The 72,089-nt window shown below is 36.3% G+C and overlaps 2 protein-coding genes, 2 long non-coding RNA genes and 1 pseudogene across 5 annotated transcripts; 3 read left to right on the forward strand and 2 right to left on the reverse strand.

Moving 5' to 3' along the window:
- Positions 1-17,207: 17,207 nt before the first annotated feature.
- On the reverse strand, positions 17,208-19,177 carry LOC130049862 (uncharacterized). Of its 2 annotated transcripts, XR_008798194.1 has the most exons (3): positions 18,717-19,177; positions 17,673-17,757; positions 17,208-17,538 (listed from the first exon to the last, which is right to left on the reverse strand). It is a non-coding gene; the product is annotated as an uncharacterized LOC130049862 (long non-coding RNA). The 2 variants fall into 2 exon arrangements; XR_008798193.1 differs by lacking the exon at positions 18,717-19,177 and having other exon boundaries at positions 17,673-17,997.
- A 3,633-nt stretch (positions 19,178-22,810) lies between these two features.
- On the forward strand, positions 22,811-26,294 carry LOC130049850 (E3 ubiquitin-protein ligase TRIM71-like). The gene is made up of 2 exons (XM_056148038.1): positions 22,811-22,895; positions 23,150-26,294. The coding sequence occupies exon 2, from the start codon at positions 23,180-23,182 to the stop codon at positions 24,851-24,853; it is 1,674 nt and encodes a 557-aa protein (XP_056004013.1). The 5' UTR covers positions 22,811-22,895; positions 23,150-23,179; the 3' UTR covers positions 24,854-26,294.
- A 12,395-nt stretch (positions 26,295-38,689) lies between these two features.
- On the reverse strand, positions 38,690-45,756 carry LOC130049865 (uncharacterized). The gene is made up of 3 exons (XR_008798197.1): positions 45,618-45,756; positions 39,706-39,805; positions 38,690-38,791 (listed from the first exon to the last, which is right to left on the reverse strand). It is a non-coding gene; the product is annotated as an uncharacterized LOC130049865 (long non-coding RNA).
- A 1,230-nt stretch (positions 45,757-46,986) lies between these two features.
- On the forward strand, positions 46,987-49,915 carry LOC130049852 (uncharacterized). Its single transcript, XM_056148042.1, has 2 exons — positions 46,987-47,062; positions 47,322-49,915. Exon 2 carries the CDS (start codon positions 47,352-47,354, stop codon positions 49,017-49,019), a length of 1,668 nt encoding a protein of 555 aa, XP_056004017.1. The 5' UTR covers positions 46,987-47,062; positions 47,322-47,351; the 3' UTR covers positions 49,020-49,915.
- Positions 49,916-51,728: 1,813 nt separating this feature from the next.
- On the forward strand, positions 51,729-67,005 carry LOC130049388 (talin-2-like; annotated as a pseudogene).
- Positions 67,006-72,089: the final 5,084 nt, after the last annotated feature.

Consider the following 72,089-nt stretch of genomic DNA (forward strand, 5'->3'; position numbering starts at 1 on the left):
TTCGTGTTTTTTTTTTTTTTTTTTTTGTAATGCACCCTGTTTTCTTTTGTGATCGGGTTTTGGAATGAATGGTTTTGGCCAGGGTATCTATATGAACACTAAAGCCCCGTTCACATGCTCTGATTTACTCACGGGATGCAAATTTTGCATATATGCAAAATCTGCACCCGGGTGTAAATTTGAGCATGTGAACGCAATTGCATATATGCAAAAGTAAATATACATATGTGCAAATATACACCCGGGTGTAAATCTGCACCTACTCAGACCAGATGCAAATTTACTTTTGCATATGTGTATATTTACTCCTAGTATATTTTTCGTCATGTGAACGCACACACCGTATACAACGTCACACTCGTGGAGTCGTCACTGTGGATCACGAGGGATCGGTTCCGAAAAGGAGCAAACGCAGTATCACCGAATATGATATCACTTTTCTCATAAATACACCGTATTTCTGCAAACATTATATTGCATAGAGTGTCGTAGACATATCTTGATCAATCAAATTTGTCACCTAAACAGTAAGGGAAAATCCTCCTTCTCAATCGAAAATAATCCGCCATCTTTATCAAACTTTGAGAATCATTGCCATTTGACCCTAATTTGTTAAGTATCATGTGAACGCTTAGCAAATATACTTTTACGCACGGGTGCAATTTTTGCACACATGCAAAATTTGCACCCCGTGAGTAAATCAGCGCATGTGAATGGGGCTTAAGTGACGCATGGTCAAATTGGGGATGTGATCACATTCACTTTCATTTTGATACAAGAATATTTGCATATGTATACATAATGTTTTCCATATCAATAAATCCATGGTGTAATCCATAATGCGTTTTTAACACCCCTCCACGATGCCACTTTAGAATAATTGTCTTCCTTACAGGCAATTATCTTAATAGATAAATTGATATGTGAATTTATCTAAACAAAGCAACACGGGTACTATGTTAAATGTTTCCCGTAGTGCGAACGCGCTTTACGTATATCCCCCAAATCCGTGTTTTGAGGATATATTGCAAAAAAACATACAAAAAGAAACCAACCTGAAGCAAAGTGTTACCAATTATGTACCGTTTGTGGTACTCTTGTTCTAATAACCTTATTTCTGTCTGTCCATAAACCTTTCTCATTTTCATTTTCTGCAGAACAACGTGGCCAATTTTAATCAAACAAAGTACAAATTTTTCTTGGGTGATTCAAGTTTGTTCAATTGGAGGGCAATGTAAACATACTCACCCATACACATACTCATCCTACACACACATACACATCCACACACATACACCTTCACTCATATACTCACGCACACACCCATATATTCACCCGCACACAATCACACATACTCACCACACATACTCATCACACACCCTAAATTCAAAGTGTTTAAGATTACAACCACCTCTCCTTAATGTAATTTATAGTATGGAGGAGGAAGCATGATCAGGGAGATAGATATGATGAACTTCACTTTGTGCATTGTGGAAAAAGATGAAAAACATATTCAACATCGATGTGACTAATGTCATTGTTGTGTATGATACAAAAATAATGATTGTTTTGCTGAAGTGTTAGTAGGAAAGTGAACATACCCTGGTACATATAAACCTATTAAACACTCCTCTTTGATCCTTTGTAAATAGGATTTTTTTTTTTTTGATTCCTGGGTCAGAACGATGTAAAATCATTAAATGATAATGAAGTATTGCACATATTTCAAGGTTATATGATAAGCCATATTAGGGGAGGGTAGTGTTCAAAAGACATTTTACACCCTCCACTATAACTCTCAGGATAACAGTTGGATCGTCCTGTCCCGACAATATACACATCTACAAATGGTAATGAAGCATTGTACAAAGTTTCAAATCTTTCCGATAAGCCATACAGGAGGAGAAGTGTTCATAAGATTTTGTGACAAACATATGGAAAGACTGACAGGAAGTACTAAACAATACCCCCCCCCCCCCGGAAGAGGGTAACATGATTAGAGAGTATTATATTGTAGGACACCCCACCCACCCCAAATAGATGCATTGGTTGATAGATATATATTTTTTTTTAGCTTAGTTGAGTTTCAATAAGTACAAATATTTCATTAAGAAGGTAAGGAAGTAAATTCTGCGGTGATCAGAACTTGAAATGTATTTCTCGATCATTCCCTGTTTTTAACTTAATTAAGAAATCATGAAATAGAATACATTCCATGCCGTACACTGAATTCATTTTATTCAGGAAAAATAGAATACATTCCACACTGTATGTTGAATTCATTTTACTCCAAAGAAATTCCACACCGTACACCAAATTCATTTTACTCAAAAAAAAATTCCTATCAATTTAGGTTCATCATTTTGAGAGAGAAAAACACAATTAACTTTGTAGCAAGTGTTGTTGAGGAATTTGTAAACTGCACTTTAATCTGATTAAAATCAGATCTTTGATCCACTCCGTAATTTTGTAAACTGCAAATTAATCCGATTAAAATCGGATCTTTTATCCGCTCCCGTAATTTTATTAGATATTTGATCCGCTCCGAGCGGATCTGAGATCTGATTTTAATCAGACTGATGTGCAGTTTTATGGGAGCGGATCCAAGATCTGATTTTAATCGGATTGACTGCACATTATACAGTTCTTTATTATTAGATCATCATCACAAGCCACGCCCATTGTCTCCGTGCATATCGCGTTATATATAGCAGTGATGTAAATATCGGAAGTGATTGCTCCTTCGCCGTACGCTCGGCATTTAAATGTAAAAATAATGGGTCTCTTGATTAAAAACGGAGGTACCGTGTCTTGGCAGGCTTTCACACGTCAAAGAAACCTCACCGCTACAACCGTCAGCCCTAAGCATACAATGGGAGATTTAATGGGGGATGCATCCCAATATTTTCATATCTAAGGTAAATTTTGCTCACTTGTCTAGAAAATGATTAAAGAATAATGAAGCGATAATTTTCATCAGCTTCCGGAAGTTTCAACCCTCGGCCCAGATCCCCGATCTAAAGAATTACCCCCCCCTCCCGAATTCCTGGATCCGACCACGGCTTTAATTTTGGGATTTTTCAGCTACATTTGGTGGTGTTTCAGCATGAGTGAAAAAGAGTGTGTTGTACAATAGTGGTAATTTTCCCTAATCGGGTTATTTTTACACTCGTGACGTAGAACTGACCTTGTTCCACATTAAACACTTATTACGTATTTACCATTTTAAGGGCAAATCTGAAATATTTTATATTTAAATACAACGTAGTTTAAACCTGATTTTATTTTTTAAAACGTGAAAATTAAAATGTTTTTTTTTTTGGTGTATCAGACACAATGTATACGGTTACGGGTATATCCAATATTTGATATTCTATACCATTACAGTATATAAGATCTTATACTCGTATGTGTTATTTTCCACAACCATATGTACATGGACCACAAAACAAAATATGGGAAGTTTGATACGTATTAATAAAGTTCAACAAAATACTAAGTATATACACTTGAAAACACTGTCAGATTTAGGCATTTTGAACAAATTTCTTCGTCATTATAAAAATTGCCATCATGAAAAAGATTTAGTCAAAACTTTGATAGGTGTACTGCTTCCGATTCACTCTGATTTAATGAGATTATATATATTCAATTATCCGTGTCTTATTCTACTGGTTCCCTTATTTATCTAGGTCAGTTACAGCTTAATAAAGACGCATTTTAATACCTCACTACGAAGAAGATTAAGTCAAAAACTGGGTCTACGTAATTGATATAGGGTGACAAGGCAATTTTCTCCGACGCTCACCTTCCTACCAAAGTAAACCTATTGTGTATTGAAGTTTGAATCCCACGATATCATCTGAGGAATTCTAATTCTATATAAACCTGGGCCGGGTTTCACAAAACTATTTTAGGATTGACATAAGACAGACCCGTTTCACATCAATAAATCTTAGGACGTTGTTATATACACGTATACTTGTTACATTGTAAAATACCGTATTTCCTTTATAATCTTTTAACTGCATGGGTGAATTTAAAATGTTACATGTAAATGAAAGATTAAAGTATACAAAAATATAAATAGGAATTAAGTTGAAATATTGCTATTTTAGGCATTCGTAATTATCTAATATATCTATAAAATTTTATACATTGTACTTATGTTTTAAATCATGTGACCTACAGTTTATTTAATATTTCAAAAGTTACATTCGATTTGTGTACTATCTGATTTCAGAAATGGTGATACAAAAATTAAAACATTGAATGATATTTTTGTAGAAACAATATATCAAAGTCTGATATATATATATATATATATATATATATATATATATATATATATATAATCCAAATAGAAAGAGTTGATATCACACAGTCAAAATAATTCAATAAAAAAGCAGGAAAATATACAGTTCCAAAATATATTTAAATCACTAGCGCTTTCTGGATTTTAACATCCATCCTCAGGTGAATACAAATTTTAAATAATGAATACAAAGTTGTTTATCTTAGAGACGTCTATTGTGACGTCATGACGTCATGATAGTCTTTGCGAGGAGGGAATAGATACATGACGTCATAATACAAAAGTTCGGGAAAGGTGACTTGGACAAAATAAGCATGAACATTTACATGATAAAAGTTGATGAATTAAGAGGTTTAAAAATCAGATTTTTTCATATATGCATTGATTTGTTTAGTTTAGGAGAAAACAGTTTAATGAAATAATTTTCTTTAGCAAGTCTCATGGACGTTGATTCTGTTTTAAGTTTATAAAATGGAAATACGTTGTAGTTACCTCTAGCACAGGTGTCAAAGTGTTCGCTACATGGGGTATTTCTTGTACTGGGATCGTTAATTTGTTGGCGATGGACACGCATCCTCGCTGTTAGTTGTGTTCCGGTTTTTCCAATATATTCCTCGCCACACCCGTTGCAAATAATGCAGTATAGTAAGTTTTTCGACTTGCATGACATGTTATCATTTACAGTAAAATATTTTCCGCATTTAAAAGTAATATAATTTACTGTTTTTAGGAAGGGACATGTACCACACCTTGAGTCACCACATGTAGAAACTGCGTATTTTTCAGGCGTTGAATTCAATTTGGCTTTTGTTAATAATTTTTTCAAGTTGGATGGTTTTCTTTGGCTGTGAAGTAGGTCGGATTTGGGAATACTTTTTTGAAGTTCTAAATCACGCTCGATAACTGTAAAATTCTTCTTAGCTTCCTGAAAGATATTTATATGTTTTGGGTTGTAAGTTGTCATAAATGGTATTAGGAAAGGATCGTGTTCTTTTTCTCTTGTTGTTCTAAGTGTATGCTGTGGAATTTTCTTTGCTTCATTTATGGCTGAAAGAATGAGTGTTTCTGGATAATTCTGCGCAGTAAGAAATGTTTTCAATTCTGCCAGTCTTTGGTCTTTAGTATTTTCATCTTTAACAATAGTGCAAATCCTTCTGGCCAAATTGTACGGGATATTCCTTTTAGTGTGTGTAGGATGACAATATTTGAAATTCAAATATTGCTGTGTGTCCGTCTTTTTGTAAAATATATCAGTTAAGATGTTGGTTTCATGTTTTATCACCTTGATGTCCAAAAAGGGAATCGAAGTATCACTGTATTCCATGGTAAACTGGATATTTGGATTGAGTGTATTCAACAAATTGTGAAACTTGATCAGGTCTTCTTTGGATTTTTCCCAAAATATAAAACAGTCATCTAGATATCTTTTCCATGAATTCCTCAGATTTTGTCCAAGCTCTTGACTCATTTCCTCATCGACTTTTCGATATAACATTTCTTCGAAATATCCCATTACTGTATGCTGTATGCAGGGACCATTTTAGTTCCCATAGCTGTTCCTTTGATTTGTTTGTAAAATTCGCCATCAAAATGAAATGTGTTGTTTTCCAAAATGAATTTTATGAAATCTATAATAAATTCCATTGAGAAATTTCTTGGGATAAGTTCCGGGTGTTTTCTATCCAAAACGTTATAGCCTCTATTCCAAAGTCATGTGGGATATTTGTATATAAACTCGTTACATCAAACGTTACAAATAAGGTATTCTGGTCTACAATTTCTGGGAGTTTGTTAAGAAAATCCATACTATCCCGAATGTAGCTAGGAACTTTTTGGCATAGATCCTTTAACAAAATATCTATAAAATTACTGAGTCTGTGTGTTGGACATGCAGGTCCAGCCACAATTGGTCGTAGTTTTAGATCCATAGGTTCACTAGTAGTTATGCATGTTTGATTTTGTTCTTCAATAGCGATCTTGATGTGGTTGCTTTTGTATATTTTCGGTAGCCCATAGAAATTACTGGTTTTCATTTCAAAGTTTGTTAAATAGTCAAATTCTTTTTCTTTTAACAAGTGTCCGTGTTTTCGGCACATCTGTTTTAAATTCCTCAAAAAATTTTTATCGGGATTTTCTGGTAGTTTTACATAAAAGTTCTTATCCTCTATATGTTGAAGCACGAGGGATTTGTAAAATGCTTTATCCATACAGACTATTGCTCCTCCTTTGTCTGCCTCTTTGAGGATAATTTCACAGTCATTCCGTAGTTTTTGAAGGGCTTTTCTCTGTATCAAATTCAAATTGTTTTTAACAGTATTTTTGTTACACAGTGATGATTTGGTAGATTTAAGGACATCTATATAGTCATCTAAGGCCTTATTTCGTCCCCTTTGTATTGTTGTTCCCTTTTTATTTCGGATAATACAATCATCAGAAATTTCCGTTCGTCCAAAAAATTCCCTCAAACGTAATTTCCGACAAAATTCGTCTATGTCTTTTTCCAAAGTAAGATTGTCGGGTTTGGGTGTTGGAGTAAATTTAAAGCCCTTTTCTAGTATTTCTATTTCCTCCTTGGAAAAGGTTCTTTTAGAAATATTGATTATTTTGGGGTCAACTTTAGTATGTTTAGTTATGCCCAACTTTTCCAGCGGTATTTCTGAATTTTGTTCCTCCACAAAAAAGGCTTACCATGGCTGTTGTTGGAGTTGTTGCGGCTGTTGTTGTTGATGTTATCATTGCTGTTATATTTTCGTTTGTAGTTCATGTGATTCTCACCTGGAGATTCCTCACAATATCTTATTTCTACAGGTCTTTGGTCCCGGTACCTTTGGTTTAGATTCCTATGTTGTCTTTGGACATTTGCAGATGATCTCAACCATTGGTTGTTTCCTTGATCCATGTGCTGAGTATATTTCGTTCTTGTAACCTCGGCATATGTATTGTTGTTTCTTCGTTGATTTCTGTTGTTTGGTTTGAATGATCTGTTTCCTTTAGGTGTTTGTTTTCTGTCCAAGTTGATGGTCCCATAATTTTGCTCATAATTGTCATAGAAAAGCTTCTTCTTAGCCCAGATATATTTTGACTTTTCCTCCTCGTCATCTGTGTCTTTTTCACTTCTCCAATAAGTGGGTTTGGATTTATCCAGTCGAGATTTTCTTGATTTCATGCTCCATTTCAATATCAATATTTTGAAATCGCGTAGTATATCTGGTTGATCTGGTCTCCAAGAGTGCGATTTCTGCATCAAATTTTTGTACAGCTAATTTTTCTCTGATTGCCCTTTCAGTTTCATCCTCCCCTGCAATTTCCTTGATGCGAAATTTTCTAGGCATTATAGGTAGGTCCAGTCGTCTCCAATTCTTATAGATATCGACTGTGTGTTCCGTTTTACATGCATTCCAAAATGCCTGTTTTCGTTCGTTGAGATTTCTTTTCCATGTCCGAATAATGATATTTTTCTTTACGCTTTGACACCTGTGCTAGAGGCAACTACAGCATATTTCCATTTGATAAACTTAAAACAGAATCAACGTCCATGAGACTTGCTAAAGAAAATTATTTCATTAAACTGTTTTCTCCTAAACTAAACAAACTTTAATCAATGCATATATGAAAAATCTTGATTGTTAAACCTCTTAATTCATCAACTTTTATCATGTAAATGTTCATGCTTATTTTGTCCAAGTCACCTTTCCCGAACTTTTGTATTATGACGTCATGTATCTATTCCCTCCTCGCAAAGACTATCATGACGTCATGACGTCACAATAGACGTCTCTAAGATAAACAACTTTGTATTCATTATTTAAAATTTGTATTCACCTGAGGATGGATATTAAAATCCAGAAAGCGCTAGTGATTTAAATATATTTTGGAACTGCATATATATATATATATATATATATATATATATATATATAAATCTACTGACGAGCCCGCAGGGCGAAAGCGCTATAGATAAAAGTTTGAGTATTGAATTTTATTTTTTGACTTTATATATATATATATATATATATATATATATATATATATATATATATATATATAATTTTTATTTTTCCATTCCTCTCCTCCGAAAAATAGAATAATTGTTTAACTAATTTGGAATATAAAGAAATAAAGACAATCTAGGATTGTTACGTTTGTTACAAGTTAGCAACGCCGCACTTGTTTTATTCAACAAAATAATATACCGAATACAAAAATGGTATTCAGTAAACGAGGGGATGGGTGTGTGGGAAAACCAAAGAATTTACAATGAACGACTCATTAATCGAACAAAACGCTTGTAATTGTATGTGTCTTCCACTATATTTGTATGCAAGGCGCAAAGGCTTTCCTATGTGAAAATGCGTATAATTGATTGAAATGAAATAGTCAGAAAACTAACCAAACATAAACACGTGAAGAAATAGTTTCACCCAACACTGCTTTTGTGCCTACAAATAATAAATGAATGCTATTCGAATACGTTTAATTGTGACCACACAGCGGCTATGAAGTCCGTTTGCATGCACTCAGACAAATCGGTGTCAAACGATTTAAGATGTTTATCAACCGATGTCCAAACTTTTTAGTTGCTGAAATATCAGTATTGTTTGACATGTTAGAGAAAAAAAAGACAGTTGTTTTTAAGTTGCTGTAAATTTAACAGATTATGTCCGGTCGGGTGAAAAAATAAAGAAAAGGTGGACATGCATAAACAGGAAAAGTAATTTTGGTCTTAAGACATATCTTAGTCGTAAGATAGCTTTGTGTGAATGGTCCCTGGTTAGTGCCGTAACGTGTTCAGATGTGATGATTTAAACCAGTCGGGGGCAGGTATGATTATCGATCAACGAAAACGGAAAAGAAACTAAGATGTATCAATCTATCTATCTGCCGAATAATTGACAAAAAAAACCCAACAACCCAACATTTTTTTTAAAATGAAGGGTAGCTCATGATTTCAATATTTGGAACTTAGTGTTGCGAATGTGTTTACAATGGTAGGTTTTGTCCATTGCGACAAAGGGCAGAATTATGAATTACACATCATTTATTCTCGTCATACGCAATAATTGAAAACGTAATGCACTTTATGAATGAGAAACAGAAAAACTGATATATTACAAACAGTGGTCTGATTTCTTTGACATTGTCAGGTAGTGCACAACCTAAATACGGTAAGATATTTTAAGGTTTACGGCGCCGACTTCCCAGAACAGTCCTGTACCATTCGATATCTGACATATTGGACAGTTTTCGACTTATTATTTACTTTCACGATCTGTGTCCTCACAAAACATGTTCAACCCAAAATATAAAAAATGGTGTGTATCCATGTATTTGTACATATCAGTAACTGTTCATAAATTATTATAAAAATCACGGGAAAAAATTAAGAAGATTGAAAATATCAGATGAATATCGTATTTAAAAGTCCATCGATGTGTCTGATCGTTGATCTCGGGAGGGAGTGTCCTTCGTCGAATGAGATATATATATATATAAGTAAAATAATTATGTCTTGATAAAATGATAAATATGGGCCGAGCCAAAACTATTATTGATATAACTCTCACTGAAAACCTACACAATTTCATGCTGATCATATTGTAAACCAATCGCATCGTATCGGGTTGCCGGAAAAGGCCGATAATGTGCGATTGGTATGACATTGTCTAGCTTCGTTCTGGATATTTCAATAAGGCTGATTCAAGACTAAAATCACGGATTGAAGAAACGAACAGGCACATTTTTATCAAAACTTATTTTTTCTGCAAGATCAAAATCGATAAACGAGAAATTAATTTCATACAATATTATGTTGTCTTAAAAAGAAGAAAACTAGCTTAGATCAACCACTTTACTTTTATTTTTGCAATTTCAGAGTAGTTTATCGAAAACAAATGTAAGTTTTAAATTGATTTTACGATATTTACTAATCAAGTAAGATTTTGTTATAGCTTAAGGACTTCAACTCACATATGACACAATGAAGGATGAAGGCAGTAACTCCAGAGCAAGCGTTTCAGATTTATTGGCAAAAATTGTGAAGAACTAGGTACGATCTATGACTTAAATATATATAGCACGGAGATAGCAATGAACTCTTAAATGAATATAACTGCCCTTAGTGAAGAAATATTTAATATAAAGCACAACTTTTCTTTTTACTTTATTTGCATACCCACTTCCGCCCATACCTAGGAATGAACTGGTGACTAATATGTGTCTAATGTGTACGTCCTATAATCAGACAGATACGTGTTTAATATGTATGTCCTATATCCAGACAGATACGTGTCTGATATGTATGTCATATATCCAGACAGATACGTGTCTAATATGTATGTCATATATCCAGACAGATACGTGTCTAATATATATGTCCTATATCCAGCCAGATACGTCTGTAATATGTATGTCCTATATCCAGACAGATACGTGTGTAATATGTATGTCCTATATCCAGACAGATACGTGTCTAATATGTATGTCATATATCCAGACAGATACGTGTGTAATATGTATGTCCTATATCCAGACAGATACGTGTCTAATATGTACGTCCAATACCCAGACAGATACGTGTCTAATAAGTATGTTCTATACCCAAACAGATACGTGTCTAATATGTATGTTCTATACCCAGGCAGACACGTATCTAATATATATGTTCTATACCCAGACAGATACGTGTCTAATAGGTATGTTCTATACCCAGGCAGACACGTATCTGATATGTATGTTCTATACCCAGACAGAGAATAACTTGATACATTGTCAGAATGGGTTAAAAGCATAAGAGGGATATTAAAATCCCGCATTAGACACATGAAAACAAAAGTACGTACCATATATCCCTCTGTGTTTAGTAAACCAGAAGTGATAAAAGAATTAGATAGGGTACATGAGGAATATGTTTTTGTTCCAGCTGACAAAGCTAGTAACAACATTGTCTTTGTTTGTAAGGCTCATTATTACAACTGTATTTTAAACGAACTTGGCATTAATTCCACTTTTGGTAATCGTACTTATACTCCAACTGCCCTTTCAAAAGACGAAATTCTTCAAAACCATGCTTCAGTTTTAGACACAATTAATATTCCAGTCAATGGGTCGAATGAATGTGAGTTACCGTACCTATAGTGGATTCCAAAACTACATAAAAACCCTTACAAACAAAGATACATTGCTGGATCCAGTAAGTGCTCTACCAAGACCCTATCTTTGCTCCTCACGAAAATGTTAACAGCTGTGGAGGACAAACTTCAAACTTACTGTGCGACTACATATGCCAGAAGTGGTGTTAATCAAATGTGGATTCTAAAAAATTCTAAAGAACTTTTAGTAAACTTGAAATCACATAATTTTCCCCAAATCAATAGCATTAAAACGTATGACTTTTCAACACTATACACGACCATTCCTCACGATAAATTAAAGACTAGACTTTTTGACATCATAAACAGTTGCTTCTTCAGCAAAAACGGAAAACGGAAATATTCATATCTAGTGATCAGTCATTCAAAAACTTACTTTGTTAAACACCACTCTGATTCCACGCACAAGTACTCTGAAGTTGAAATAAAAAATATGCTAGAGTTCCTCATTGACAATATCTTCGTGGTCTTTGGTGATCAGGACTTCCAACAGTCTGTTGGAATCCCCATGGGCATGAATTGTGCTCCTTTGTTAGCTGACCTGTTTTCATATTCAAATGAAGCAGAATTTATTCAAAAAATTCTACGTGAGAAGAAAAAATCTCTCACTGTGACCTCCAATTCGACTTATAGATATATCGATGATGTTTTGTCTATTAACAATGATAGCTTTCATTCATATGTCGATTTGATATATCCCTGTGAGCTCGAAATAAAGGACACCACAGAGTCGTCCACTTCTGCTTCATACTTAGATATTTTATTGAAAGTAGACATTAACGGCAAACTGACAACTCAACTCTATGACAAACGGGATGATTTCAGCTTCTCCATCGTCAACTTCCCACATTTATGTAGCAATATTCCATTATCACCTGCATATGGTGTTTATATATCTCAACTGATTCGATATGCAAGAGCTTGTTCTGGGTATAGTCAGTTTTTAAATCGAGGTAAGGTATTGACAAACAAGTTGATGGTACAGGGATTTCAACAGTCTCGATTGAAGTCAGCATTTCGCAAATTCTATGGTCGTTATAACGATCGAGTTCATCAATACAACCTTGCATTGGGTCAAATGCTGTTTGACGTGTTTCATACCGATTGTTAAGCCGTTCTTGTCACACTGATTTTAACTGCGGATAACTCCGTTTACCTGATCAGGATATGGGGCTCTCGGCGGGTGTGACCGGTCAACAGGGGATGCTTACTCCTCCTAGGCACCTGATCCCACCTCTGGTGTGTCCAGGGGTCCGTGTTTGCCAACTACCGTATATACTTGCCTATAAGTCGGATTTTTGGGAGTCAATTTTTTGTCCAAAACTCTATGTGCGACTTATAGGCGCGTTCTAAGAAAATTGTTTTTTTTTTCTGGGCGGCGTAAGGTAGTGTTTTTTAACAACTCCGACGATTATCATGGACTACCACACACATGATTATCTAGATATATTGTATTGTTTATGTATTTTAAAATCATGTATAAAGTATAAGTATTTACATATTTTTATCTAGTTAAAAATTATTTACATACCGCTATGATTAATACTTTCAATATTCAACTAATCTATCGTTTATCGGTAAAATTGAATTGCGAACCCGATTTAATATTGAAATAGTCATATGTATACTGGCTGAAATATTTTTTTTTATAAAATATTGAATATTGTTAACAGATAATTTAGATCATCATTCTTGACTCTTAAAATTGTTGATACAATGAATTATACGGGAATCCCACAATAACAGTTTTCGCTAGGCGCGTGCCACTAAGTAAACAATCACACAGTGTCAGGTACTGGTAATTAGGAGACCATAATTGCATAGGTAAACAAGGGATCATTGCCCATAACAGATCAAGGGTTGCGTTTAAACCCCAAACAGGTATGGCTTGGATATTGAGCACCTCATAATTATTAATTTCTCAAAATATTTTTTGAAACATAGGTAAAAACACTAGAGCATTGACTTGAAATTGTCGACCGATTCTGACAAAAATGTGTAGGTCAATGGCAAATTCTTATAAAATAAGCTTAAAAAATACAACCGACTTATAGGCGGACCAACTTATAGGCGAGTATATACGGTATCTATTTTGTATTGCTTGTAGGAGTTATGAGATTGATCACTGTTCGTTATATTCACCTTGCATGTACGTTCTATACCCAGACAGATAGGTGTCTAATATGTATGTCCTATACCCAGACAGATACGTATCTAATATGTATGTCATATACCCAGACAGATACGTGTTCAATATGTATGTTGCTGTTATAAAATTTAGAAATTCATTTCAAAATTAAGGATTATCTCCCTCATGCATAGCTCTTATCATTGGACGAATTTGGCTCCACTTTTTTGGCACGCTGTTTTTGGCTACATTTAACTCTAAAACTTCATAGTTATTTCGGATTTCAAACATTTCGGTTGAGCATCACTGAAGAGACATTAGTTGTCGAAATGCGCATCTGGTGCATCAAAATTGGTACCGTATAAGTTTTACATTATGACCCCTGGGTCGAGGCCTATGCTGATGGACTGTTAGTCCTCGAGGGTCACTACAGCCTAGTAGCTAAGTACTTCGTTACTAGCTTGAAAATACGGATGTATATTTAATTGCTGTTGTAAAATTTAGAAATTCATTTCAAAATTAAGGATTATCTCCCTCATGCATAGCTCTTATCCTTGGACGAATTTGGCTCCACTTTTTTGGCACGCTGTTTTTGGCTATATTTGACTCTAAAACTTCATAGTTATTTCGGATTTCAAGCATTTCGGTTGATCATCACTGAAGAGACATTAGTTGTCGAAATGCGCATCTGGTGCATCAAAATTGGTACCGTATAAGTTTTACATGTTATATACCTGACGAATACGCGTACACAACTTATGCATGTCAGTCATACAAATAACAAGGGATGTTAACCTATATATATATTAAGTCGTTCTTGGCACACTGATTTTGACTGCGGATTACTCCGTTCACCTCATCAGGACGCTTACTCCTCCAGGGTACCTGATCCTACCTCTACAGGAGTCCGTGTTTACCGAACTATTTGTATTGCTTGTATGACTTATGAGATGTGACCGGTCGACAGGAGATGCCTATTCCTCCTCTGGTATACCCCACCTCTTGTATATCCAGGGACCCGTGTTTGCCAACTCTCTATTTTGTACATGTATTGCTTATAGGAGTTATGAGATTTATCATTGTGCGTGTTATTTACCGGCTTCCACGGATGTTGGCACTAGGAGGTCATTTCGTGGAAGGAAACCGGAGTACCCCTGAAGGGAAAGCACGAGTCCACACACAAATTATGTACACATGATTTTGTATAAATCGCCATAACACAAATTATGTACAGATGATTTAGTATAGATTACCATAAGACAAACAACATATCATCATTCAATACATCACTGGAAGAAAGTTTTTTTTTTAACTTAAGGTAGAGATTGATAGGTTGATGCTAAAAACATTAACCATTGAATTTTTTTTATTTTGATATATGTTTATGATGAAGCTTCGATATAAAACATAATAAAAAATCAATGTAGGTAATCGACCTTGTTTTTGAGAAATATGGCGATTTTAACAACACCTTCTTTAGTCCTTGTAAAGCGTAAAAAGTGAAGAAAAATAAGTAGAGAGCAATATACAAATAGAGCTATAACATTTTTATTGTAAAAAGGATCATAACTTGTCATATATGGTTCCAAACAACCTTTCACATAACTGTATATTACACATCAATTTCAAGTTCAGCAATCATTATTAACATGCAACAACATTACTTCAACAGAGCTACATTGGCTAATTACCTTAAAACAGTGCACAATATTTGCACACAGGGTCATACCTTTGCTTAAGCTGCAAAAAAATTACCCATCAAATTTCTTATTTTATTTCATTAAGTGGTCAGTCTATTAGTAAGTAAAATATATGAAAAAAATTATACACCATAATGGGGTTCAATATGGAACTAGCAAAAAATTCCTAACCCCACCCCCTTTTAACAAACTACACATTTTCGTAAGAAAAAGGGTTATTAAAAGATGTTGTAAACAATCCATCAAAAACAGCTTGCTGAAATTCGAAGATTCTTTGTAATACCTTTTTTAAATTAATAAATATAATACAGAAAGTATGTATTTCAAATTTTAGCTTATATTTTGTTGTAGTTCTCGTTGTTGACCTTTGTGCACTTACACTCAGACTATAGATTTATCATACGTCATCATATTTGATGATTAATATCAAGAGTTTTCCCAAATAAAAATCCCCACAAAAAATTGAAATACAATTTATATTTGTTAAAACAAATGTCTCCATTACATCCCAACCCCTTTAATATACTGCATGGTATGGAGGAGAAAGAATGAGCAGGAACATAGACGTCATGAATTGCACTCGGTGCATTGAGAAGAAAGATTCAGCCAGCAGAGATAAACTACTGACCTTTTTATTACTTAGAATGTTTAAGCATTCCCAAATTACCTCTTTGAAAATTGAACATGACAATAAGAAGGTTTCTATAAGCTATTTCAGGGGCGGATCAGGAATTGAAGTTGGGAGGGGGGGTGCAACTGTATGAGGCAGGGGTCTGGGGGCCGCCTTGAAGGGGGGGATTCCCCAGAAACTCCTGGATTTTACAGATTTTTTAGGGCTTAAAACATGTCTCCTATGTAGTCATTTTTATTATTTTCTGTAATTTTTAATAAGGTGAAATTAATAAAATAACGCAAATTTTAAGGGTGTTTGGAAAAAGTAGCAGTTCTCCCACTAAAAGTAATTCAATAAATCAAAAGATTTTGTCAGACATTTATTTCTCTGAGAGTGGAGGAAATTATGGCTTCTTTTATCGTATATATTTCTCTAAACAAGAGACCACGATTTACTTTAAACTTGGAAATTTTTAGGGGGGCTCGCGCCGGTTGCCCCCCCCCCCCACCCCACCCCTTATATCCGCCAATGCATTTATGTATGTGCTCTTGCGATTGACCTTTTTGCACTCACAATGATTGCATTAATATTTAGTTATTTTTCATACATTTTTTTATAATAACCAGACACGATTACCTATTATAAGAAATTGATATGATTATACAGCATAGTGCACCAAATATGTTTAAATAACAACTTTATATTTAATATCAATGGAAAGATTTCCACCCAATCGACCCATGGATTGATTGATTGTATCTTGTTTAACGTCTCTCTCGAGAATTTTTTACTCATATGGAGACGTTACCAAGACCGGTGAACGGCTTTAAATTTAGGCCTTTGCTCGGCGCTTTCGGCCATTGAGCAGTGAGGGTTCTTTAGCGTGCCACATCTACTGTGACACTGGGCATCCGTTTTGAAGGTCATCTCCGAGGACCAGTGACATTCAGACCTGATGCTGAGCGTTTGGCAATGGAACTGTCACTACCTGTTTCAACAACTCAGGTCTGTCGCGGCCGGGATTCGAACCCTGGCCTTCTGCATGCGGGGCGAACGCTCTAACCTCTAGACCACCACCGCGGCTCGACCCATTGATCTCAAGGCTCATGTCAGCTATCTTGCTTTCACAAATATATATGTATCTTCATAAGTTTATGAGTCCTACTTGTAGTCTCACACTGAAACAAAAACTCGCTTGGATAACTTAGAATGCATGCTTATTGCATTCACAGTATATATGCACTGAGTGTGTGTAACAAGAGGGGGGGGGGGGGTTAGAAAATGAGAAATTCAAACACATTGATTAAAGTTATAAAATTGGTATTTTATTTTCATTTAGAAATGTTTACTGATTTTGATATATCAAAAACTTAGAATAATCAACAATGACACTTCCTCTATATTTATACAATATTATTGTCTTTAAAAAAGACATGTAATACATGAGTACATGTACTTGTTTTCCATAAATTCACACTTTAGTATGTTGCACAATATATCCATTGCTCTGGGCTCACAAATACATTATTGATTCTATCCAAGTCCCACATTTTGCAGAAGTTCTTGAATTTTCTCTGTAACCTGTAAAGTTGTGGGGTCCAGGGGATATGACATCATCAATGTAAATGAAGTACCTGTTATAAAAAATATATTCTGTATATTCAAATATTGAAAAAAAGATGAATATCTAATATACTAAGAATTGTCTTTATAAATGTCTGGTGTTAAAATGAAAAATTCTATCTTACTAAGATAGAAAATATTGTACCTTTCTTGCTGATTTTCATGGCAAATTGCTGTTGAAGTTGTTGGCTGGAAGCCCATTTCAACTTGCACTGGTCCTTAGGATGATGCTTAGAAAAAAATCATCATAATTAATATTTGCACAGTCAGTATTAATCATTAATTATACTGTGTCAGACAATGTCAATTTTAAAATTGTGTGTCTCAATGCATGTTTAGTGAACTTTAAAATGCTGATATATTGAAAATTACACACATAACATGTATTTTATTATGTTAATTTTTAAAATCTTGTCTGAAATCAGTATTACATATGTAACACTACATGTATGTTAAATGTGTGCAGTGCAGCAATGTGAACTCTTGTAGTAGTAGTACATCTGCATGATTGTTATTTATTTCATATTGTTATAGTTACCTTCTATTTAAACTGTACATACCCTCCCACCCCCGGGTCCTTAATGAGGTGAATAAACATCATAATTATCATATTACAATATGAGATGACAGATATGTTTTCATAAACTGCCAGTTCATTCTAATACTATCAAAACAAGTCAACTCTAGATTTATCAGACCTGTCTCCTTTACGGAGTGTGGGTCAAGAGAAGGGCATACATATCTTATTTTCATACAATACATTTAGATCTATTTGCCTATGAGGGGGGCTTGTGATTTTACAAATATTTTAAATAAAATTTTGTAGACCTACATGCTTGCATGAAACATGAAACCCCAGATTTGAAATATCTCTTAGGTCAATGAAATTTCAAGATACTATAAGTACTATCATTTATACCAAATAGAATTTTAGTGCAACACTCCCCCCTCCCCCCTCAAACTTGTGAGAGCCCTATTTTTTTTCAAATTTGGCATATACATGACATCCATTTACAATTACATGCACATGTAGGAGTTATATTTTGGGCACATATGGAATACATAGATGCACAAAAAATGAAACAGCTCCAAATTGTGCGTTTATAGATGTTATTATAAAATCGCGTTGTGAAATAGCAGAGGAAAAGTGGGTTGAATACAAATTCAATTTGCCATTTTTTTCACTTACCAAACGAAATTATGATTTCGTTGTCCACGTTGAATGCATCCATCGAATTCCTCTTCTCAGAAGAAACTTTGTTTAAACTCTCAATGACTACATAAACAGTATTGAAACTCGCAGCACTCGGACATCACGATCACGCTACATCAACAACTTTGTTTACGTAGTGCAGCTATGCATGGTGGTGAATTTCGTGAGGTAAAAAGTGCCATTCTGCACGGACGAAACATTTAGTCCACTATTATTACATTGACGTATTCCTAATCTAAACTATGGCCAAATTTCTATATCTTTCGTCGAGACGACCCTCTCAATCATCGATTCAGTCACAGCAACAACTTGTACTTTCGGAACCCCTTTTTGTTTTTCGACTACTCTATGGCGATGTACGGAATTCCGAAAAATAATTTCACGTGAAAATACACGATTTTTACTGATCACGTGGTTACTATCGGTCTCTACCTTAATTTCTAATATTCACTAGTTCAAGAAAACATTCAGGAAGTAAGACTCGAACACGTGATATAGGAAAAGCTCGCATGCGTGAGTGTAGCACAAGTTTAATCATACACGTGTGAATGTACATATATATCTGGAGGTTCATTATTCCACTCAACTCAATCTACAAGCAAGACCTGATAAACTGTGTGAGGTATTGGGTTTAATTTGTTGCACTTCAAGGCAGAGAAACTTTGAGTGTCATTAAACAGGCACGTAGTATCTGGGTTGTTTTTTTTTCATAACGGGGGGGGGGGGTGAAATACTGATTATATCTTATTTAATTTGCCACCGATATGGAGAGATCAACGAGTCTGGTGAAGGACATCAAAATGTAGGCCTGTGTTCGGTGCTTACAACCCTTGAACAATGGGGGTTCTGGTTCTTTTGCGTGCCACGCCTGCTTTGACACGGGGCATCCATTTTTACAGTTATCTCAGAGGACTCGTGACATTCACACCTGATGCCGAGCGTTTGGTGATGGAATTGTCACTACCTGTTTTAACGACGAAATTATGTCTTGGTCGGAATTCGAATCCCGGACTTCTGCATGCGAGGCGAACACTGTAATCGCTAGGAAGCTGGCGGATGACTTGTTTAAAATTCTTGAATTCAAATTGGCCCACCTTTCAAATTCTAAATTGATTGGAGGGGGGGGGGGTTGATAAAAGTGAAAGTTACCGGTCTCTCAGATATGACCTTAAGAAACGGAGGTATATCTTGTCGTGCTAGACGTTGGCATGATAAAAAACACTCACTCGGACGTTTGAACTGTGTATAGTTTATTTTCTGATAAAGAATCCTCACTCGGCTGTTGTAACTGTGTATAGTTTATTTTCTGATAAAGAACCCTCACTCGGACGTTGTAACTGTGTATAGTTTGTTTTCTAATAAAGAACCCTCACTCGGTCGTTGTAACTATGTGTAGTTTATTTTCTGATAAAGAACACTCACTCGGTCATTGTAACTGTTTATAGTTTATTTTCTGATAAAGAACCCTCACTCGGACGTTGTAACTGTGAATACTTTATTTCTGGTACACCCTCACTGAAACGGCTGTTTGCTTTTGATTGTTTTTTGGTATTTTGTTTGGTTATTTTACCCAAGATGAGGTCAAACTAAATGCGCTCTATCGTGAAATTTATATTACTAAGGGAAGCAGAAATCATAGAGAGAACATACTTAGAATCCACCGTTTTATATACTTCATACACATAAATATGTATTTTAAAAAAAAAAAGTTGGAAGAAAGGGATGTGGATGCTGTCCCCTTTCCACGGTTTTATCATTTTCTGACACCCCTCCCCATTCGCCTCTCCTACCAATTGTGACATTGTGTTGTAGAAAAAAAAAATCAAATATATAAAAAAGTTAAATTCCAATCTAATTAAAATAAGATCCTTGGATACGCTAACAATCGCTACAGAGTATACGGCGTGGATCTAAAAAGTCTGATTTTAATTAGATTGAGTTAAGTTCCAAAAAAGCTTTCAAATTTTATTACTTTTTTCTGATTGGCACCACAGGAAATGATTAATAAACTTTGCCAATGATGAATAGGGGGTGTTCATTCTCCCCCTCCCCCAAAACAACATTGAAAAATATAAAACGATTTTCTCAAAAAAAATTCCCCAAACATAACCTTTTAAAATCTAACTTGTTCTTAATCGCACTTTATATTTTCAAGATAAGTGATTATGGATTTGATCTTTTTCTACCCCTGGTATATAAATTGTACATATATGTAGCGCAGGGAATTTTAAAGCGAATGATCCCGGTCCCTATTACAGGTTTCTTTCATTAGGGATCGATTTACGTCAAATGTACCGGAATCCTGCAGACATATATTAAACCCAAAGAGATACAGCGGGAAATAAACCCAGATTGAAACAACGAATTCAAACTAAGATGTACATGTCAAATGTAGGTAATGCAACTATTAACAATACTTAACAGATTTATTCCGTAATATATGAAATAGCTAGAAGGCTGCCAGAGTTTATGTTTAAATCAAATTAAAATGTAATCTCATTATCAATATAAATAGTTGGATTAGAAATCAACTGTTAGAAGTTCTCGCGAATTTAGTGTTAGAAGAATGATGTGGTCACTCAGTCGCTGCTTGTTTTCTTTTTGAAAGTAATAAATCAAACACAAGATGTTAAAACATGTATTATGTGTAAACATATACACGTGACAAGTTACTACGAGAGGGCGGGGGCATATACACCTTGTCTTTATCAATAGATGTCAGTAGCGGATCCAGGATTTCCGAAAGAGAAGAGGGGGGGGGTGATTGATTGATTGTATCTTGTTTAACGTCTCTCTGGGGAATTTTTCACTCCTATGGAGACGTCACAGAGACCGGTGAAGAGCTTCCTATTTAAGCCTTTGCTCGGCGCTTATGGCCATTGAGCAGTGAGGTTTTTTTTTTAGCGTGCCACACCTACTGTGACCCAGGACGTCCGTTTCAAGGTCATCTCCGAGAATCTGTGACATTCACATCTGATGCCGAGCGTTTGGCGAAGGAACTATACTACCTGTTTTAACGACTTAAGTATGTCGCGGCTGGGATTCGAACCCCCCATCGCTGCGGTGGGTACATTTGAAAGTCGAGTATTAGCTTAAATCATCAGCGATTTCGGGTGCCGAATTTTAACTTACATTATTTTCTAATTTTTTGCGCAAAAAAGGGGATGGCCCGGGCCCCCTGCTCTCCAAATCCGTCACTGGGTGTCGCTGCCCGCTAACACATGTCAATGCCGAAAATACAAGACTGTATTCCGCCATGTAAACTTATGCACATACTTATCTGATCTTAATCAATTTATGGTGCAGTGTTTTAAGATAAAACTGCTGTGCCACTTGTAAACAAATTCCTGAAATCTGATTTGAATGTAAATAAGACGTATTTGTCCGATTCGAAATGCTATCTAAGCTACATTAATGTAAATAAGTCGTATTTGTCCGGTTCTAAGTGTTATCTAAGCTACATTAATCATTCTAATTCTTCAATTCCGTTCTGTTCCGCGTTTTAGCAACATCCGTTTCTATGTACCTAGAATGCGAGATTATTCGTGACCCACAGGGTTGAATTTCAATACAAACGGAGAATGACATTAATATTTGATTGCATTTTTGATGAGAGCAAATTCTGTCTTCTGACGTAAATGTTGGCATAGCTACCCATTTAAAGTGAAAAATAAAATTTGGGCGAAAATCGTGAATCAGTCCCTTTAAAATATTTCAATCACATTCATGTATACACTCCTCTTCGCGGTACGCACGTTTTAATGATTTTTAATATAAAACCCTGGGAGAAAATTCATGTCATAAGTATTTGGCAAATATATATTGTTTAAATTGAACCTGATCAAAGCATGAACATTACAAAATATGTACATACATGAAGCTGCCCTCGCTCAAACGGTAGCACCGTCAACATATTAATAATAACAAATATTCATTGTATATACATTGATTGTATTTTTTATGAGAGCAAATTCTGTCTTCTGACGTAAATGTTGGCATAGCTACCCAACATGAACTAGGTCAAAGCAAACTGCAAACCATTTAAACAGGCAATAACACATCACTAGCGTATACTGGCCGACGCGCCGCACAGGTATTTAATCACGGGACTAGACGGAAGGTCGAAAGAACAGGGAGGCCATGTTGGATTTTCAGGTTAGACAAAATTATATCAACGCATTCTGACATTGTAGTGTCAATAATATCGATATTTCTGTGATCAGTGAGATATATCTGATCACCTAGATAATGATTTCATATAATTCGGGGAGGGGGTCTATCTATGCCTTTTACTTATCATTTCATTTGAAATATTAAAATTATTGTATTATATCATAGTGTAATTGTTTCTTGTCAATTGTTTTAACCTTTTAAAATATTTTATTAAGATCCCCCTTTTTTACTGACAGTAAACTGTTTGTGTGATCCCAGCGTCAGAAATGCATCCCCGGCGCAGTGCTCAGGAAGTCCTACTGTGTAACCTCTGTGAGACTGTCCCCCTACAGAGTCGTTGTGAAGTTTGTAATATAAATCTATGTAAGGCCTGTGTTGGGGAGCACCTCTCGGACTCCTCTAAAAAACACAATGTCATGCCCTATTTACAAAGAAAGTCTACTCCCAACTACCCGAAATGTCCGAAACACGTCGAAAAATACTGCGAACATCACTGTGAGAATTGTGATATTCCTGTTTGTATTAAATGCGTCTCCTCCGGTAAACACGAAGGTCACAAGTTATCAGAATTTCTGGAAAAACTCAGCGCTAAAACACAAAATTTACAAAAAGATTTGGAGGAACTCGAGACCAGAATTTACCCGCGATATGAAGAAATGGCGTCCAATATCCAAACCGAAAAAGCCGACATAGAAACAAACTATGGGAAATTGACCACAGCTGCCGAACAAGAAGGTGAAATTTTACACCGGGAGATCACCGCCATTGTCAATCAGCGGAAATCTGCCATTCAGGAGATGAAAAACAAACACCTATCTACCCTGAATAAAAATACAGAAGAAATCACACAGAAAATGGTGGAACTCGAACAGATCATTTCCGACTTGAAATCAATCCTAACATCAAATGATGTCTCCTTAACCTCTACTTACAAATCTAGGAATTCCGAATTTAGAACATTACCGTCTAAAGTCCGAGTTACATTTCCGAGTTTTACTCCTCAGAAAATAAACACATATCAGCTCAATGAAATGTTTGGTTCTCTGTCGCCATTATCCATTAACACAGAACATGGCGACACAATGAAGTCAGCAGAAGCTGTATCGTCTCCTCCAGTCAAACCACTGCATAATGAGCCGCGCCTCACCGCCACCATAAACACTGGGTATGACTATCTATACAGTGTTAGCTGTCTGAGTGAAGATCAAGTCTGGACACGCGGGAATAACAAAACCATGAAGCTCCTCAACCTCCAGAGTAAACTACTGACATCAATAAAAACCAACTCAGGGAGAGCACCACAGGGTATAGCAGTGACACGGGACGGAGATCTTGTTTATACTGACGATAGTAATAACACCGTGAACTTAATTAAGAATAAAAAGATATGGACCGTGATCACACTGCAGGGGTGGAGTCCTCGCTCTGTCTGCTGTACCGCGGGTAACGATCTCCTGGTTACCATGGACAGTTATGATGGAGAACAATCCAAAGTCGTGCGTTACTCCGGCTCCACAGAGAAACAAAGCATTCAGTTTGATTATCAGGGTCGTCCTTTCTACACATTTGGTTATGACACTAAATACATCAGTGAGAATAGGAACCTGGATATATGTGTGGCTGACCTGTCAGCTAGTGTAGTAGTGGTGGTCAATCAGTCAGGGAAACTCCGATTTAGATACGCTGGTCTTCCCTCTAATACCGGGCAATCATTTAGTCCAGCCGGCATCACTACAGACAGCCAGAGTCACATCCTGACAGCAGACTGGGATAATCACCGTATCCACATCCTAGATCAGGACGGACAGTTCCTCCGTTACATTCACTGTGATTTAGAGTTTCCTCGCGGTTTATGTGTGGACATCAGAGACAACCTTTTTGTGACTGAGCGTTACACTGCTAAAGTGAAGAAAATCCAATATCTACCAACACAGTGTTAATTACACAGCTCTACCGTGTTAATTACATCTATCAAAACGGTGTTAATTACACATCTCTACAGTGTTAATTACATCTATCAAAACGGTGTTAATTACACATCTCTACAGTGCTATTTACATCAGTGTGTTGATTACAACTGCTTGTTAATTACAATTCCTTGTTAATTACAGCCCTGTGTTAATTACAGCCCTGTGTTGATTACAGCCCTGTGTCTGTGATGTGTAATGTACTTGTGTTTGTGAGTTTAACTGATAGAACATTAGTCTCTCACTGCAGTTTACTAATTATATCTTATCTGTATCATTATGTTTAGCTGAACAGTATTAATTTTAGAACACTAATTACTATTTTGACTGTGTTACTAGTTATCTATATACAATCTTTTGAGGAGTAATTTGACTGTGTTACTAGTTATCTATTTATATATAATCTTTGGTGGACTAATTTGACTGTTACTAATTATCTATTTATATATAATCTTTGGTGGACTAATTTGACTGTGTTACTAATTATCTATTTATATACAATCTTTGGTGGACTAATTTGACTGTGTTACTAGTTATCTATATACAATGTTTTGTGGACTAATTTGACTGTGTACTAGTTATCTCTATACAATCTTTTGTGGACTAGTTTGACTGTGTTACTAGTTATTTATCTATATGCAATCTTTTGTGGACTAATTTGGCTGTGTTACTAGTTATCTATCTCTATACAATCTTTTGTGGACTAATTTGACTGTGTTACTAGTTATCTATATACAATATTTTGTGGACTAGTTTGACTGTGTTACTAGTTATCTATCTATATACAATCTTTTGTGAACTAATTTGACTGTGTTACTAGTTATCTATCTATATACAATCTTTTGTGAACTAAAATTTGACTGTGTTACTAGTTATTTATCTATATACAATCTTTTGTGAACTAATTTGACTGTGTTACTAGTTATATATCTATATACAATCTTTTGTGAACTAAAATTTGACTGTGTTACTAGTTACCTATCTATATACAATCTTTTGTGGACTAATTTGACTGTGTTACTAGTTATCTATATACAATCTTTTGTGAACTAATTTGACTGTGTTACTAGTGATCTATATACAATCTTTTGTGGACTAATTTGACTGTGTTTCTAGTTATTTTTCTATATATGCAATCTTTTGTGGACTAATTTGACTGTGTTACTAGTTATTTATCTATATGCAATCATTTGTGGACTAATTTGACTGTGTTACTAGTTATCTATATATAATGTTTTGTAGACTTATTTGACTGTGTTACTAGTTGTCTATATACAATCTTTTGTGACTAATTTGACTGTGTTACTAGTTATCTATATATAATGTTTTGTGGACTAATTTCACTGTGTTACTAATATCTTTCTATATGTGTATAATTTTTAATGTGTATATTATAGATAAACATGATTTAGAGTTCAGTCTTACTTTATTACTTAGTACTTACTTAAGTATGTAGTACAGGTACTGTAACAGAGAGTTACCACAAACGTTCGGTCTTTATCACAGAGTTTCAGATCCAAGGTCACAGTCTTCTTTTTACAATCAATAACTTCACAGCAAGTAACCAAATATCCACCGTCCTACAAAACAAACACAGGTAAAGTGTTATCATGTCAAACTGAATTATCAAGAATAGTCTGTGGTATAAATATGTAAAGGTAATGGAAAAGAAAAAATATTGCTCAAGCGGGAATCAAACCTGAGTCCCCTAATTTGAGCTATTCAGACCAATATCCATGATTTGACTAGACCGGGCCTAGAGGTTATAACTTTTTGAGCACGTTTTCATACTCAAACTCTGTGCTCTAAATCGTACTCGTATTCAAAAGTGAAGGTTATAAAACATTTATAAAACCATTCTCACACTCAAATGGAGTACGGACTCAAGATTTTTCGAGTATGCTGGGAGCTTGTTCAGAGTTGTACTCAAAACAAATATGGCTGAGATTGAGTATGAGTGCAGTAAAGGTTTTAAATATCCAGGCCAGGATGCAAATGAAATGTGAAGATAGCGAACAGTGATCAATCTCATAGTTCCTATCAGCAATACAAAATAGATATTTGGGCAAACACGGACCTCTGTACATACCAGAGGTGGGACCAGGTGCCTAGGAGGAGTAAGCATCCCCTGTCGACCGGTTACAACTACGGTGAGCCCATTTTCCCGATCAGGTAAACGGAGTTTAAATGTAAAGGGAAGGAAAAAATGCATAGCTCAACCAGGAATCAAACCTGACACCCCTGCATTTGTAGTCAGGTGTTCTAACCACTGCGGTATTCAGAACAATACATATGGTTTGTTTTAACCGGGAATCGAACCCGAGACCTGTGTATTACTTATCTAATAGTCAGGTGATCTAACCACTGAGCTATTCAGACCAATGCCCATGGTTTGTCCGGACCGGGAATTGAACCTAAGATCCCTGTATTACTAGTCAGGTGTTCTAACCATTGAACTACCCAGGCTGATAGTCGCAGTACATATAGCCGGGTGTTCTAACCATTGAACTATCCAGGCTGATAGTCACAGTACATATAGCCGGGTGTTCTAACCACTGAACTATCCAGGCTGATAGTCACAGTATATATAGCCGGGTTTTCTAACCACTGAACTATCCAGGCTGATAGTCACAGTACATATAGCCAGGTGCTCTATAAACATTAAGCTATCCAGGTCGATAGTCACAGTATATATAGCCAAACCACTGCTACAACATTCACTAGTAATTCTGTACTGATATGCTGTAGCTATATTTATAGTAAGAACATTGTTATTAACTCACCTGTGACAAAGGCTCAAGTGAAGTATTCTAATCGGTATTTGCCAGTGGTCAATGATTAATTATATTAATAAGCAAGCATCCTTAGGAGATGGATATTCAAGTTTGTTGGCATTGTTGTCCACAGGGGAAGGTGGAGCCCACAATAGGAGATGAAGTTTCATGTGGGAATTATAGAGAAAAAAATCTTCTTAATAACAGCTGTGCCATGATTAGTCATATTAACATACAAGAGAGAATATACAAGTTTACTCAGATGTAATTGGTCAGCCCCCATTGCCTGTTGTGCGCTAACAATAGAACATTGTTTTTAACTTCATGATAAATACCCTTCCAGTTCTTTCAAAATTTTATATGAAGAATCTTTTGGACAAAGATGATTTCTGGACTCCTACATTCAAGGGGCCTTAGAGGCAAGGCAAAAGTGCCAAAAAATTAAAATAGGATTTTATTTTCTAAATTTGTAGACAGTCCTTTGGGATAGTGATTGATACATTAAAAATGTTCAGGTGACTGGCAAGGCCTGTTGGTCTCTTGTTATTTCATGCCCCTAAAACTATAGTTTTGTTAGGGGACCTATTGTCTTTTCCTACCTTCAGATCGCTGTCTGAAACTTGAACCTTGCTCAAAACTTGAATGATGAGTGATAGGACTCTCATATTTTGCATGTGAGCATTCTATGCGATAAGGCCTCTCGTTCGGTATCTGAGTGTTCAACATTGTGATATTGGAGTTTGACCTGTTTTTAAGAATATCCAACCCAGCTAATAGCTCTTTACTATGTAAAGTTTGGTTTTCATATTTTGTACCTAAATTCCTGACGATAGGACCTTGCATATCAGAACATTCTCTGTTATTCGTGATTTCAGTTTCTTGAATATCTTAAGATTCTGCTTTTCACAGTTCTTCAACTTTTATTTCCGACCATATACTGATGTTGATTGATTGCATCCTTAAAACGTCTCTCTCAAGAATTGTTCACATATATGAAGACGTCACCAAGACCGGTGAAGGGCTTAAAATTTAGGCCTTTACTCGGTGCTTATGGTCATTGAGCAGTAAGAGTTCTTTAGCCTGCCACGCCTAATGTGACAAGGGACATCTGTTTATAAGGTCATCTCCAAGGACCCGTGGTATTCACACCTGATACCAAGCATCTGGCGATGGAACTGTCATTACTTGTTTCAACGACTTAGGTCTGTCGCGGCCAGATTTCGAACTACAGCCTTCCACTTGTTGGGTGAACTCTCTAACATCTAGGCCACAGCGGCGGTTCTTCAACTTTTAACTCTGATATTAAACTGCTGTTGAAAAGGAACTAGATGTGTCGTAGTGTAGTGATACAATGGCCCCAATCAACAGTCATAACTCTGTCAAATGTTTTCTGACCACACCCATATCACGTATATACCCAAAAGTATATACCCCAAACTTCAAATCGAAATGTCTGTGTATGATGGAGATGATAGACGGAGACATTATTTTTTTTAACGTAACTACATGTATATCCACAACTTCAATTCAAAATGTTCCTGAAGGACTAAGATAATGATGGGGACTGAAAATTGTATAAAGTTGTCTACATGTAAGTCCAAGGGGCATAACTCTGTCCAAAAATCATTTTATCGAAACCCTGATAAGGAACCTTGACCTTCATCTTCTTATGATATATATGTATTCCAACTTTCTCTTCATCTTATGATATATCTGTATTCCAAATTTCTCTTCAAAATGACTGAGATAACATGGAATGTTCTTAGAGGAGAAATTATATACCCCTAGACCACACTGTATGATGGGAAACAGTGAATTTGTGTTTAAATGAGGATACTGGTTGTTAAGATATTCTCTGGATAATGATATAAAGCATGTAAACCCCCCCATCCCTTAACAAAAATCCATAACTTCCTTGAATGTTAAGAATCTCTCAATCAAATACTCTGATAAGTGGCTGTTAAGATTTAAGATATACTCTGGTAAATGATATGATACATGTAAACCCCCATCCATAAAAAAGGAGTAATTCACAACTTCCTTGAATGTTAAAAAATATCAATCAAATACTCTGGACAAACTTCGTTTGCTGGATGTATAATAAGTAGAGACCAATACTTATTTAAAACCGTCTAAGTCTAAGGGACACAACTCTGTCAAAAATAATTTAAACATAACAATGAAAAACTTGATTGGGATGCTCTGTTGATGTATTTATATCACAAATTTCAGTTGAAAAAGCACATCATTAGTACAGATGCTGAACGTACACTGAATTATGATGGACCGATGGAAGTACCGATCGATGACAAGGGCTGACACTATGCGCCAGTCACTTCATGATAGAGAAAAATGAATATTTACACAATTTCATTAACAAACCTGACATTTTCTATAGCAGTAGAGGTTTCCATATCTTGAATTATGTCAGACTCTTTGGAAAATCATCCTCATGATTCAGCAGGACATATCTTGTAACTGCTACCTTGTAAAATTTGTTCTCACATTTAGGATTTGGCAACCAAAAATAACCTCTTCAAACCATTAAATTGTGCATCTAGAAGAAATATAAATAAAAAACTTCATAGAGTCGTGGTAGTGTTAGATACTTGGCCTTCCGACTAGCTCTAGTTAACCCTTTAGCTTGATTGGTAGAGTGATGGTTAGTGGGTAACCCTTTACTTTGATTGGTAGAGTGATGGTTAGTTGGTAACCCTTTAGTTTGATTCACAGAGTGCTGGTTAGTGGGTTAGCCCTTTAGGTTAATTGGTAGAGTGATGGTTAGTGGGTTAACTCTTTAGTTTGATTGGTAATGTGATGGTTAGTTGGTAACCCTTTAGTTTGATTCGCAGAGTGCTGGTTAGTGGGTTAACCCTTTAGGTTGATTGGTAGAGTGATGGTTAGTGGGTTAACTCTTTAGTTTGATTGGTAATGTGATGTTTAGTTGGTAACCGTTTAGTTTGATTAGCAGAGTGCTGGTTAGTTGGGTTAACCCTTTAGGTTGATTGGTAGAGTGATGGTTAGTGGGTTAACTCTTTAGTTTGATTGGTAATGTGATGGTTAGTTGGTAACCCTTTAGTTTGATTCGCAGAGTGCTGGTTAGTGGGTTAAACCTTTAGGTTGATTGGTAGAGTGATGGTTAGTGGGTTAACTCTTTAGTTTGATTGGTAATGTGATGGTTAGTGGGTTAACCCTTTAGGTTGATTGGTAGGGTGCTGGTTGGTGGGTTAACCCTTTCGCTTGATTGGTAGACCACTAGACTGCCGAGCCAGAGGTCACAGGTTCGATCCTCAGCTAAGGAAAATACTAGAAATTGCTACACAGTGATACTGAATGTATCAAAATAAGACTGACCCTCAATTTAAAAACATTCATAGACACCTGATCTCACCTCCAGTATATCCAGAGCTCCGTGTTTGCTCAACTTTCTATTTTGTATTGCTTGTAGGAGTTATGAGATTAATCACTGTTCGTTATCTTCACCTTTCTTGTAGGAGTTATGAAATTGATCACTGTTCGTTATCTTCGTCTTTCTTGTAAGATTTATGAGATTGATCACTGTTCGTTATCTTCGCCTTTCTTGTAAGAGTTATAAAATTGATCACTGTTCGTTATCTTCACCTTTCTTGTAAGAGTTATAAAATTGATCACTGTTTGTTATCTTCGCCTTTCTTGTAAGAGTTATAAAATTGATCACTGTTCGTTATCTTCACCTTTCTTGTAAGAGTTATAAAATTGATCACTGTTTGTTATCTTCGCCTTTCTTGTAAGAGTTATAAAATTGATCACTGTTCGTTATCTTCACCTTTCTTGTAAGAGTTATAAAATTGATCACTGTTTGTTATCTTTGCCTTTCATAACATTTCTCACTTGATTTGTATAGTTTTAGTTGTACACCTTATCTATAGAAATAGATCTCCACCCCCTCACCCCACAACGTAAAGTTCAATACTCATTATCATGTTTAAACCATTTTGTTTAACTGAATAAATGTGTAATCAATGAGAAAAAATGAGAAACCTCATAATCCCCACAATGAATAAAAACAAGAATTTCCTGCTCACATACCACACGCCTCCACAATAAATCTAAAGCAGAATTTCCAGCTCATATACCCTACACCCCAACAATAAATCTAAATCAGAATATCCAGCTCATATACCCTACACCCCCACAGTGAACTAAAACCAGAGTTTCCTGTAGATATGCACATTTACTCACTGTATGAAATTCTGTTCAGCAGTTTCAGCGGAGTTACGTTGACAAACTAGTTTATTTAATTTTGGTCAAAGTTTGAAGTCTGAAACTCAAAGGGAAAACTGGTCTACATGTTTGCAGTTACGCTCCTTACACCGGAAGTTGGGGGCACGTTTAAGATTGCGCCCCGAAGCTTCACATATATAGTATTAACAAATAGTGTATAGTAAAGCTTACGTTATCAAATTCTTTATTATGCTAAGTTTTAACAGGTTGTAATATTTCTACGACAGAAACAAGGTTTAAATACTTCAATTTTATGGTGAAAACTTTTTAAGATATGCACTTCGTCAAATTGTAGAGTGGGGGATGGGAGAGAGGGTGTTATAGACGTATTTGACGTTTATCTCTGTCCAAATTATGCAACTAATACTAAAGATTTCAGTGGTGACATGTTTTAACAAGAGGCCCATGGGTCACATCACTCACCTTAGTCTTCTAGGCCCATACTTAAATCTTTCCATATATATTCACATGTAAAACTTTGATCCCTATTGTGGCCCCAACCTAACCCCAGGAGCCACGAGTTTTACAAATTTAAAATGCACTATCTCAGGAAGCTTTCATGTAAATGTAAACTTTTTTGACCCAATGGTTCTTGAGAAGAAATATTTTAAAGATTTTGTCTATATATTAGTATGTAAAATTTTGATCCCCTATTATGGCCCCATCCTACCTCCACACAATATGAGCAAGCTTTTAGGTAAATTTCTACTTTCCTGGCCCAGAGGTTCTTGAGGAGAAAATCTTTAAAGATCTTTCCTATACATTTGCATGTAAAAATTCGATCCCCTATTGTGGTCCCATCCTACCCCAGGGGATATGATTTTAACAAACTCATCTGCACTATGTCAAGAAACTATCACGTAAATCTAAGCTTTTCTGACCCAGTGGTTCTTGAGAAGAAGATTTTTAAACGACACACCCTGCTTTTGTGATTATCTCCTGTTTGAAGAGAGCATGTCCCTTTGTCAGAATAAACTTGAAAGTCCTTCACCAGAGGATGCTTTTTGCAAAGTGTTGTTTAAACTGGTCCAGTGCTTCTGGAGAAGAAGTCGAAAATGTAAAAAGTTAAGAGACAGACGGACAGGTGACCAGATGGATGGACAGGCGAAGGACAACGTGCATACGATTAGAAAAGCTCACTGGAGTTTTCAGTTCAAGTGAGCGAAAAAAACTCAGCGCCAGACTCCTAGAATCAAAAGCACAATGAAAGTATGTGATACATGATATAATCAGGTACATAGCATCGTTTATAAAGTGTGTGTGTGTGAGATGTTGACTTCATAATATTGCCTGAAAATTCTCAAAAAACTAAATTAAAAAAAACATCCAAAGCTCAAAAAGGAAGGCCGCAAGGGTTGATGTTTCAGTTCCATGCATCCGTTAAATTTTACATTTCCATTACAGTACCATTCACCACAATGTTGTTGTGTTTTTAAACAAGAGTACCGCAAACGGTACATGATACGCCCGTGAAATGCTTACATAGGGTGTTTTTCTTGCGCTATAATTTGTATAACTTTGCTTCAGGTAGTATCAGCCATCGTGAGGCTGTGACAAACTTTCATATGAACAAAGGGTCTTAGCTTAAAAATCGAGATTTCCTCAAAATGAACCAAGTTCAACAACCTGTAATTTTCTCAACCATTGTAGAAAATCAAAATCCATCCCACATGCACATCTTCAATACCCATACCAACATTCCACAAAATAAGAAGGCTCTCACTTGAAACTGTGGGAGGAGTAGGACGGAAATACTATGTACCCTACATATAATAATTGTTTCCAAATAAAGGGGCAAAGCTCCTGGGAAAAGGGTCGAAATGGATCAAAATTGCAGTATGATCTAGAGTGACCCACAAAGAAGCTACACAGCAAGTTTCAACATGATATGTGAAAGGGAAATGAAATTATAAAGAGAAAACCCCGAACGGACGGACGGATGGACGTACAGACATCGCTGTACTATAATACGTCCCGTCTAAAGACGGGCGTATGAAAAGAGGAATGGGGGGTAACCAGCCTATATACAGCTATATCTCTGGACGTAAAAAATATCCAATTTGCATATAATGATAAGAGGGGGTAGATTCATTGTTGCTGCGTGTCTGATGATTGTTTTTGTTCTCATTTGAATAATTGAAGTGCAAGCAGAGCTTTAAATTGGTGTTCACAACATTTAACTTTCAAAAGATTGAATCACACAAGAAAAAATATCTGAACAGAAATATTACACTAGAGATATCAATTCTTGATAATCATGTTTTGTTTATTGGCACCTGGTGTACATTACACAGGAGGTAGTTTTGTTCAACAAATGGATATATGTATACACTCGTATCTTATTGCATGTTGTTTTGTGTTTTCATGAGCCACATTGCTCACCTGTGCCCATATTCAAAGAGTTTCCCTCTATATTTTGCATGTAAAACTTTGATTCCTTATAAAGGTCCCACAATACCCCTAGGGACAATGGTTTGAGCAAACTTGAATCTGCACTATGTCAGCAAGCTATTATGTACATCTATTATCTTCTGGTCTGATTTAAGAAGAATTTTCCTATATACTCGTACTTACATGTAAAACTTAGATCCCATATTGAGGCCCCACCCTACCCTCGAGGACCATGGTTTGAACAAACTTAAATTTGCACTATGTTACGAAGCTTTCATGTAAATGTCAACTCGTCTGGCCTAGTGGTCTTTACAATAATAATTCCAAAGATTTTCACTATGTACGCACATGTAAATCTTTGATCCCTGATTGTGGTCCAACCCTACCTCCATAGACCATTTGCACAAACTTGAATATTCACTATGTCAGGAAGCTACCATTTAAATTCTGACTTTTCTAGCTTGATAAAATGTTTACAGAGTTTCCCTGTGTTTTCACACCTAAAACTTTGACCCCCTATTGTGACCCCACCCTACCTCTTGAGGCCAATATTTGAGCAATATTGAATCTGCACTACGTAAGGAAGATTTTGTGTAAATTTCAGCTATCCTGGTCCAGTGGTTCTTGGTAGGAAGGCTTCAAATAACCCACCCCAGATTTACATTTCTTTGATTATCTCGCCTTTGAAGGTGGCATGACTCTTCATTTGAACAAACTGGAATCCCCTTTATCCTCGAATTATGTGTACCAAATTTGATTGAAATTGGTCCAATGGTTCTGAAGAAGAAGTCGAAAATGTGAACAGTTTACAACGTAGACAACGACAGACTATGGGGAGTTCTGATTAGAAAAGCCTTTGGCTCAGGTGACGAAAGCTCTACCTTAAGTAAATAAGGACACAATAAATACGTCAGCTTTTTATTTAAAGTAGGTCAAACATTCAGTTCAAGGTCATAAGATCACAGACCATTGCATCACAAAAAGATCTTTCTATAAAAATGCACATACAAAATATAAAAGCCCGTCCTTAGATAGTTCAAGAGAGAAGTTTAACGATTATTTCTATGTATACGTTCCAGCTTATAAAACATTGATCCCTTGTTGTTACCCCATCCTACCCCTGGGGGTGGAACCCTGGATTTGATCAATTTTGAATGCTTTTATCCAATGATGTTCTGTACTGAGTTTGTTGAAATTGCACTAAGTATTACTAAAAATGCTGGAAATATGTAAAGTTTACAGACGGACAGACAGACAGACAGCAGGCAAGGGATAGTCAATACTTATAAACTAGGCGAGCTAAAAGAGAGACATTTTACCAGCTCATTACAAAACACCATCCCTAGAAATGGATCGGATGGGAAGGTAACTCGGCCACTTCTGCTGTTTAGAAACATGAAATGCTCCTATAGTCATTGTCTCACCGTCTTTTGAGGCCCAGTAAGCTGTAAAACCAAAAAGTTGTAATGAGTGCTAGAATGACCAGAAATCAGACAGGGAAGTAAAATTTTGTTGAAATCCGAAGCAAGTTTTAAATAAAATTTTAGCAAGCAAATCAGCACATGAGTCACAGGCCTGATAGTTAACTAAGGGTAAGAAATCTACAACAATTGTTCCTATATTAGCTCTGCCCTACAGCCCGTCCCTTACTGATCCCCGCTTAGATGCACAACCTAGAGTAGCGAAATTACAATTTTAAAATATATCTTGTTTTTTTCCTGAAGTTTGAATGGATCAGTAGTGTGTATACTAGTGAGGATAATTTCAAATGCTGAAGACAATAAATAGCAAAGATCATGTACAGTAGGTCCCACTCTGATAACCAAGTCACTACCCCAGATTCATGAAATTCACATGTGTGTTATCCATCACCAGCATTAAAGAATATGTTATTCAATGTTTCACACACTAAGACACTAAAATCTGTCGACATGTAAGATCAAGAACTTGTAATTTTACAAACAGTACACCAAAGAAGAAAAAAAAACGTTGAAGAATTAAAACCCTTGATCTAAAACTTTTAGTCGTCTGTAAATGTCCCTGTCCCAAAATTATGAAATTTACAAGTGTGGTGCATTAAAGAAGATGTTATTCAATGTTTCACCCTAAATCTGTCTACTTGTACGTTCAAGAACTTGTAATTTTGTAAACACCAAATAAAAATATAAAACAACGTTAAAGAATTAAAACCCTTGATCTAAATCTTCCAGTGGCCTGTAAAGGTCTGAGGTTGTAAACAGTGACTGGAGTCACACAGACACACCACGTACTCATGGTGATACGTCCTCAAAACTGACAAGTTCAACAACCTGTAGTTTTCTTTAAAAACATATAAGGAAATCAAAATCTTTGCTACATGTACATCTTCAAAACCCATACAAGAGTACCACCAAAGGCAGAAAACACTAACCGATACAGCAATATAATACGGCTATGAAAGGCCACTATAGGATGTTTTCTTACGCCATGATTTGTACAACTTGGCTTCAAGTAGTGTCAGCAATCATAAGGCTTTGACATACTTTCTTTGCATTGTAAAAAGAAAAAAATAATGTACTCTCTCTGTAACATTTCCGCAAAATAACTAAGTTACACAATCTGTATTTTCTCAAACAAGGTTTTCTAACAATGTGATGGTCGTAGTCCCAACGGCTTGGTCTGGACCCCGTTACTAGGCATCCTTTACTTGGCAGAAGGTGTATGTGTACCAAGTTTGACAATCCTAGCTCCAACAATTCGGTCTGTATCCTGTCTGCAAGGTTTTCTTACTAAGTGATACAATGACCTTAAACTTTGACCCTCAAGAACAAAACACATCCTCCAATTGGCCCGAGTTTGACAGTCCTAGCCCTAATAGTTCAGACTGTATTCTGCCTACCAGTACAAAGTTATCTTAACTGATACTACGACCTTGACCTTGGAAAACAATATACACCTCTCCATCATCATGGTAATCAACTGTACCAAGTTGTAATATTCTGGATCTTGCGGTTCGGTTTGTATCCTGCCGAGGTCTGGACAAACAGACAAACATACATCACCCATACCATAATACGCCCCGTCTTTGACAGGGTATAAGACTATATAAAAAGACAATTCTCATTTGAAAGCTGACATCAATCAAAACTGAAACATGATCAAGAGTGACAAATAATGAAACTACTCAATAACTTTCAGTTTGATTCTTGATAGAAACATGAAAATAGAAACCGGAAAGCCCTAATGGACGAACAAAAGCACAGACGTTGCTGTCTATAATACGCAACATTTAAAGAGGGGCGTATAAAAGTTTTCAACTGTTGAGGGAAAATGCACAACGACGGATGCAGAACAATACCAATAGGTTACCCGAATACTCAGGTGACATGAAAATACATTCTTAGAGAGTCAGATATATGACATTTACTATTAAATGTGTAGTTCTATGCAGATAATTATATGTAAACTGGGGTACTACATGCAGCTATAGCTAATGCCTTTGATTAATGACCAGATTGAAAGTATTCATCTGAAATTACGTCATTAGTAAGTACTGTGTTATACATGTAATATAGTCTAAGGGAGGTAACTATAATATCTGCCTTCATGCTCTCTTCCACCTGAACTTATTACGAGAAAAATGAATACTTCACCGACTCTTCTTAGAGGAAATGAGAACTTCCACTGATTGATACATCTCAGGAAGACCACAGTAATGTTTATTGAAGTATTCAGCCTCCACCAGCAGGTATAGATGTGACGAGAAAAAATAGTCTGCCCACTAACAACTCCTCTTTCAACCAAGTCCCTAAAAATTCAAGTGATAAGTTATCGCCAAAATTGAGAAAGTGAATGAGGCTGAAATGATCAAGTCACAGATGTTGCTAGGCGGTGGACGTCAAGACCCTCAGGAGAAATTTGTACCCACAAGTAATCCTTGTTTACAAGGAATGTCGCCTACACTAGTGCCATGTGCTCGGGGATTGGTGAGTGATGACACTACAAAAACCCACTGTACTCAAAGGTGGGTGAGTGGCTTTGCGATACTACAATAACCCCCTGTACTCGTAGGTGGGTGAGTGATGACACACACAATAATCCCTGTAATCGCGAGTGGGTGACTGATAACATTTATAATAACCCTCTCTACTTGGAGCTGGGGGTCTGGGAGTGGGGGTGGGTGAGACGTTCTTGCACTCAGCAACATAAACTATGTACTCATGTGATAAAAATATCACCTCAATGAGTGAAATAATTACAATGGCGACAAAGAATGAAATGTGCTTAAAATCTGGTCACTTACTAGGTAAGGGTAATGTCCACCATTTCTGTAGTCCTGGGGTCTGAGAGACAAACCTTCAAATGCACCACATCATAGGGAAACAAGTTTACCTAGGTAGGAGTCAGAACCCCCCTGTGAGAGTGGCCTAGAGGTAAGGAGGTGACCGCTGACCTGGACAGTGATGCTGGTCAAGTGGCAGATTTCTTCTACCAGTAAGGACGCCTAGAAAAACACCAACACTCATCACTACATGTCAGAGAGACGAAACAATTATGGAGAATTTCAAAACAAAATTAAATGTCATAGGAGAACCATAGGTTGAAACCAGACATTCACCCGATAGGTTTAGGGCTGGGGTCAGTTAAAGTCCAGCAGGTGTAGAAGATACATTTACCGATAACATGAAAAACAAGCTCGTATTGATGACAAATTTGCTATGGTGAAATGCGACATATAGGTGCTCGCGCACCATACAGAAAAAAATCCTTGGAATGCTGAAGGGGGATAAAAAAACAACTAGGTACGAACATCACACATCTCTAATATCTATTTCAAACTTACATCAAAAATTTAAATACTGTATGTGTAGTAATTCTAGCAGAATATGACAAATAAAATGGTTGACATTGGATTCAGAAGAAAGACATAGGTATAACTACATTAGTCTGACGAGATATTTGCAGAAATTCCTTCGGTAAAGTTGGTATATACCCTGTGAATCAGTCTCGAAACAGGTAGTCCCCTGTTTAATTATATGATTTGTTGCGCACCTTTACATATATATCATTTATCTCACAAGTGATCATCTCAAAAGCTTATAGAAGGTAGAAACTGACTATTCAGAACGACTTATAAGAGTAATCGGTGGGCGAAATAACATACTTAGGATAAAGTATTGGTTTTGTATAAAATGATTTCATTCTAGAAGGGGATATGTACATAATATCTGTGATGAGGATGCGGACATTATGATTTGATGAATTACATATCATAGAAGGATATATATCAAAATAATTTTAAAAGATCGCGGTGATCACGAAACTCGCGAAACTGAATGTAAAACTAGGCCTAATATTTCTTATATGGAACTCTAAATAAATAACCAGATAATTCAACAGTACGTAATAGTACTGTACCTGACAGTCATTTCTGCTAAGTACCTGCAAATATCCCAAAATAAGCTTTCCTTCACATTCAGCAGCCATTTCCGTTTTCACAGCAAGTTTCTTCTGCTTCCTAAGGACAGACAACTCTTGTATATGGTACGAAATGAACATGTAAGGAGTTGTTCTTCTTGATAACATAAAACTATGTTTTGGTCAATAAATTCGCCCTATATTTCATTACACAATAGTTCAAATATGATTGTTTAAATCATGAAAATCAAAATGTTTAATTGTTCTTGGTATCAGGCACAATATATACGGTTACGGGTATATCCAATATTTCATATTCTTTGCCATTACAGTATATAACATCTTATACTTGTATGTGTTATTTTCTACAACCATCTGTACATGGACCACAAAACAAAATATGGGAAGTTTGATACGTATGAATAAAGTTCAACATAATTATAAGTGTACGTGTCTCTATGAATAAGTTATGACCTCTGTATACCAATTATAACACAAGGTACCAAACTTGAAATGTCAACGAATGATTATCTCCTCTGAGAATGTCGCCTTTAAAGATAGCAGGGGATATTTGATGTAAATGTAACTTTGGACGCACTGATAACGCATAGAATGAAAACATTTTAGTCGATGTGTTGTAACATCAAATCTCATTGTTTTATTATCGTATTAAATTGATACAATGCCATCAGAACATAACAGCTAAGATTTCCCGCGTGGAGATTTAAAAAAAATATTTTCGCCGGTGTATTTTAAAAGAGAAGGAACCAGATCTACCAAAATCACTTTTGTTCATCGTAGACATTCAGATAATAATGGAATATGACACATGTGCGGTTCTTGAGAAGAGGATTTTGAAAATTGGTCAATTTTGGATAGTTTTTGCCCCACCCCTAAGACCCTAGGGGTGCATGAAAGCAGTATAAAACAAGATGTGTTCTTAACACTCAAATGCTCTCAAAAGTGTATATACATTGATGAAAAGATTTAAATGATATATGTACTTAGTTAACAGTAGTCAATTTGACGGACCCATCCTAGATTCAAAATTCTGGGGTTGTGAAATTCACCATAGGCAAGCTACTAACAAACAAGTTGATGGTTCAGGTGTTTCAACAGTCTCAATTTAAGTCAGCATTTCGCAAATTCTATGGTCGTTATAACGATCTAGTTCGTCAATACAACCTATCATTAGGTTAAATGCTGTCTGGCTTGTTTCATACCGATTGTTAGGCCGTTCTTGGCACACTGATTTTAACTACGGATAACTCCGTTTACCAGATCAGGATATGGAGCTCACGGCGGCGTGACCTGTCGACAGGGGGTGCTTACTCCTCCTAGGCACCCGATCCCATCCCTGGTGTGTAGAGGGATCTGTGTTTGCCTAACTATATATGTTGTATTGCTTAAAGGAGTTATGAGATCGATCACTGTTCGTTATATTCGCATTTTTGTACATCCGTTTCTACTTAAAGGCCACAGAGAAAGTTTCTATTTTTCATTTTTTCATCAAAATTTATTCTGTTCATGCCTAAAACTACTTTAAATGTGTTTTAATGAAATATTTTGCGTAGTTTTCGAGTTTGAAAGCGATGAAATTAAAATCTTGCGATGTCCATATTTACTTCGATATTCTATGCACCATTATGTGTGACGTCATATGCGCCTTACGGTTTGAAAACACCTATTAGCCATATCATAAACAGATTATATTTAATCGATAAAAACAGTTATCATGTTAACGGCTTTTGGCATAATATTGTATTCAGGTGTTTAGTGTCATATAAGGGTGTTCTAGTTGTTGGTAGAAAGGATTTAGACAGAATACTTTTCTATTTTTCGAAGTAAGGTACAAGAAAAAATACGTAGATGTTTTTTTTTCTTGGCGCAAGAACTTTGCCTTTAAAAAAACACCCAGTCACCTTTCAAACACTGCTCAGACAAAGACCCAGATAAATTGCGAGAAAGTGGATATATCAAAGCTGTTTAAGCATATAAATTATGTTTTAGTCTTCAAATTCAATACACACTGGGATCAACTGACCTTCACCTTGTAACAACATAACTTGTGCTTCCAGTTTCTACCAATCGGTAGATTTACAAAAATGTTAAAGATTCAAACTAATTTAACCTTTAATTATAAATAATAGAATATTGTATTTCCCAACTTTAAATTGAAATATAAAATTCTTCCTCATTGGATTCGTACATGTAACATCTTGATTGTGTCAATGTACGCTGTCTTCCACTTCCTAATGACGTGCATATCACAATTCAATAATAATAATCATAATGCTTTATTTAATTAAAATATTGCGATTTCGACTTTAAATTTGATTATTTTTATTGATTTGTGTGCCTGTTTTTTTCTTTCTTTCCAAAATGCACCCGTGACAGTAGCTAGGCCTAGTAGTCCATACACTTTTCAAACATTGTTTTGGTTTGGAGAAATATGTACTTACTATGCCTGTAAAATGAAGAAAATTATTTATGAAATGTCGCACTTCAAATCACCGTTTACCCATAGACAGAGGAAAATTGCATGGTATTCCTCAGAATGAGAGACTATGTACATTTTGTAATAAAGGAGAAATAGGAGATGAATTCCATTTTATTTTACAGTGTCCAACTTTTTCACAATTAAGGAAAAATACATAGATCATTTTTTGTTATGAAAGACCAAATGTTCTGAAGTCGTCTAATTTTTTGTCAACTCAAGATATGGAAATATTAAGAAATATCTGTGTTTTTATTTCTCATATTTTTTAGATTGCCTGTTGTTCTTCGTAATTGTTCTTCTGTTACCTCTTAAACATATTACCATTATGTTTATTTATACATGCATTGTATATTATGTTCCTCTTTGGTATCTAAGAAAGTTGTATTGTTCCATATACCCTATATAAACTTCTGACGATTGTTCTCGTGTGTATTATATTTAGTGTACCTCATGTACCGTTTAAAATGGTTTTAGCGAAAATGAATTGAAGTGAATTGAATTTGTCAACAATGTAACATATCATAATTTGACTACATCCAAAAAAATAGATAATGTTTCCACTGTTTATTTTAGAAAACAAAATATCAATTACAGATGTATAAAGGAATAACATTACCAAATAGTGTGTAGACAACGACCCATATAAATATTATTTAGTCGCAATATTGTCGATTTCATAATCGCTTTCCTCGCTATATTTAGGTAATTACATCGCTATTTGTATACACTGGTGGCGAAAACATAAAACTTGGAATTTGTTTTTCAACATTGGTTTAGATGTTGTCGACATTGAACAAAATAGGCCCTTAAAAGCTGAGTTCTGTATAATGAAAAGTGAAGATAACGAACAGTGATCAATCTCATAACTCCTACAAGCAATACAAAATAGATAGTTGGGCAAACACGGACACCTGGACACACCAGAGGTGGGATCAGGTGCCTAGGAGGAGTAAGCATCCCCTGTTGACCGGTCACACGCGCCATGAGCCCCATATCCTGATCAGGTAAACGGAGTTATCCGCAGTCAAATCAGTGTGCCAAGAACGGCTTAACAATCGGTATGAAACACGTCAGACAGCATTTGACCCAATGCGAGGTTGTATTGACGAACTAGATCGTTATAACGACCATAGAATTTGCGAAATGCTGACTTCAATCGAGACTGTTGAAATCCCTGTACCATCATTTTGTTTGTCAGTAGCTTACCTCGATTTAAAAACTGACTATACCCAGAACAATAATATATCACACTACTTTCACAATCAGTTGATTGAAGAAGTGTGCATGTGATGTCACTGTACCACGTGACTGCCCAACTAATTAACTAAACTTTCTGAAATTAGGGCTTAGATTTAAGTCTGTATTGTGGTTTATTATCGTAATATGTCGGCAAACAAACTATTTATATACTTTGAAAACATGACATGTGTCCTTTAAAGAAGTCTTTCAAATCCCAAAACAAAACCATTACCCTCTAGAACTATAACATTTACAACCAGGTTAGAATAGGTCTTCAATACCCCTTGTTTGTCCTAAAAGGTAACTGAATGGGGCTGGCCTTCGGATGAGACCGCAAAAACCGAGGTTCCGTGTCACAGCAGGTGTGGCAAGATACATATAAGTAAAAGATTCTCGAGAGGGACATTAAACAATATATATGTACAGCCAACCAACCTTACAAGCGATACAAGACCTGATACAAATATGTCGGGTTTAATTCATTGCGCTTAAAGGCAAACAACTTCGAATACCATTCAACAGACACGTAGTATTCTTTTTTTTTCAAAATGGGGAACCGGAGATGTTGGAAAACGACTTGTCTAAAATTCTTATATCTAAATTGTTCCAACCTCTAAACTAATTATGTTTGTGTGTGCGGGTGGGGGTGGGGTGGGGGAATACTTGAACTAAAATAACCTAACCATCAATGTAGTGTCAGACACCTGGAAAATCAGCTTCGAATACTATCTTCTTAAATACACTAAAATAATACATAACATGCTCTGAAAAATATGGGAGTCATGCAATATAGTGGAGGTCTGGGAGGGCAGTGCTCATGCTTCATTACATAAACTTTAAGTACTGAATCTACATGATATACTATCAAATGATAGTAGGGGAAGTGGGGGAACTCTACATATCTTAAGCAAGAGATATTGATGATAGTGTTCATTGTCAAAACGGTGCAGGTTACATGCCTAACAGCTTTAATATTACTATAAGAAGCTGTCAGGGTTGGGATGTGGATGGGGTTCTACATGCTTGCTAAATTTGATATTATAATACGGAACAGTCCAAACTTTGATTTACCCACTAAATGTTTACATGTATATGAATGTTTCACTTTTAATGTTTTTAAGTAAATTATACCTGTAAAAAGTTGATATCATTTACGTCTATAAATAAAACAATAATCCTTACATAGGTATTTAAATCCTTCACCAAGCGCCCTGCAATAGGAATGAAAGTCACCGGTCTCTCAGATATGACCTTGAAAACGGAGGTCTGGTGTCGTGGTAGACATTGACACGATAAAGAACCCTCGCGTGATCGTTCTATCTGTGCATAGTTTTTTTTTCTGATAAAGAACCCTCACTCGGTCGTTGTATCTGTGTATAGTTTATTTTCTGATAAGGAACCCTCACCCGGTCGCTGTAAAGGTGCATATTTTATTTGAAAAACCAAACCAATATATAAATAGAGATCCCATAAATGTGTTGTGGTTTTTTAAGCTTAAATGACGTCCAATTGAATACCCCTATAGCAAAAAAAAAAAGGTATTGCCAGTATTGTAGTTTTTTTTTGTACATGCAAGATTATTCGTGACCCACAGGATTGAACTTCAATATAAACGGAGAATATCTGACACAAAACCATTATACTAACATACAGATATTAGATATGATTTTGTTAAGTCTTTTTGATGTGATCGATTTCTGTCTTCTGATGTAAATGTTGACCTAGCGACCGAACATGAAGTACTTTAACAGACGATAACGAATAGATAGTGTATACAGGCTGACACCTCACACATATATTTAATCACGAGACGGGAGGTCGAAAGAACAGAGGGTTAGACAAAATTATACCTACGCATTCTGATATTGTGGTGTCAATAGCATCGATATTTCTGCGATTAATGATATCTCTCTGATCACTTAGATAATGAGATAAGGAGAACAAATAATATATTAATGCCTTCTACTTATCATTTCATTTGAAATATTAAAAACAATGACCGCAGTGTTTTATATCATGCTGTAGTCACAGTCTCTGTTAGGTTTTCTAAGTAATAAATCAAACCCAAGATGTTAAAACATGCTGACTTCATAAAATCTTCAATTGTTGTTTTATACATACCATTCTCCTGTTGGAAGTACATACAATATATTATGTGTGAATATATACATACCATTCTCGCTGTTGTACGTACAAACACACGCTGTATTATGTGTAGATATAATTCTACACGTGACGACTTCCTCCGAGAGGGCTGGGACATATAAACCTTGTCTCTACCCATAGGCGTCAATGGCGGACCTAGAATTTCCGAAAGGGATGTCACATTTGATTGATTGTATTTTGTTTAACATCTGAATTTTTCACCCATTGAGACATCACCAAGACCGTTGAAGGGCTTCAAATTCAGGCTTTTGCTCGGCACTTACGGTCATTGAACATTAAGTGTTCTTCAGCGTGCCACACATTCTGTGACACGGGCCATCCAATTTTAAGGTCATGGCCGAGGACTCGTACCATTCACACCTGAAACCGAATGTTTGGCGATGGAAATGTCTACCTGTCTTAGCGACTTAGATCTGTCACAGTTTGGATTCGAACCCTGGCCTTTCGCATGCGGGGCGAACGATGAAAGGTGAAGATAACGAACAGTGATCAAACTCATAACTCCTCATAACGATCTAAACTTAAAACTACCGCGGCGGTAAGCACATTAGAAAGTCAAGTATTAGCTAAAATACTCAGCCATTTTGGATGCCAAAATCTCGAGTTTTATTTACATTATTTTGTAAATCGTTGCTCTAAAACGAGGAGGTACCGGACCCCCTGCCCTATAAATCAGCCACCTGGTGTCGTTACTCGCTAACACATGTAAATGCCGAAATTACACGACTATGGACCGCGCTGTAAACGTAAACAAACACTTGTCTGAGCTTAATCAATCTACGTTGCAGATATTTAGAAAAAACGGTTTTACCACTTGTAAACAAATTCCTGAAATTCGATGTTATTGAAAGTAAAGCGTATTTATCCGATTCTAAGGTTGTCGAAAGTACATTAATCATTCTAAAACTCACATTCCGTTCCGTTCCGTTCTCCCTTTCGTTCTGCGTTTTTGTACCAGGAATGCAAGATTATTCGTGACCTACAGGGTTAACTTTCACTATAAACGGAGAATGTCATAAACATTACTCATCCTATGAATATCTTATTTAATCATATTTTCTGATGGTTTACCTGATCAGGATATAGGGTTCACGGTGGGTGTAACCGGTCGACAGGGGGTACTTACTCCTCCTAAGCACTTGATCCCACCTCTGGTATGGCCGGGGTCCGTCTTTGCCCAACTATCTATTTTGTATTGCTTGTAGGAGTTTTGAGATTGATCACTGTTCGTTATCTTCATCTTTCATCAAGTATTTTGGATGAGAGCAAATTATATCTTCTGACTTAAATGTTGACACAGATACCCAACATTAATTAGATCAAATAAACTTTAAACCATTCAAACAGGTGATAACACATACTAGTGTATGCAGGCCGAAACGCCACGCAGGTATTTAATCACGGGACTAGACGGCAGGTCGAACGAGGAGAGAGGCCATGTTGGATTTTCAGGTTAGACAAAATTATATATACGCATTCTGCCATTGTAGTGTCGATAATATAGATATTTCTGTGATCAATAAGATATATCAGATCACTTAGATAAAAGATTTCAAAGAATTCGGAGGGGTATATCGATGCCTTATACTTACAATTTTACTTGAAATATGAAATTAATGACCGCAGTGTATTATAACATACTGTAATTATACCTGATTAATTATTTTGATCTGTTAAAATATTTTATTAAGATCCCCCTTTTTATTGACAGTAAACTACTCGTGTGATCCCGGTGTAAGAAATGCATCCCCGGCGCAGTATTCAGCAAGTCCTACTGTGTGACCTCTGTGAGACTGTCCCCTTACAGAGTCATTGTGAAGTTTGTAATATAAATCTATGTAAGGCCTGTGTTGGGGAGCACCTCTCTGGTTCGTTTGAAAGGCACAATGTCATGCCCTATTTACAAAGAAAGTCTACTCCAAACTACCCCAAATGTCCCGAACACGCCGAAAAACCCTGCGAACTTCACTGCGAGAATTGTGACATTCATGTCTGTATTAAATGCGTCTCCTCAGGTAAACACGAAGGTCACAAGTTATCAGAATTTCCGGAAAAATTGAGCGTTAAAACACAAAGTTTACAAAAAGATTTAGAGGAACTCGAAACCAGAATTTATCCCCGATATGAAGAAATGACGTACGATGTCCAAACCGAAAGAGCCGACATAGAAACATATTACGGGAAATTAAAAACAGCTGCGGAAGAGGAAGGTGAACTCTTAGAGCGGGAGATCAACGCCATTGTCAAACAGCGGAAATCTGAAATTCAGGAGATGAAAAACAAGCACCTATTCACCCTGTATAAAAATGCAGATGAAATAACACAGATAATTACTGAACTCAGACAGATCATTTCCGACTTGAAATCAATACTAAAATCAAATGACGTCTCCTTAATCTCTAATTACAAATCCAGGAATTCCGAATTTAGAACATTACCGCCTGAAATCCGAGTTACATTACCGAGTTCTACTCCTCAGAAAATAAACACAGACCAACTCCGGGAAATGTTTGGTTGTCTGTCGCCATTATCCATTAACACAGAACATGGAGGCACAGTGAAGTTAGCAGAAGCTGTATCGTCTCCTCTAGTTAAACCACTGCTTGATGAACCGCGCCTCGCCGCCATCATAGACACTGGGTATAGCGGACTATACAGTGTTAGCTGTCTGAGTGAAGATCAAGTCTGGACATGCGGGAATAACAACACCATGAAGCTGCTCAACCTCCAGAGTAAACTACTGACATCAATACAAACCAAGTCAGGGGACACACCGCGGGACATAGCAGTGACACGGGACGGAGATCTTGTTTATACTGACTATGATTCGGTTAGACTAGTAAAGAATAAAAAGATACGGACTGTCATCACACTACAGGACTGGGTACCCCACTATGTCTGCAGTTCCGCCTCCGATGATATCCTAGTTACCATGGTCAGTGTTTATCTCAAACAATCCAAAGTCGTGCGTTACTCCGGCTCCAAAGAGAAACAAAACATTCAGTTTGATGATCAGGGTCGTCCTCTCTATTCATCTGGCTATAGCTATAAATTCATCAGTGAGAACAGGAACCTGGATATATGTGTGGCTGACTGGTCAGCTAGAACAGTAGTGGTGGTCAATCAGTCAGGGAAACTCCGATTTAGATACACTGGTCATCCTTCTAATACCGAGCAATCATTTACTCCAGTCGGCATAACTACAGACAGCCAGAGTCACATCCTGACAGCAGACAGTGAAAATCAGCGTATCCACATCCTAGATCAGGACGGACAGTTCCTCCGTTACATTCACTGTGATTTACGCCGTCCATTCGGTTTATGTGTGGACATCAGAGACAGCCTTTTTGTGGCTGAGTGTGACACTGCTAAAGTGAGGAAAATCCTATATTTATCAGCACAGTGTTAAATATACATCTCTACAGTGTTAATTACCTATCTAAAAACAGTGTTATTTACACCAGTGTTTTGGTTAGAACTGCTTGTTAATCACATACCTGTGTACATTACATATACGTGTCTGTGATGTGTACTTAACATGCACTTGTGATTCTGAGTTTAACTGATTGAACATTGGTCTATCACTGCTGTTTTTTAATTATATCTTGCAATATATGTATTAGTATATTTAGTGGTGCAATATTAATTTTAGTACATTACTTACTTATTTGACTGTGTTACTAGTTATTTATCTATGTACAATCTTTTGTGCACTAATTTAACTGTGCTACTAGTTATCTATCTATATACAATCTATGTAGACTAATTTGACTGTGCTACTAGTTATCTATCTCTATACAATCTTTTGTGGACTAATTTGACTGTGTTACTAGTTATCTATATACAATTTTTTATGGACTAATTTGACAACGTTACTACTTATCTATCTCTATACAATATGTTGTGGACTACTTTGACTGTTTTACTAGTTATCTATATTCAGTCTTTTGTGGACTAATTTGACTGTGTTACTAATTATATATCTATATACAATCTTGTGTGGACTAATTTGGCTGTGTTACTGGTTATCTATATAGAATCTTTTGTAGACTAATTTGACTGTGCTACTAGTTATTTATCTCTATACAATTTTCTAATTGTCTAATTTGACTTGTGCTATTTGTTATATATCTCTATACATTTTTTGTGAACTAATTTGACTGTGTTATTTGTTATATATCTATATACAATATTCTGTGAACTAATTTCATTGTATTACTAGTTTTCTATCGATATACTGTGTTACTTGTCTCTATCAATATGTGTACAATGTTTAATGCGTATATTATAGATAAACATAATTTAGAGTTCAGTCTTACAATATTACTGAGTACTTACTTAGATTTGTAGTAATGTAACAGAGAGTAACTCTAAACACCCGGTCTTTATCACAGATCATCAGATCCAAGGTCACAGTCTTCTGTTTACCATCAATAACGTCACAGCAAGTAACCAAATCTCCACCGTCCTACAAAACAAACACAGATAAAGTGTTATCATGTTAAACTGAATTATCAAGAATAGTCAGTAGTATAGATATGTAAAGGTAATTTGAAGGGGGACATTTATTGCTCAAACGAGAATCAAACCCGAGACCCCTGATTTAATAGTCCGGTGATATAAACATAAAGACCAATATCCATGATTTGACTAGACTGGGCCTGGGGGTTATAACTTTTTTGAACGCGTTTTCATACTCAAACTCTGTGCTCTAAATCGTACTCATATTCAAAAGTGAAGGTTATAAAACATTTATAAAACCATTCTCACACTCAAATGGAGTACATGCTCAAGATTTTTCGAGTATATTTTGAACTTGCTCAGACTTGACTCAAAACAAATACGGTTGAGTATGAGTACAGTGAACTTTTTATAATCTCCAGGCCAGGATGTCAATGTGAGGGGAAGGAAAAATGTATAGCTCGACCTGTAATCAAACCCGAGTCCCCAGATTATTATTCAGGTGTTCTAGCCACTGAGCTAGTCCAGGCTGATATTCATATACATACAGCCAAAAATATAACAACAACATTTACCAGTAATTATGTAATGATATGATGTACTTGCATTTATAATAAGAACAGTTTTATTAGGTCACCTGTGCCAAAGGCTCAGGTGAAATATTTCAATCGAAGTTTTTGGTTGTCGTTGATTAAATATATCAATTAGCAAGCATCCTTAGGAAGTGCAGATTCAAGTTTGTTGACTATTTGGTCCCCGGGAGAAGGTTTGGGACACAATAGGAGATGACAGTTATATGTGAGAATTAAAGGAAAAATCGTCTTAATAACAAGAGGGCCCTGATTAATCATATTGATATGCACCTATCTGCAAGTAGTGCAAATTCAAGTCGATTCAATTAAAGGGGCTCGGGGTGTCATAAAGATCAAAAGTTTTATTTAAGAATACACAGAAAATAAAGACAAGTTATTTCCAATTGTAGCTGGTCCACATTGAATCGTCTTAAATGCAAATTTTCCCAAGTTGTGTGGTGTATATAAATTAAAACTGCAAGTAGATGTAATTCTGGTATCCCAAAAAATCCAATATATCCCTCTTTTAAGGGACAGTAGGCACGGCGGAGACTACAAAAAATCCGTCAGAAAACGATACAGGCGGGTAAAAACTGTGCTGTGGTGTACAAAGACCTTCCGGAGGAAATCAGCACGGTAAGTGTTACAGGCCGCGTCACTCAAATAGGGGTGTGTCAGCAGGGTAAGTGTTACAGGCCGCGTCACTCAAATAGGGGTGTGTCAACACGGTAAGTGTTACAGGCCGCATCACTTAAAGCACACTATTAAAAGGGTTATTTTAAACCCGACATTATACCGTATCATATCGTCGAAACACCGTATCGTATATCGCTGGACAGGCATATACCGGTACAGTTCAAAATATCGATATATTGATTCACCCCTACACTCAAAGCACAATACAGAGGTGGATCCTGAAATTTTGGACTTGAGCATGTTGTCACCTTATTTATGTTAAGATTTGAAGAAAGTCCTTTCTTATTATCTGATATGCAGTTCCAAGACTCAGAATGTGAATTCCATTGATCATTTTACTGAGAGATTTAGACTTTGAGAAAGAAGGGAAGTTGACTTAATGACATTCAATGTTTAAATTACAGGTGGTTCAAAAGCCTACTCAGGAAGCAAAACAGACACTGGTAGCATTGTCCAGACAAGTGGCTACGTCCGTACAGGACATTGTCCACTGTGCCGAACTCATTAAAGGTACGTAACTCCGCGTGTCTCTGTAACCAACAAGGGGGATGTGATGTATAGTCAACAAATATAAATATACAATTATTATTACTGCAGCATCTGCCTGCTATACTTATTAACGTGCTGGGGATGGCATCTTTATACTATATAACCTGTCAATTGTATTTCCATATGCTAATGTTGAAGTATGCACTAGTAGTAGCCAATTACTCGAAAAGGGGGGGGGTGTCACTGAACTTAGATTTCATAGTACTTCAGAAAAAGGTTAGAATGGCACGATGTTTTGTGAAGACGTGTCCCATAGTATATAAGTGATAAGCTGTGATTCCTTCTGTTTTAGTGAGCCAAGTTGCGGGAGAAGAAAGTGTGTTGTAACCCCTATGTCATGTTTGCTTTGTTTTATTTGCGTGTATTCTGTCTAATGTCTTGTTTATCAGGAAATGTTTATAGGAAAGCACCATGTGGAAAGCAACCAATCAGAATGGAGCTAGGGGTTGTTCAACCAATCAGAATGGAGCTAGGGGTTGTTCAACCCAGATTATATAAATTTGTTGAAGATGTTCTTCTCTTCTAAATAGGAAAATTATTACTGGCATATTTGAGGAGAAAAAATGTATTCAGTATTTTGTCTGTGCACAAGTATGAAGAATATAATAGAAGATTCTGGGATAATTTATCTATATCATATTCATATATATATATATATATATATATATATATATATATATATATATATATATATATATATATGCTTATATTTGACTGGTTAATACGAAAACGGAATGTGTAGTCAAGAGAATAATCATGTTGCACTATGGGAAATCTGTCGGGAGCCACATTGTTTCTGGAGTACAACCTGTGTATGTTTTGTCCCTGTCTGCATGCCGTATTTTCTGCATTGTTCATCTTGGTCACATAAGGGGAGATTACTCTCCAATGAAAAATTTGCCTTCAGAATGAAACTGATGAAACTTTGTTTTTCCGATCAGCGTCCAAAGAGATTCGATGGTCCCATATTGTGTCAGGTAACCATGGCAACAGCTGAACAAGGAATGCTTTCATTGTAGGATAGGAATATATGTGCTGCACTGACATTGAAAGCAATTTATGAATATTTTAAATAAATTTCCTGAGTAAAATTGAAGTTTGAAAAAAAAGACGAAAGTGTACAACAATAGTATTAACGTTTTTTTTGTTTTTGTTTTTTTTTTTTTGTTTTTTTTTTTTTTTTATAGATCTTTTGAAAATTAACCCTCGAGTCTTTCAGTGTTGTTGCAGCTGTTTTACAGCCCAGAACCCAACTTAGGTTCCAGACACGTCACATAACTAACAATCTGGTTAGAATTAATACTTGTATCTCCAAACATTGTAATCTCTCTGACCTTGACGTTCAATCTTATTGTTTGACCTTACAGAACATATAAAGTGCAAGTTACTGAGTAGAGTTCGACGTTGTATGACTGTGTATTCCACCCCATATCAGCATGTCTATAGAGACCAGCGGAGAGGAGAACGGTTTTATGAAATATATCGATATCATATTCTCATAATATTTCTTAATCAAAGTCTATATTTATAATGATAAAGTATCCTAAATATTATTTTGCTGCTTGGAAAACTAGCCACAAAAATGTTTTGAAATCCACAGTTGTGGTCCTTTCGAGCCGAAACTGACCACATCTACACATGGTAGCCGCAAGTCGGTGACTGCATCTCCACGCGTAGATGTGAGTGACCACATCTCCATACAGTAGTCGCGAGTCAGTGACCACATCTCCACGCGGTAGCCGCGAGAGTCAGTGACCGCATCTCCACGCGGTAGCCGCAGGTCAGTGTTGAAGCATGTGAAGTATCAGTGTTGTTATACAGCCTACAGTCTATAGATGTTGTCAGAGACAAATACAATGACTTTTGTTGTGGAGAATGAAGTGGATGAGTCAGACTTCCTGAATATACATAATTTGTTTTTACACAAGTGCAATGTTTAATGTTTGAAGTTTTAAACCCATTACTGTTAATAATATCCTGTTAGTTCGGAATTCATTTATACAGACCATCATGCATTCTGATTGTAGTACTCATGCTCATCAATCCATATTTCATCATGTAAATCTGAATGATGTATCTACCGTTCAATATCAATAATTATAATCCCACTTGCTACTCAATATTGACCCTGTTTTATATTATTTATAGATACCGAATCCTTCTGAAAATTCTGTAGTTATTTTGATGGAATTTTGACGTTACCCTGCTATAGAATAGAACACATATCTTGTGCAGTTATATTTATTTTTGGAATTGTTATTGCAGAGTTGGAATGTTATGAAATGTTTAGTTTCCGCATGCTTTGTATGATGTATGTGAATGTAAATGTGAATAAATGCATCTCACTCATTTGAAAAAGATTTGATCTCATCGCATTACAAACTTGAATAATTCTGATGCAGAAAAGATTCGAGAGCTGTATGAAGGTCTCACCATTTTTCCAGGAACTATTGTTAAATGAAACTTATCTGAATATATTCATATTATTTTTAAACGAAACTTATCAAAATATATTCATACTTTTATTGAACAAATGTGTAACATTTTCTTTGCAGTCAGGTCTGTCTTCAGAAATGTAACAAAATATTTGAAAATTCATGTGGAGTATCTTTGGGGAGGGCCAAAATACTTCATATTATACTGAATTTATCTTGAATTAAGTGAGGATGGGGGTGATTAGAATCATATCTGCATCAGAACACATAAGGTTTACACCATTATCAATATACAAATAGTTCTGGTATGTATTTTGTGAGTCGTCCTCATGTCATACATTGCTATTGCTGCATATATACACTACCAGTAGTCACAGGACTATGAGCTGATTTATTACTGGCAGTACTTTCATGCCTTTGATTATTTTGCTATGTGTTACTAGGCACAGATTAGGTTGACCCAGAGGACCCCACAGTGATAGCAGAGAGTGAACTTCTGACAGCTGCCAAGTCAATAGAGGCTGCTGCACAGATACTCTCACAACTCAAACCACGCAAAAAGGCAAAGGTAGGGAGCATCTCAAAACGTAACTCACCACTCAAACCACACTAAAAAGCCAAGATAGGGAGCATCTCAAAATGTAACTCACAACTCAAACCACACTAAAAAGCCAAGGTAGGAAGCATCTCAAAATGTAACTCACAACTCAAACCACCTAAAAAGCCAAGATAGGGAGCATCTCAAAATGTAACTCACAACTCCAACCACCTAAAAAGCTATGGTAGGGAGCATCTCAAAATGTAACTCACAACTCAAACCACACTAAAAAGCCAAGGTAGGAAGCATCTCAAAATGTAACTCACAACTCAAACCACCTAAAAAGCCAAGATAGGGAGCATCTCAAAATGTAACTCACAACTCCAACCACCTAAAAAGCTATGGTAGGGAGCATCTCAAAATGTAACTCACAACTCAAACCACCTAAAAAGCCAAGGTAGGAAACATCTCGAAATGTAACTCACAACTCAAACCACCTAAAAAGCCAAGGTAGGGAACATCTCGAAATGTAACTCACAACTCAAACCATGCAAAAGGGCCAAAATTTAACTCACAACACAAACCAAGCAAAAACGCCAAGGTAGGGAGCATCTCAAAATCTAATTTGCAACTCAAACCATGCAAAAAGGCCAAGGTAGAAAGCATCTCAAAATGTAACTCACAACTCAAAAAAGGACAAGGTAGGGAGCATCTTGAAAACTCCAAAGAGTAGGGAAGGTCTCAAAGTGTTGCAAGTCAGAACCATGCCATGTGTCTCAGTTCTTGTGTTCTGCCTGCGAGAAAAGGCAAGAATATGATTAAAGGAGAGTTAGATTTTGACGCCAGAAATTTAAAAATAAAATGTCGAGCGCATGTCGAAAGTGATGTCTATAAGTTTAGAATTTTGGGGGATAATCTTGCTAAAAACAAACATCTAGACATTTGACTCGCAGACCGTTATTAACAGAGCTTTGTTAGGGATGTGGTGATTGAAAGTGTTTACTAAGCATGTATTAGATTTTCCTTCTTGAAAACAATCAGTCATTGTAGGTCACTTAGGAGATTGACCGACAGCGATTGTGGGGACTTCTGATGAGTGGTGTTGGGCTGATGTATTTTAGTGTAGGGACAACTAGTCCTGATCACAACAGAAATGTTCAAATCTGATGAATAATCAGATGTCTCAAGTGTGGATAACTTCCCTTAAAAATGGCTTTTGATTGGATAAGGCATGGGTGTATTCTGTTAATTGGTAGAGAATTGATGCAGGCCTAAAATGTTGGATTTCTTTAAGTAAACACAAGGCATTTAATGAGGCTAGCTGTAGAGTTTAGATGTTAGAGTATTTATAGACTTAGTGAGGATAATTGGAGAGATATGTAGCAGTGGATGAATTTAGGAGATGGAGCAATGGACCCAGTGGATGAATTTGGGAGATGGAGTAATGGACCCAGTGGATGAATTTGGGATATGGAGTAATTGACCTGGTGGATGAATTTGGGAGATGGAGTAATTGACCTGGTGGATGAATTTGGGAGATGGAGTAATTGACCTGGTGGATGAATTTGGGAGATGGAGTAATCGACCCAGTGGATGAATTTGGGAGATGGAGTGACTTGGTGAGCTCTGGTGAGATATGTTTGATATATTTGGTGAGTGATTTAAATTCCCACCAAATATCAGACATGTCAACATCATAGCTTACACACCTGCAGACGGGAAAGAGTTGTTCGGAATGGTGTTTGCAAAAGCAGCTGGGGATTTTTTTCCATAAGGTAGTAACTGGATGGAGATATTCTACCAACATTTGAGAAGGACTGTTTTATTGCCGAGTTTAAGAAGGTTGGCATTGATCGATTGTGAAATATGACTGTAGTAAAGGGATTGTGTCAATACTTTAACTCATCAAACTACAGTTAGCAATGGAGTACCTATAGTGGACAGTATTGTTGACTGAAGGCAGTGTTGACTGAGGGTTGTGTTGACTGAAGATTATGTTGACGAATGATGGTGTTGACTGAAACTGTTGACTGGAGTTTGATTTGCTGAGTTTTGATTATTGATGAAGAGTGAATGGAGGTCCATGACGTTTAGATTGGTGGTTAAAAAAATGAAATCACTGGGGGGGGGGATATTGATTCTTTTTGAGTATTATGGGTTATTTTGGGGCCAATCAGAATTGTACTTTAAATCAATATAGGTACTTTAAATCAATAAAGGTAGATTGTTACAACTTAGAACTATGTACACGAGATGAAGCTAAGTTCTAGCTTTCACCGAATTTTTAAAACTTGCTTTATGCTGATCATATTGATGAACTTCTCTTATCATAGGAAGCTGATATGAGCTTGAACTTTGAGGAACAAATTTTGGAAGCTGCCAAGTCCATTGCCTCAGCCACTGCTGCTTTAGTGAGATCAGCGTCTGCTGCGCAACGAGAACTGGTGGCTCAAGGAAAGGTAACTCTTCAGGAACTTGATATTGAACTGTACTGTAGGTAGTCATAATGACACATGTCTTGGTTAACTTCAGGAACTTCATATTGAACTGTACTGTAGGTAGTCATAATGACACATGTCCGGATTAACTTCAGGATCTTCATATTGAACTGTACTGTAGGTATCACACATGTCCGGGTTAACTTCAGGAACTTCATATTGAACTGTACTGTAGGTAGTCATAATGACACATGTGCGGGTTACCTTCTGTAACTTTATATTGAACTGTACTGTAGGTAGTCATAATGACACATGTCCAGGTTAACTTCTGTAACTTTATATTGAACTGTACTGTAGGTAGTCATAATGACATATGTCCGAGTTAACTTCAGGAACTTCATATTGATCTGTGCTGTAGGTAGTCATAATGACACATGTCCGGGTTAACTTATGTGACTAACAGTTGTGTGAGATTTAGGGGGAGGGGGTGTTTCTGAATGGTAGACTCTTGGTCTATAAGTCTAGATGTGTTTAAAAACTTTTCTGTACACGATACTGAGAGAGAGAAAAAACAACAAGGCATGTGGACTCCTAACAGAAATTGATCATCATTTAGGCATGTCATTGCTTTAAAGAAGAAAAAATACAACTCTTTGAGAGCTGTAGCCGTCAAAAGCTATCCTCTGCTTAGATGTACTCTTTTAACAAAATGCAAGTAGATTTCTCAGAGATAGAGTGCATGGTAAATCTATGACTTAATACAGTGACTGACAATCAGCGCTCATTATAGAAGTTCTCTGTGCTGTGGCATGTTTTATTGTTTCTGTAACTGTCATTGATGTCTGTGACGAGACAGTCTTATAGATGGTAGGTGTGTCCATCGTTTTGTCCAGATAAAAACAAACCCTATCTGTTTCTAATGATGAACCTTTGTGCTAATTTTTCTGTGTATTGAACATGTGCATGCTCTTCTAACTTTTCAGGTTCGCACGCGCAAAGATGTAAATCTCGTTGTCTTAGCAACCAATGCGCTTCGCTTTGACATTTTATTATATGGCTATTTCACCTTGTGTATTTTTAACCTCTTAATCTAATACCCACATTTGTTTTGTTTTCTTTCAACAACTGAGCTGAGTACAAAACTTTGGATTTCAGCTGTAAATGTTTTCAGAAATTTAATTACCTGATTCTCTATGAAAGAAAAAACAAATCTTGTATTATTTTATCATCAAAGGTTAAGCAAATTCATTCAAATGGAGATTTAAGAGGTAGACAGATATCAACATTGAGGTGTCGGTTTTATTTTTGCAATGTACTGGTATATATATATAGTATGATCACTGTCTGTATCAATGTATTGTATCTCAATATATAAACTGTAAGGCCTCAATAGACAGTCGATTTTATCCAGACAGGATATTTTAGGAGTAGATTTTATCCAGATAGGATGCTATGAGTCGATTTTATCCAGATAGCATATTAAAGGAGTCTATTTTATCCAGATAGGATGTTATAGGAGTAGATTTTATCCAGAAAGGATATTTTAGGAGTAAATTTTATCCAGATAGGATATTTTAGGAGTAGGTTTTATCCAGACATGATATTAGAGAACAGAGTTGGAAGTAATACCACAATCTATGGAAGAATTTTCTGCCAGATTTGTGCCAGTCTCTGAATTCTTGAGTTATGTTTTTGATAGCACATTCATGTTTTAGTTAACCCTCCCCTATTTTTATTGCACACCTGGCCTGGAGGTTATAAAAGTTTTACCATACTCTTACTCAAACTCCATGTTTGTGTTTTGAGTATAGAACTCTTGAGTAAGCTTCGAAACAAACTCGAAAATATTGAGCATGTTACTTCATTTGAATAATCCTGTGGGGATCTGGGTTAGAATAGGTCCTCAGTACGCCTTGCTTGTCGTAAGAGGCGACTAAATGGGTCTGTCCTTCAGATGAGACTGCAAAAACTGAGGTCCCGTGTCACAGCATGTGTGGAATGATAAAGATCCCTCCCTGTTCAGTGGCCATAAGCGCCGAGCATAGGCCTAAATTTTACAGCCCTTCACCGGCAGTGGTGATATCTCCATATGAGTGAAAGATTCTCGAGAGGAACGTTAAATAATATTTAATCAATCGTTTGAATGATTTGATAAGTTATATGTCCTTCCCTTTTGAGTATGAGCATGATTTAGACCACGCAGGTTGAGTATGAAAACATGCTAAAAACTGTTATAACCTCCTGGCCTGATCAGTTGTTTGTTACACATATCATCTCTTGGAAGCTGTCAGAATTGTGACTGCTTTAGACTGTGGGGAGTCAAGGCTGACAAACCTGACGTGAATATTTCAAAAGTCTTAAAATAAGGTTTGAGTTTTCTTTTATTTGAGCATTCAAAATTGATGTAAAATCTCAGACTTTAGTCCAAGTTTCAACAGAAATCCTGGCTTCTCAACACAATGCTAATATTTCTACTTAGATATAACACAAGAGTTCAAATTTCGATTGAGTTCAATGATAGTCTTCGGATCTAACCAGAAAGATTGCTGAGAAAAATGTAATAAAAAAAAAATAAAGAAAATCCTCAGTAGTGACACCATGGTCCTAATAAAGATGACAAGAGTCTTTTTTCAGGAATGAATCACAGTGAGGGTGTGGGCCCACCTTGTTTTGCTGTTAATCTTGTGTCCCCTATCTTGTTTTCCTGTTCATCTCGTGTCCCCCATCTTGTTTTGCGGTTCATCTCGTATTCCCCATCTTGTTTTGCTGTTCATCTCAAACACGTTTTGTTTCTGTGTGACTTTGTTGTGCTCTAAGTTTGTTATTAATGCAGAGAAATTGATGAGCAGAACCTCCAAGATATGATAGAACTGTTGGGCAATGGGAAATTTTTCTAGATTTATTTGTAGATAATCATTGCCTTGCTTATCAGTGGAAAGCCTCTAGATAATTTGTAGATAATTTTTCTCTTGATTGTCAATGGAAATCTCTCTTGACAATTTGTAGACAATTTTTCTCTTGATTGTTAATGAAAGTCCCTCTTGACAATTTGTAGATAATTTTTCTCTTGATTGTCAATGGAAATCTCTCTTGACAATTTGTAGATAATTTTTCTCTTGATTGTAAATGGAAGTCCCTCTTGACAATTTGTAGATAATTTTTCTTTTGATTATTAATGGAAATCTCTCTTGATAATTTGTAGACCTGATAATGATTCTTCTTTGTTGTCGTTGGAAACCTCTAAATAATTGGTAGATAATTTTTACTTTGCTTATCAGCGGAAAGCCCTTTAGATAATTTTTACTTTGCTTATCAGTGGAAAGCCCCTGTAGATAATTGGTAGATAATTTTTACTTTGCTTTTCAGTAGAAAGCCCCTGTGAATAATTGGTAGATAATTGTTCTCTTGATTGTAAGATTCCCTTAAATAATTGGTAGATAATTTTTTTTACAGTAAATGGACCACTCTCTTCTGGATAATATTTTCTTTTTATTGTCATTGGAAAGCCCTTGTAGATAATTGTAAATAGGTCAATGGCTCTAGACTTGATTATTCACATTGACTACAGATACTTGTAAACAGATCAATGCCTTTAGACTTGATTATTCACATTGACTACAGATACTTGTAAACAGGTCAATGCCTCTAGACTTTATTATTCACATTGACTACAGATACTTGTAAACAGATAAATGCCTCTAGACTTGATTATTCACATTGACTACAGATACTTGTAAACAGATAAATGCCTCTAGACTTTATTATTCACATTGACTACAGATACTTCTAAACAGATAAATGCCTCTAGACTTGATTATTCACATTGACTACAGATACTTGTAAACAGATAAATGCCTTTAGACTTTATTATTCACATTGACTACAGATACTTGTAAACAGATAAATGCCTCTAGACTTGATTATTCACATTGACTACAGATACTTGTAAACAGATAAATGCCTTTAGACTTTATTATTCACATTGACTACAGATACTTGTAAACATATCAATGCCTCTAGACTTTATTACATATTCATGTGTAATTAAAAGCTTGTAATCACCAGTTATATTCACATTTATAGCTTTATGAAAAAAGGTTAAACGACCAATATTCTATTGTAATGTTCATATTTTTCTTTTTCTGACAAATAAAAGTGAAAAGAAAATATCACAGTGAAAATTTTGTTGTTTGCTAATGTAAGAGTTTTCTGTGAAATGGTTAACGTCGTTGAAGATATCTAATCTAAAGAGTTCTCTGTGAAATGGTTAATGTCGCTGAAGAGATTGTTTATATTGCCCTCCTATTGACAGATTCAGAGAGAACAGGAAGAGGTAAAACGGGTCTAAGATCCCGATCTGTATTACATCTATGAAGTTTGTCGTATAGCATGATAAGCTGTACAGTTATTGTACGAACACACTTTTAGTATAACTAGTATCTTTCTGTGAGATTTAGATGTACGGTGTATCATGTGATTTCATTAATCATTTCCTTCCGGTGACGGGTGTATGGTGTATATACATGTACTTACGTACTCTCATGAATATTGGAAAACGTGTATACAACGTGCCCTTAATGTAGACAATTACCCACACTATCAAAACCTCTAAGATCTAAGTAATTATTTATAAAGTATTTATTTATGAAGTATTTATTTATAAAATATTTATTTGTAAAGTATTTATTTCAAAACTACAATATGCAACCAAACTATTAACACACGACATACCTAGAACAGCTATTGATGAGACGTATTTAGTCTAATAGAGAATAAATGAGATCTTATACTTTTACGGAAGTTTCATCAAATTATGACAAAAAACATCCAGTGGTTGGATAGAAAAGATTATTGTTAATCCATTTGAAATCATTGTGTAGAAAAGTTGATTGTTAATCCATTTGAAATCATTGTGTAGAAAAGCTGATTGTTAATGTATGTGAACTCATTGTGTAGAAAAACTATTTGTTAATCCATGTGAAATCATTGTGTAGAAAAACTAATTGTTAATCCATGTGAAATATGTGATGAGACAGAAATATGCTGACTCTACATTTTTCTGTAAACACAGATTGGTGCCACGTACCACAAATCCCAGATTCTGGACGACGATGGACAGTGGTCAGAAGGACTCATATCAGCGGTAAGTCTCACCCGAGACCTACAAGTCTCATCTCGTTACGTCAACAAGACGCACAAGTCTAATCTCAGTATGTCAATGAGATGCACAAGTCTCATCTCATTATGCAAGACTAGTGAATTTCTGATCTCAGTATATGAGACTAGTGAATTTCTAATATCAGTATGCGAGACTAGTAAATGTTTGATCTCAGTATGATAGACTAGTGAATGTCTGATCTCAGTATGATAGACTAGTAAATGTCTGATCTCAGTATGCAAGACTAGTGAATTTCTGATCTCAGTATGCGAGACTAATGAATTTCTTATCTCAGTATACGAGACTAGTAAATGTTTGATCTCAGTATGTGACACTATCGAATGTTTGACCTCAGTATACAAGACTAGTAAATGTTTGATCTCAGTATGCGAGACTAGTGAATGTCTGATCTCAGTACATTAGGCTAGTGAATGGTTCCATTATTTACACCATACACAACTCGTAAACGATGAGCAGAACCACAACATTCTATCTCAGTCATTAGTTACATGACAGTTCATCATATTCATTGTTTAGTTTACACAACAGTCTATCTCAGTCATTAGTCACATGACAGTTCATCATATTCATTGTTTAGTTTACACAACAGTCTATCTCAGTCATTAGTCACATGACAGTTCATCATATTCATTGTTTAGTTTACACAACAGTCTATCTCAGTCATTAGTCACATGACAGTTCATCATATTCATTGTTTAGTTTACACAACAGTCTATCTCAGTCATTAGTTACGTGACAGTTCATCATATTCATTGTTTAGTTAACACAACAGTATTGATTTACATGAAAATCTTGTAGTCGTGTGTTTAGTGTAAATACCCCCTAGGTTTCCACGTTTCCAGCAGATTATTTGTCAATTTGAGGGAGTTGAGCACACTTCCACTTCTAATGAACTAAAATTTCACTGACAGGCCAAAATGGTGGCAGCAGCGACACACAGCTTATGCGAGTCAGCCAATGCCATGGTTCAGGGTCACGCCACGGAGAAGCGGCTGATTGCCTCAGCGAAAGAGGTCGCGGGGTCAACAGCCCATCTGTTGGTGGCCTGTAGAGTCAAGACTGACCCGGACTCGGTTGCCATGAAGCGACTTCAGGTAAGTAGGAGTCCATTACAGATATCCTGTCTACATGCTTACATACTACATATTGTTTACAGTTACTTATATAATAAAAACAGAATTATTTTTATGGTGAAACTCTGATTTCCTTTTCTCCACTATTTCGTTCAGTCTTTGTTGTCAGACAGTATTCAGTGTTGATGCATTGTAAGTAAATTATCTAGATTTTCGTTTTTGTCTCCCAATGTTTCCTTTGTGATAGACATATCGTTCAGTGTTACCTGTCAATGATTGGAACCAAACAACATCACCATGACAAGCTCAAAGAGATTTTTTAACTAATTAGAAAACGGAAACTGTGTAAGCTTTTGGACTCGTTAAAAATACAGACACGGTATTAAAAATAAAATCCCTTCATGCCACAGTCTAGAGAGGCTCCAAGTCAACTTGTGATACAGTTTGATTAAATTCAGAATTATTTCCCTTGGCAAATATTGGACACTGACTGAATGGTCGTTATTAATTTTAACCTCATTTTTCTGTGTACTTCCTCTGTAGGCTGCTGGGAACGCCGTCAAGCGAGCGACAGAGGTCCTGGTGAAGGCCGCCCAGCAGGACAAACAGCGAGATGAAGATGATGTAGACGTGGCAGTGGATTCCCGTGAAGTGGGCGGCATTAAACAGGTCAGTATGACCTATATCTGGTCTTCTCATTCTATTGATTGTCTCACTTCAGTATTCAAGATTATGATTGTATATACATGTAGTTTGTATTTATATTTTTAAGCTAGCTCAACTGAAAACAGGCTTGTTGTCAGGATAAATTTTGTATTAGGGAGTTCAGACATTGAATGTAAATGTTTCGTGGTTTGACATAATCTATGGTTAACCGGAAAGTTGCAATAATTTTCATTCAATTTATCATTCATTGTGGCCAAAAAAGATTGCAATCTGTTTTCATTTGAGTGGCTACATATTGATTATGTACTCAACTCTGTAATTCTCAATAGAAAAATCAACTCAACTCTGTAATTCCTAATAGAAAAATCAACTCTACTCTGTAATTCTCAATAGAAAAATCAACTCTGTAATTCCCAATAGAAAAATCAACTCATTTCTGTAATTCTCAATAGAAAAATCAACTCAACTCTGTAATTCCTAATAGAAAACTCAACTCTGTAATTCCCAATAGAAAAATCAACTCAACTTTGTAATTCCCAATAGAAAAATCAACTCAACTCTGTAATTCCCAATAAAAAAATCAACTCAACTCTGTAATTCCCAATAGAGAAATCAACTCAACTTTATAATTCCCAATAACAAAATCAACACAACTCTATATTTTCACGAGGGCCATGTTGGATTACACGCTACACTTTAGTCTGTTTATATGCTTTGTCCTCATCATCTAGATTTTTCTTGCATAACCTTTTTCACTCCTTATGAATTTGACAGGAATTACAAATCCAAGAGGAGATGTTACGGAAAGAGAGATAGTGGATCGAAGCCCGAGAGAAGCTGGCTAAGTTCCGGAAGCAGCGGTATAAAGACAACCCCCAGGACAGCGACTCTTCTTCACCATTCTAACTCTTCAGCTTCAAGTGTATACGCATAGTGCCTGTCAAATGTATTGTGATTTCATAATGGCTTCCATGTCTAATGTCCGGGTCAAAACAAGACCATGAAGACAAACGTTCCAGTGAATGGGATCTGGGGTGTGTTTTGGATCAGAAAAGCGTTTTAGCAGATTGGTTTTTTGTTAAAAGAGATAAGAGGTGTGCTTGACTGAATGCCATGGTTGAATGGAAATAGTAAACAGGGATCAGATACAAAGATGACATCTCCTAGTATTTATAGACATGTTATTTATAGACATGATGTAACATGTGGGAGGAGTGATACCAGCATTGTAGAACATTCTATTTTAAGAAATTGCTAAACAAGAAAAATTAAGAGAACACCTTCTACTCAGAATAGATAGAATACATGAGGCCTGTCTTAATGGTACATCTTTATCAAATGGAATTGTCATAGCATAGTGTGTATTTTGTAACACAAACTTTGTGATATATGTGTGTTTAAAATAATAGAATTATTATGCAATATTAATATATGAATTTTTAATACCACTTTCACTTGAAAACCATATTTTTGTGGATTCGCTATACAACTCTGTAATGAAATAAATAATGTTGCTGACACTGCATGTGATGTATGAGACGTATATACAAATAATAACATTATGTATCAATACCTATATACTAACATCATGGAGTAATCCTCCCTCATTTTTTGGAATGAGTGTGAACCATTATTTTTTTGTTTGCTGTTGCTATAGAAACACTAGGCCTGGCTGTTTATTTTGCTAGTTTTACTTTGTGTTAACAGTAGACATTTATGGATGACATTTTTATTTTATGGCTTTATGACGAGTAATACCAAGTATTTATTTCACAAGCTAGTCTTCTCCTGCATACTAACCAGTGCCGGGCAGACATACATTTATATCACCTACTCATAGGTCTGCTAGACTGTTATGTTAACCTCTCATTCTACACTACCTATCGTACAATTTTATACATGAACTGTATATCCCATGATGCATCATCAGCCGAGTTTATTCTGAGACGTGCATCACTGAAGAGACATTATTTGTCGAAATGTGCATCTGGTGCATCAAAATTGGTACCGTATAAGTTTTACGTGATGTAACTACCGCATGTTCAATACATGATATCTGTAGAGGAATTTTCTCATTAGTTACATACAGGTTAAAGATACAGTTGGACTTCAATATCTCGAACACCGATATCTCGAATATGGACACGTTAAAGTGATTTAGAAGTCCCAAACACTTATGTTTTAAGTATTTATCTCTCAATATCTTGAATCCTCGGATATCTTGATGAATTTATTTCGTGTTCCATCGACTTTGAGATGACGAGGTTTAACTGTACTTGTATCATACAACCAAAAGGGGACCCAGGCTTTGAATGTTTCCAATTTTGTATAGCAGTGAGGACTTGAATTGACAGTATATCATGAAATGCGACTGAGGGGGGGGGGGGGGGGTCAAAAGGTGAATAGCTTGGGTGTCTGATATATTGACTGGTATATCGTTATACGTTATATATTGACTGGTATCTCGTTATACGTAATGCATTGATCGGTATATCGTTGTACGTGATATATTGACTAGTATATCGTTATACGTGATATTTTGACTGGTATATCGTTATACGTGATATATTGACTGGTATCTCGTTGATATAGACTCCTTATGTTGTAGCCACTGAACCGTAAAGAACCTAGCTTGAACTTTCTGTGTGTATGTCTGTAAAATTCTGCTTCATACTTGTAAACTAGATGTGACGAAAATACATGAACTGCATATCAAAGATTTTAATCTGGACGCTTAACTTTGTATTGAAGTGTTACAAAAGATGACAATAAATTTATGCATTATTAACCAGTGCTGTCATTCTTATCCTCCCTGAATAATTTCAGGGGGGGGGGGGCATTTAGTTGCTGTCGTGTCTGTGCTTATAAGTCCTTCTGTCCGAACTCGTATCCCCCAAACATTTCATTAGATATTTAATTGTCCACAGACGCTCCATGAGACGAGGAGTTTTGGACCCAAGTCTCTCAAGGACATTTTGGAAAGGTCAAGGCCACTTTGAAGTTGTAAATGTTAATTAATTTAAGAGTTTTTCATGTGAAACCCATCAAATGTTTTGAAAACCGAAACTTTTCATCGTAAATTGATCGTAATTCATTCCTCGGGACTGGGAATTTTGAAGCAAGGTCAGTCTAGAAAGTCAAGGTCACTTTGAACATAATACCTTACGAAAGATGAAGATAACGAACAGTGATCGAATTTTGGAAGAAACGTATTATGGTACAGTGATGTTTGTACGTCCGTCTGTCTGTTCTGGGTTTTCTGGTTCTAATTGCATTTCTCTTCACATATCAAGCTGAAACTTGCTAGGTAGATTATTTGTGGATCACTCGAGATCACGTTGCAATGTTTATCCATTTCAATCTCTCTTGCAGGATTTTGGGACCTTTATTTGAAAATTATTGTTCAATGCAGGGTACATAATTTGTCCGGCTAAGTACTCCCACCATTTTCAAGTGAGGATCATTTTGTTTTACAATGTCTGTATGGAAATTGAAGATGTTGCAAGGATTTTGATTTTCGTCAGTTTTTGAGAAATTTGACATGTTGTTGAAGTTAGTCTGTTTTGAGAATATATTGCAAAAAAAAAAAAAAAATACCTGAAGCAAATTTCTACAAATTACGTCTTCAGGAAAGCACCTTATATAACCATTTTCACGGGCGTGTACCGTTTGCAGTACTCTTGTTCTAATCACCTTATTTCTGTCTCCATAAACTTTTCATTTTCATTTTCTGCAGAACCACGTGGCAAATTTTAATTAAACAAAGTACAAACTATTCTTGGGTGATTCAAGTTTGTTCAACTGAAGGGCAATGTAAACATACTCACCCCACACACAAACTCAGCCTCACACACATACTCAGCCTCACACATACACACAAATACTCACCCCACACACATACTCAGTCTCACACACATTCACACACACACTCAGCTTCACACACATTCACACACACACACTCAGCCTCACACACATACTCAAACATGCACATTCACACACTCACTCAGCCACACACATTCACACACATACTCAGCCTCACACATACACACAAATACTCACCCCACACACATACTCAGCTTCACACACATTCACACACTCACTCAGCCACACACATTTACACACATACTCAGCCTCACACACATACTGAGCATCACACACATACTCAACCTCACACACACACATACTCAGCCACACACATACTCAGCCACACACATACACACATTCACACTCACTCAGCCACACACATTCACAGACTCACTCAGCCACACATTCACACACTCACTCAGCCTCACACACATTCACACACATACTCAGCCTCACACACATACTCTGCCGCACACAAACACATTCACAGCCTCACACACATACTCAGCCTCACATACATTCACACACATACTCAGCCTCACACACAAACTCAGCCTCACACATTCACACACACACTCAGCTTCACACACACACTCAGCCTCACACACAAACTCAGCTTCACACACATTCACACATATACTCAGCTTCACACACAAACTCAGCCTCAGACATTCACACACATACTCAGCCACACACATACACATACTCAGCCACACACATTCACACACATACTCTGCCACACACATACACATGCATTCACAGCCTCACAGCCTCACACACATTCACACACATACTCTGCCACACACATACACATGCATTCACAGCCTCACACACATACTCAGCCACACACATACACATACTCAGCCACACATATTCACACACATACTCTGCCACACACATACACATTTTGTTATAGGTTAAGGACTCACATGTGACACTATTTAAGATGTGGGCAGTAACTCCAGAGCAAGCGTTTCAGAATTTATTGGCAAAAATTGTGAAGAACTAGGTGTGATCTGTGACTTAAATATATATAGCACGGAAATAGCAATGAACTATTAAATGAACATAACTGTCCCAAGTGAAGAAATAATTAATATAAAGCATATAAACTTTATTTGGATACCCACTTCCGCTCTTACCCGGCTCTTACCTGGGGTTGAACTTGTGACCAATACGTGTCTAATATGTACGTCCTATACCCAGACATATACGTGTCTAATATGTATGTTCTATACCCAGACAGATACGTGTCTATGTGTGTTCTATACCCAGACAGATACGTGTCTAATATGTACGTCCTATACCCAGACAGATACATGTCCAATATGTCTGTTATATACCTGACGAATACGTCTACACAACTTATGCTTGTCAGCAAATAACAAGGAATGTTAACTTCTATATGTTAGGTCGTTCTTGGCACACTGATTTTGACTACGGATTACTCCGTTCACCCCATGAAGGTATAGGACGGGGTGCTTACTCCTCCAGGATACCTGATCCCACCTCTCCATGAGTTCGTGTTTACCGAACTATTTGTATTGCTTGTATGAGTTATGAGATGTGACCGGTCGACAGGAGATGCTTATTCCTCCTTTGGTATACCCCACCTCTGGTATATCCAGGGACCCGTGTTTGCCAACTCTCTATTTTGTACATGTATTGCTTATAGGAGTTATGAGATTTATCACTGTGTGTGCTATTCACCGGCTTCCACGGATGTTGGCACTAGGAGGTCATTTCGTGGAAGGAAACCGGAGTACCCTTCAAGGAAAACCACGAGTCCAAACACAAATTTTGTATAAATCTCCATAACACAAATTGTGTACAGATGATTTGGTATAAATCTCCATAAGACAAACATCATATCATCATTCAATACATCACTGGAAGAAAGTTTTGTTTAACTTAATTTCTAATTCACTAGTTCAAGAAAACATTCAGAAAGTAAGACTCGAACAGTTCAACACGTAATATAGGAAAAGCTCGCATGCGTGAGTGTAGCACACGTTTAATCATACACGTGTGAATGTACATAGATATCTGGAGGTTCATTATTCCATTCAACTCAATCTACCAACAAAAAAAAAAAAAGAAAAAAAATAAAAAAAAATTTGTTAACTACATTGATATAAATCATGTATATATAACGTATCCATCATGTCATTTTCTCACCAGGGGGCGCAATACACAAGCTTCACTTGCACTTCTGAAAAAAAAAGTCCAGGTAATTTACCTATTTGTTTTGCCTGTAATTCACAGTAAATACATATAAGGTGAGTAAGGCGCATTGTGTCCTCGGGCGAGATAATGATGTTATACCGCTACAAGCAAGACCTGATAAAATGTGTGAGGTGTTGGGTTTAAATTGTTGCATATCAAGGCAAAGAAACTTTGAGTGTCATTAAACAGGCACGTAGTATCTGGTTGTTTTGGTTTTTTTTTTTCATAATGGGGGGGGGGGTTGAAATATTGATTATATCTTATTTAACGTCTCTCTCGAGAATTTTCCACTGGTATGAAGAGATCAACGAGTCTGGTGAAGGACTTCAAAATGTAGGCGTGTGTTCGGTGCTTACGACCCTTGAGCAATGGGGTTCTGGTTCTTTAGCGTGCCACGCCTGCTTTGACACGGCACATCCATTTTTAAAGTTATCTCCGAGGACTCGTGACATTCACATCTGATGCCGAGCGTTTGGTGATGGAATTGTCACTAACTGTCGCGGTCGGGATTCGAACCCCGGACTTCTACATGCGAGGCGAACACTGTAATCGCTAGGAAGCTGGAGGATGATTTGTTTAAAATTCTTGAATTCAAATTGGCCCACCTTCCAAATTCTAAATTGATTGGGGGGGGGGGGTCGATAGAAGTGAAAGTTACCGGTCTCTCAGATATGACCTTCAAAAACGGAGGTATATCCTGTCGTGCTAGACGTTGGCATGATAAAGAGCTGTAACTGTATATAGTTTATTTTCTGATAAAGAACCCTCACTCGGTCGTTGTAAATGTCAATACTTTATTTTCTGGTACACCCTCACTGAAACGGCTGTTCGTTTTTGTTTTTTGTACCCAAGATGAGGTCAAACTAAATGCGCTCTATCGTGAAATATATATTACTAAGGGAAACAGAAATCATAGAGAGAACATACTTAGAATCAACAGGGAATGCTTACTCCTCCTAGGCACCTGATCCCACCTCTGGTGTGTCCAGGGGTCCGCGTTTGCCCGACTGCCTATTTTGTATTGCTTATGGGAGTTATGAGATCGATCACTGTTCGTTATCTTCACCTTGCATATTTCATACACATAAATATGTATTTTTAAAAAAATGGAAGAAAGGGATGTGGATGCTATTTTTATCATTTTCTGACCCCCCCCCCTCGCCTCTCCTACCAATTGTGACATTGTGTTGTAGAAAATAAATAAATCAAATATACAAGAAGTTAAATTCCAATCTAATTAAAAATCAGATCCTAGGATACGCTCACAATCGCTACAGAGTATACGGCGTGGATCTAAGAAGTCTGATTTTGATTAGATTGAGTTAAATTCCAAAAAACCTTTCAAATTTTATTACTTTTTTCTGATTGCTATCACAGGAAATGATTTATAAACTTTGCCAATGATGAATAAGAGGTGTTCATTCTCCCCCTCCCCTCCCCCAAAACAACATTGAAAAATATAAAACGATTTTCTTAAAAAAAAATTCCCCATACATAACCTTTTCAAATCTAACTTGTTCTTAATCGCACTTTATATTTTCAAGATAAGTGATTATGGATTTGATTTTTTTCTACCCCTGGTATATAAATGTACATATATGTAGCGATTTAGGTCAAATGTACCGGAATCCCGCAGGCATCTGTTAAACCCGAAGAGATACACCAAAAAAACACCAAAAAACGATTGAAGCAGATTGACCCCCTCCCCGATTGAAGTAGAATGAATTCAAACTAAGATGTACACGTCAGATGTAGGTAATGAAACTACTAAAAAAGACTTAA

The sequence above is a fragment of the Ostrea edulis genome, chromosome 8, assembly GCF_947568905.1.
Source record: "Ostrea edulis chromosome 8, xbOstEdul1.1, whole genome shotgun sequence".
In the NCBI taxonomy this organism is placed as follows: domain Eukaryota; kingdom Metazoa; phylum Mollusca; class Bivalvia; order Ostreida; family Ostreidae; genus Ostrea; species Ostrea edulis.

Coding starts and splice junctions, on each gene's coding strand:
- LOC130049850 (XM_056148038.1), top strand. CDS start 23,180: ATGCATCCCCGGCGCAGTGCTCAGGAAGTCCTACTGTGTAACCTCTGT.
- LOC130049852 (XM_056148042.1), top strand. CDS start 47,352: ATGCATCCCCGGCGCAGTATTCAGCAAGTCCTACTGTGTGACCTCTGT.